The sequence below is a fragment of the Lolium perenne genome, chromosome 7, assembly GCF_019359855.2.
Source record: "Lolium perenne isolate Kyuss_39 chromosome 7, Kyuss_2.0, whole genome shotgun sequence".
NCBI lineage: Eukaryota > Viridiplantae > Streptophyta > Magnoliopsida > Poales > Poaceae > Lolium > Lolium perenne.
In genome coordinates this window covers 276386591-276458679 of record NC_067250.2, presented here as the reverse complement: position 1 = coordinate 276458679, position 72089 = coordinate 276386591, and the positions used below count along the sequence as shown (strand labels likewise).

The window sequence follows — 72089 nt, the reverse complement described above, 5'->3', positions numbered from 1 at the left end:
GAGGAGATCATCGCCGCCATCACCGCCAACGCCTCTACATCAACCAGCCATGTTTCCCCCATCCATGTGTGAGTAATTCCCCCGCTGTAGGCCGAAGGGGATGGTAGGGATTGGATGAGATTGGTCATGTAATAGCATAAGATTGTTAGGGCATAGTGCCTAGTGTCCGTAATTGGTACTTTGATGATATTGTTGCAACTTGTTATGCTTAATGCTTGTCACTAGGGCCCGAGTGCCATGATCTCAGATCTGAACATGTTATTGTTTCATCAAGATAATCATTGTTTATGGTCTTACCTATAAGTTGTATACACATGTCGCTGTCCGGAACCGATGGCCCCGAAGTGACAGAAATCGGGACAACCGGAGGGAATGGTAGCGATGTGAGGATCACATGTGTTCACGGAGTGTTAATGCTTTGCTCCGGTACTCTATTAAAAGGAGTACCTTAATATCCAGTAGTTTCCCTTGAGGCCCGGCTGCCACCGGCTGGTAGGACAAAAGATGTTGTGCAAGTTTCTCATTGCGAGCACGCACAACTATATATGGAACACATGCCTATTGATTGCTTTGTACTTGGACACCGTTTTATTATTATCTGCAAATGCCCTGCTATGATTGTTACATGAGTTTCTCTCATCCATGCAACGCCCGTCATCCGTCCCCGTGCCTACAAAGATTTAATCCTGCTGTTTACTAAAATTACTACTGCTGTCTCTCATTACTCTCTTGCTGTTATTTCACTACTGCTATCGCTATAAAGCTGTTATTATCGATAAACCCTTGCGAGCAAGTCTGTTTCCAGGTGCAGCTGAATTGACAACTCCGCTGTTAAGGCTTCCAAGTGTTCTTTGTCTCCCCTTGTGTCGAATCAATAAATTGGGTTTTACTTCCCTCGAAGACTGTTGCGATCCCCTATACTTGTGGGTCATCAGCAATCTTACTAATTTCTCAGTTTTCTTAGTTATTCTCCAAACTTTCTTATAAAATATCATCCTATAATACAGGTTACCCAAGTTGGAGGAATCTGAAACAAATTCATGTTTAATCATAGAGGCTATGTCAAGTTTTTCTATGGGGAACGGAATATCAAAATGATGAGGTTCTACATTATGAAAAGCTAGTAAACGGGAGGCGATGAGACCTCCACAAATTCCACCTTTCTCACGGTTAGTGGCAAGTCTATAAGCTATTAATGCCCCCAAATTATAAGACCTACTATTTTGCAGTGCCGCAGCTAGAAAAGCCAAATCCGGGATAGAAAGCTTACCACCAATCTTTTTAGCAAGAACGCATTTGGTAATAAAATAGGCAAAGTAGCGGATAGCCGGGAGCTGAATACTCGTGATTTTACCACTTTCACCTGAGAAACTCCTTCCATCGCAAATCATCTTGTAAAGATCCGAGAGTTCTTGCGGTGATCCCCTTATCTTCTCGCACGACCCCCATTGCGGTATTCTAATTGCTGCACAAAAAGCACTAAATGGCAAGTTGACAGTTTTATTGTAAATTTTATACTGGACCGTGGGGTTAGACCGCGACCAATTAAACTTGAAGTCCTGCACAAAAGCCATAGTTAATTTTACATATTGTCTTGGCTCTCCTTCAACAAAGTCACTCAGCCCTGCACGAGAAATTAGAGTTTGAACATCTTCAAGTATCCCCGCGCTTCTCATGAAATCCGCGCACGGGTAGTAAGAGGGGTATACTCCCTCTTCACGATTGACTATCATAACTTGTTGGACTTCCAATTCTTGCTGGTTCAAGTGATATCTATTCCACTCCATTTTCTGAAATTTCAACAACCAATATAAAAAATTTGATTTGGTGACATATAATTGAGGGAAACTACCATAGGAACTTGCTAGAGTACTAATCATGCATCAAAACTAGTTTCTACCACTTAGAACAAGCATGCAAGCTCACTAAACATGTTACCTACAGCAGCAAAATATTCAAGATATACTCAACCAAACGAAATTCTACTTGGATGGGTGGAGGAGTCACATACCGAAGAGCAAATGTGCCAAATTTCGTACAGAAATCTGGGCTGAGCAAAGAGATCGAAAAATCCGGAGCTCTGGAGCAAAAACGCGAGTGAGAGGAACTTGGTACGAGTTTTTTCGGGAGAGAGACTGTTCTGGGCGAAAGAGATGACAAAGTGGGGCAGAGGGGGGCCCACACCACATGGTGGCGCGGCCACCTCCTTGGCCGCGCCGGCCTGTGGTCTGGCGCCCTCTGGTGCCCCACAGGTCATCCTCTGGTGTTCCCAGGTGCCTCGTCGAAAAATAGGACCAACGGTATAATTTTTGTGAATTTTTGAAAACTTTGAAAAACGCACATTTCTGGGTATTTAGTTTATTATTAATGGCGGGAAAAATTTCTGAAATCTTCAAATAACTAAAGAACTTTGCAAATTAAAAGTGCTACAGCAACTAGAGCAAGTGGAGGAAGAAAGAGATGTTGTTTACCTCCTCTATGCATATAAAAAGTATTCGTTAACAAGGTTGATCAAGTCTTGCCACCAAATAAATTTTACATAGCATAAGAAGAAATAAACCTCAAATCAATCATGTTACCTTGAATTGTATTGATATGGATCCAATCACGAGAGTTTGATATTCTTCCTTAGGCTCATATATAGGACAATCAATAGTTCCCACTTTGATAGTTCTCACATTAGAAATAGTATTGACTCCACATACTTTATCAATCTTCTTGGGGAAATAAACGGTATGCTCCCTATCATCAACATTGAAAGTAACCTTTCCTTTATTGCAATCAATAACAGCCCCTGCGGTGTTAAGAAAAGGTCTCCCAAGAATAATAGACATATTATCATCTTCAGGCATTTCCAACACAACAAAATCAGTTAATATTAAGCGATTAGTAGTAACTTGAACAGGAACATTCTCACATATACCAACAGGAATAGCAGTAGATTTATCAGCCATTTGCAAAGATATATCAGTAGGTATCAACTTATCTAAGTAAAGTCTCTTATAAAGAGAAAAAGGCATAACACTAACACCGGCTCCCAAGTCACATAGAGCAGTTTTAACATAATTATTCTTGATAGAACAAGGAATAGTAGGTATACCTGGGTCGCCCAACTTCTTCGGAACTTTGCCATTGAAAGAGTAATTAGCAAGCATAGTGGAAATTTCCTCATTGGGGATTTTCCTTTTGTTAGTAACAATATCTTTCATATACTTTGAATAAGGTGGCAATTTAATAGCATCAGTCAAAGGGATTTGCAAGAATAAAGGTTTCATCCAATCGCAAAATTTATTATAGTGTTCTTCTTCCTTTGATTTTAATTTCTTAGCAGGAAAAGGCATAAGCTTTTGCACCCAAGGTTCTCTTTCATTACCATGTTTCTCAGCAATAAAATCTTCTTTAGTGTACTTTTTATTTTTAGCATGCTTTTCAGGTTCTTCTTCAACCTCTTCTTTATCAGGAGTATCATTCTTATCATTATCATTATCATTATCATGTTCATTACCACTTTCAGTTTCAGCATCAGAAATAGAAATACTATTAGGATCATTAACAGGTTCAGAGGATTCTACAACATTTTTATGTTTCTTCTTCTTTTTCTTCCTAGAATGAGCACTAGGTTCAATGCGTTGAGAATCTTGTTCAACTCTTTTGGGATGCCCTTCAGGATATAGAGGATCCTGGGTAGAGACACCACCTCTAGTTGTTACTTCATAAGCATGTTTCTCTTTAGAATTATTCCCTAACAAGTCATTTTGCACTTTAGTGAGTTGATCAATTTGGGTTTGAATCATTTGAAAATGTTTAACAAGCATCTTAACATCATTGGAGGTTCTCTCCACAATATCATGCAATTCACTAATAGCTTGAGAATTTTCCATTAAATGATTCTCTACTCTCATATTAAAATTTTCTTGCTTAACAATATAATTATCAAACTCATCTAAGCATTGTGCAGGAGGTTTCGAATACGGAATATCTTCCCTAGTAAAGCGTTGAAGGGAGTTTACCTCAATCATGGATGAAGGGGGAATTATCTCACATATATCTTCAATAGGAGGTAGATTCTTCACATCTTCAGATTTAGTACCTTTCTCCTTGAGAGACTTCTTGGCTTCCCTCATATCTTCATCATTCAATTTAATTAAACCCCGCTTCTTCAATATTGGAGTTGGAGTCGGTTCAGGCGTAGTCCAATCATCATGATTCCGGCTTATTTTAGCCAATAATTCTTCAGCGTCGTCTGGAGTTCTTTTCCTGAAAACACAACCAGCACAACTATCCAGGTATGCCCTAGACTCAATGGTTAGTCCACTATAAAATATATCAAGTAAATCATGCTTTTCCAAATCATGCTCAGGTCGAGCTCTAATAAGAGAGCAGAATCTCGACCAAGCCTCAGGCAATTTCTCTTCATCTCCCTGATTAAAATTATAAATTCTCTGCAAAGCAATATGTTGAGCACTAGCAGGAAAGTATTTGCGGAAGAAAACATCAAGCAATTCTTTCGGGCTTTTAATAGAATTAGGTGGCAAATTATTATACAAAGTTTTAGCGTCATCCTTTAATGAGAATGGAAATATTTTAGCAACAAAGTAAGTACGCATCTTAACATCATCAGAAAACAAGCTACTAAGAGTAGATAGCTCAGTCATGTGTTCAACAGCACTTTCTTTTTCAGTACCACAAAAGGGTGTTTTCTCAACAATAGCTATATGAGATAGATCAAGAGAAAAATCATAATCTTTATCCCTAATGTTTATAGGAGATGTGGCAAACTTAGGATCGTGGAGACAGCTTTATATCTAACAAAGATGTTCTGCAAGCAACTTTTTAATTTTTCTTGCATCAGTAGTAGCATTGCATTTTTCAATAAAATCATCATTAAGCTCCACATAATCTTCCTCAGGATCATCACTAAAATAACCAAGTTCAGGTGAACTAACAGGTGTAGTAGCATTAGGAGTTTCAGTATTTTCAATTTGTCTAGACCTAGCAATTGTAGCATCTAGAAAAGATCCCAATGAACCACTATCATCAAGCACAGCAGAAACATTATCAATATTATGAGAGTGTTCAGATTCAGCAGATGTACCCGCATGCGAAGCATGTGGCGGTGAAACAAGTTTATCAATCACAGATGGTGAATCAAGAGCAGCAGAGGTATTCAGAATTGTACCTTTTCTTGTAGTGGATGGTAATATGGCGATCTTAGTATCGCGAGGTTTACCCATGATGGAGAATTTGCAGCGAACAATATTAATCCAAGTGAACTTCCAAATAAAGCTATGCTCCCCGGCAACGGCGCCTTAGAAAATAGTCTTGATGACCCACAAGTATAGGGGATCGCAACAGTCTTCGAGGGAAGTAAAACCCAATTTATTGATTCGACACAAGGGGAGACAAAGAACACTTGGAAGCCTTAACAATGGAGTTGTCAATTCAACCGCACTGGAAACAGACTTGCTCGCAAGGGTTTATCAAGAGTAACAGTTTTATAGCAGTAGAGTAGTGAAATAACAGCAGAGTAACAGAGACAGCAGTAGTGATTTTAGTAAACAGCAGGATTAAAATACCGTAGGCACGGGGACGGATGACGGGCGTTGCATGGATGAGAGAAACTCATGTAACAATCATAGCAGGGCATTTGCAGATAATAATAAAACGGTGTCCAAGTACAAAGCAATCAATAGGCATGTGTTCCATATATAGTCGTGCGTGCTCGCAACGAGAAACTTGCACAACATCTTTTGTCCTACCAGCCGGTGGCAGCCGGGCCTCAAGGGAAACTACTGGATATTAAGGTACTCCTTTTAATAGAGTACCGGAGCAAAGCATTAACACTCCGTGAACACATGTGATCCTCACATCGCTACCATCCCCTCCGGTTGTCCCAATTCTTGTCACTTCGGGGCCATTGGTTCCGGACAGCGACATGTGTATACAACTTATAGGTAAGACCATAAACAATGATTATCTTGATGAAACAATAACATGTTCAGATCTGAGATCATGGCACTCGGGCCCTAGTGACAAGCATTAAGCATAACAAGTTGCAACAATATCATCAAAGTACCAATTACGGACACTAGGCACTATGCCCTAACAATCTTATGCTATTACATGACCAATCTCATCCAATCCCTACCATCCCCTTCGGCCTACAGCGGGGGAATTACTCACACATGGATGGGGGAAACATGGCTGGTTGATGTAGAGGCGTTGGCGGTGATGGCGGCGATGATCTCCTCCAATTCCCCGTCCCGGCGGAGTGCCAGAACGGAGACTTCTGGCTCCCGCGACGGAGTTTCGCGATGTGGCGGCGTTCTGGAGGGTTTCTGGCGACTTCGACTTCTCCCCGTGCGTTTTTAGGTCGAGGCCGATAAATAGTCCGAAGGAGGGCGTCGGAGGCCGGCCGAGGGGGCCACACCACAGGGCCGCGCGGCCCCCCCTGGGCCGCGCCGCCCTATGGTGTGGGGCCCTCGGGCCTCCACTTCAATTGCCCTTCTGGCTCCGTTAGTTTCCTGGGAAAATAGGGCCTTCTGCATAAATTCCGAGGTTTTTCCCGAAAGTTGGATTTCTGCACAAAAACGAGACACCAGAGCAGTTCTGCTGAAAACAGCGTTAGTCCGTGTTAGTTGTATCCAAAATGCACAAATTAGAGGCAAAACAATAGCAAAAGTGTTCGGGAAAGTAGATACGTTTTGGACGTATCATAGGTCATAGCAACAAGGAAAACAAAACTCGAGGCCAAGCTTTCACAAGATTGCCTCCGGTGGACCCGAAGTGTGGCTTTCACACTATAACTTCACAACCTTGTGCGAGATAGTCATTCTTTGAAGCGCATCACAATAAAATTGGTTATGGGGTTCTCCACTTCACACCACCCTTATATGTACTTATATTAGGATTACATGCAAGTTTTGGAGGGATTCCAACACCTCCTCGTGCCATTTCCGGTGAAACCCTAATCTCAATTTTTCCATAAGATTATCACATGTGGACCCGAAGTGAGGCTTTCACGCTGTTATTATATATGAATATGAACAAGCAATAAGATTTTTAGAAAAAATAGGAAAACCTGCCAATTGTGTATGCGTAGGCAATATTAGTAATAAAAACCCACTATTTAAATAGAAAACTGTGTATGCTAAGCATGTAATGGATGCGGCCCTCGGCATACAACCCCGTGCCTCAAATCTCCGTCAAGGTTGGATGTGCTGGACACGTGGCATGCACCTATGTCCAAAGCATTCGTATGCCGACTGCTGCACTCGACATATGGGGCTTGTACGCCCAAGGCTTCCCTATGCCAAGCATCATGTCCGTGCGCTTGGCATACATGTTATATTCATAGTGTTTTTAGTTGCCGTGGGTTTCTTATGTGTTAGGCTTATATATCCCCTTGCCGAGCACCCCTACAAATTGCACTCGACATATATTTGGTGGCACACACTGCGATTCCTGTACTCAACGGCCAAAAAATTACAATCAACTATATAGTACACCACTAATTTCAGTTCCGGTCTGAGAAAAGAAGTGGAAGCCCGTCCACCTCCCGACCTAACCCTCCTGTCCTCCTCCCGAGCTGCCCCCACATGGCGGTCGGGAGGAAATCTACCCCGCCATCGCTGCCTCCCTCCCCTCTCCCTCCCCTCCATCGCCGCCGCCAGGGGGCACGGTATGGCAAAGGCCGACCGGCGCCAGCGCCGGCGGGGATTCTTCATCATCATGCGTGACGAGGTTGGGTGTGGGTCATCTTCCTCGGGTCAGAGCGTGGCCCTTTCATCGGGGACCTCTATCACGGCGCCTGCCCTTGGCTCGGTGATGCCATGACAGACGACGAGGTGGTGGAGTGCCCTACCGACAGCGGAGGGAGGGGTGGGGGCGGGCTGCAAGGGGAAACCCTAGCTCCCCTTCTCCTCGCGTCTCGGTGTCGGCGGTGGAGGGCTGGCTTTCGGCTGCGGTGGTACCCAGGCGTGTGCGGTGTCTTCAGACTACACGATCTGCTTGATGTCTCCGGTGGCAACCATGGCCAGCCTAGGATGGTCGCCGGCGTGGGGTGTAACATCCCAAATTTTCAAACAAAGAAGAAAATGACTTTCCTTTTTTCCAAAAATGAGAACCAACAAAAACTTTTCTTACATATGGTGCTATGCATAGTGCTCATACATAATCCTTGTGTTATTGCCATGCTTGTTTGTTTATTGCATTAAACACTTTTCCAAAACCCTAAACCCTAACCTTCTCAAAACCAAATAGGATCAAATATGAAGAGACTAAAATAAAATAAAAAGACATATGAGGGCATATAGCCCTAGTATGCAAATCTTGACCAATGCCCTTTTTAGTTTTCTAAATGGTTGTGAACCATTGTTAGACCCCACTAAACCCTAAACCCTACTCTCCTTCTCACCATCCAATATAAACCAAATAAAAAGAAATTAAATTAAAAAGAAAAGAAAAGGCCTATGTAAGCCTATGGCTATCCTTGCAAATAATTAACTATGCCTTGTTCTATCCTATTTAGAGGGCTTGAAAAACATCAACAAACCCAACCTATCACCTACCAACTAAATAAAAGGTGAAACAAAAATAAAACAAAGATACGCATAGAGGTATATGTGGCACATAGCCATAATGACAAATCTCGACCTATGCCCTCCTACCTTACCCTAATGGTTTGAAACCTTTACCAAACTCAATCTAACACTAAATAAACCCTAAACCATGCCTAAGTGAAGCAAAGAAAAAGAAAATAAGAAATTAAGAAAAATGCACTTCATCACATACATGTGCTTATGGCCATTTTGCAAAACTTTGACCTATGCCAATTTGGCTTGTGCCATTACTTGTAAAATGTAATTAAACACTTAATAACACTTTTTGAATCAAAGAAACACAAATCAAAGCAAAGAAAAATTCAATTCCAAGCTACATATGATAATGGTCAAATCTTCCCATAATAAAATGTTACCCACTTTGAGCCCCTCTATAAAGAAAATCTTAAACTAGACCACCGCAACTCTTTGCACCTCATCCAAGACAACATCAAGGTGAACAACTTTGCTCAAAACAACCCCTGCAAATTCTTGCTAAAATCCAAATGGTGATCAAGCAAAGTAGCAACCCTGAAACAAAAACAAGATCATACCCAATTTGGCATTTTGCAAATCAACTCAATTTTGAGCACCACCACCACAATTATACTTCAAATATTATATGATAAAAATCCACCAAAAGCAATCAAAAATTCAAAAATTCTCTTCTTGCGGCCATTAACACAAACACCTTGTAGGCATTGCTCTACCAACTCCACACACACTAATATCCAGAGGATTCTTGCCTAAACCCTAACCCCTCTATCCATCATTGACCCCTCCTTACACCTCTGCATCAAAGCCAAGTCATAGTACCACAGTACACAGTGACACAGGCATCCAAAATGGGCCTACCGAAGATAGTACCCAGGGTTTATTGAAGGCCCATTACCCGAAGAATAAGAAGATTCGGGAGCCCAAGATATTATTAAGGGAAGATTAGAGTTGTAATAGGAAGTGTTATTTGTAATCTTACGGGAAGAGGTAGAAACCTCCCCGGACTCTGTAACTTGTACAGCACGAATCCCTCGGCTCCACCTCCTATATAAGGGGGAGTCGAGGGATGTAGAAATCATCGAATCATTGTTTACAAACCCTAGTTTCATAATCGTCGAGTACTTTTCGGCTAAAACCTTCGAGATCTACTTGCCCTCTACTTCCAACTAAACCCTAGCCTACAATCCATAGGCATTGACAAGTTAATACCTTGTCAATTGGCGCCGTCTGTGGGAACTAGAGGCGTAAGGATCTGATCTCGATGGCACGTTCAAAATCTTCGACATCATCAACCGCAAGCAACGCAATGGATCGAGGTAAACAGATCGCTGCTGGTCCTGTCGATTTTGTTCCTCACCCACCCTCCCGTTTGGATGCATATGCGTATCTGGCGGAGCCTATGGAGATGACGTTCGGAAGGTTTCGCTTTCGCGTCGAGAAGGAAGGATCGTATCGTGTCGAAATTCAGATTTCGTCGGGATCGTCGGCGGTCGATTCCGATTTTTCAAGCTATACATCGTCAACCGAATCAGGAGAAGAAGAAACTTCGTCGTCACGCTACATCAGCACCAGGGCAAGAGAGAAACTCGCCAAGATCTTCAGCGACATGTCGTTTGAGTCATCTGCGGACTCATATATAAGCGATGGCTCAAGCAGTGTCGACAGTTACGACTTCATCGACAAATCTACTACAGTGGGCAAGGTCTTCACCAATCTCAACGATGGTGTCACCAAACCCAACATAGATCTGAATACAAAATATCATCAGATTTATGTCATTGGAGAGCCAAGCAATGACCAAGAGGAAACATCTGAGGCTTTCGACGATCTGGGAAATCCATACGTCGATCCCTCCGATCTGCGGCGAGGCCTGGGCAATAAATACGTCGGGCCACAGCCGCGACACAGAGTGCGACTCCCGCAAGCAGCATGGGATAGAGCCGCGAGAGCTATGGACGGCTCAGAACAAATGGCCACCACAGCCACGCCAGAGGAATTACAAGCATATCAATATAGGCTCGCACGAGCTGCAAGAGAATTGGAAAAACAGACAGCTGAGTTAAACAGAAGAAAGGAGGCAGCTTCTGCATCCAGCAGGAGAAGGGCAGAGCTGAGTCGACAATCTAGAACTTCGGGTGATAGCCACAGGGAGGCTCGGAACAGAGCAAGATCAAGGTTACAACACATACCCGAAGCAGAAAGAGAGCACCTGGTCCAAAACCTCGACATGTCCTTTATGTCGATAGACACAAGAGGAAACATCATCCCTAAGACACCAGAGGCTGGGTATATGGCGACACATGCTTTTATCCTCGCATCTAAACCACCTCCAGGAGATCCAAGGGAAACACTGTACAACATGGCGATAGCAGGAGTTGGAGCCATGGGGACGGCGTTTGTATCAACACCTCCCGAAGGAACAGCAAGGCAAAATAGTCCACGACCTGCGGCAGCAGCAGCAGCAGCTCCTGAAGGACCAAGTGGAGCAAGAGATACGGCAGCACAAGCAAGGGTCGACAGAGCGCGACAAAGCAGAAGAGAACATCGGCAGTCCCCAGAGTTAAACGACGAGGATATGTGCGGTTTGCCATGCTTCACGAGGAGAGTGCGGAAAACTCGAGTACCTTCAGGATTCAAGTTGCCTGATAATTTCAAAAAATTCGACGACCTTCAAGATCCAGAAGATTGGCTAGTTGATTATCTCGAGACGGTGAAACTCACAGGAGGAACCAGAGCAACAGCTATGCAAAGCATCCAGGTGCATTTGAGTGGAGCCGCACGGTCTTGGATAAAGAAACTCCCTCCAGGATCTATCGATAGTTGGGAAAGCTTCGAGGACGTGTTCGTCAAGAACTTCAGGTCCACGTGCAAAAAACCTGCGTCGTTAGAGGAGTTGAGAGCATGTCGACAAAAGCCAGACGAGCCAATGAGAAAATATATCCAAAGGTGGAACATCATCAAAAACTCGGCAGAAAATATATCTAACGAGAGAGCGATAGATGCGTTTGTCGCAGGAATCAGGCGTGGAGATTTTGTCGAGGACTTGGGGAGGACCAACCCAAAGACAATATCCGCGTTAATGGAAATAGCAAACAGATGGGCAGATGGAGAAGATGCTGTTCACAACAAACGACACAGGTCGCCAGAGGAGGACCGTGGTCAAAATTATCAACCGAGGCGACGATTTCCTCGGCAATACCCGAACTATGACGCCCCAGGACAAATTTCGGCAGGCTTTCGGGCAAACACAGGAGGAAACAATAGAGATGATTATCAGAGAAGCAATGAGCAGCGAGGCGATAATAAAGATGATTCTCGAAACAACAGGCAAAATAGCGGGCCTAGGTTCCCGAGGCCTTTCGTGTCTCCTGAAGAGATGATGAATGGGCCGTGTCAGATGCACTTTTTTCTCGACAGCAACGGAAAAAGACAGTCAGGACATCTGCAGAAAGATTGTCGCAATTTCCAGGCAATGTTAAGGTGGGAAGAGCATGCTAATGCGCGGGCAGCACAGAGAAATCCTCGAGAACCCAGGAGTGAGATTCACTTGCCACCTCCTCCTGCCATTACGGAAGACAATCGACATCAGCTCAGAATAGCGGCAGCACCTCCACCACCACCTTACGTTGATCCTAACTCCAACGGAGCGGTGTCGATGATTCAGAAGGGAAGGCCATCCAATAGGGCTCAGAAAGTAATCTCGCGACAGGTGTTCATGGCAGAAAAAATGCCCCCACCAACAGTCGAGTATCTTAATTGGTCCGGGCAAGATATTGGTTTCACCATAGCATATCATCCGCAGCAAGTTCCTCGACCAGGGCAGTCAGCACTTATCTTGCCAGCAGTTATTGCGGGATTTGTTGTTTCCCGAGTGTTCATAGACGGCGGCAGCAGCTTAAACCTTATGTATGCAGATACATTGAGGAAGATGAACATATCCTTAGCAAACTTGAAGCCAACGGACACAAGGTTCCATGGTATCACACCAGAGAAACCAAGTTATCCACTGGGGAAGATCAATCTCGACGTTCAGTTTGGAACCCGAGAGAATTATAGAATCGAGAAGCTGGAGTTTGAAGTTGTGGATTTTCCGTCGCAGTATCACGCTTTGTTAGGACAAATAGCATATGCTAGATTTATGGCGGTACCACATTATACATACCTGTTGTGGAGGATGCCTGGACCTAAGGGACCAATCACAGTCAAAGGAAGCTTCGCCTTAGCCGATAAGTGCGATAAGGATTTTCATCGGATATCAGAAACTTTCGGGATGCAAGCTGAGTATTTGGCGTCAAGGAGTATGACTGACTACGACATGCTGCCAGACGTTGGAAGGCCAAATAAAGAATCAACTTTCAATACTGAGAAAAATTCTAAGGAAGTGCAGATTCACCCGACAGACCCGAAAAAGACGACATCCATCGCAAACGACATGGACCTCGCATAGGAAAGCGCGCTCGTCGAGTTCCTCCGTGAGAACTGGAAAATCTTCGCATGGTGTCCAGCTGACATGCCAGGAGTACCCAGGGAACTTGCCGAGCACCACCTAAACTTGGATCCACTAGCGAGACCAATTAAACAACCTTTGCGGCGTTTTTCGGAACCAAACCGCAAGGCTATGCTGTCAGAAATAGATCGACTACGAGAAGCTGGTTTTATAAAGGAGCTGCATACAGAGGCCACATGGGTAGCAAATCCTGTGTTGGTGCCGAAGAAAAACACTAAGGTCCTTCGCATGTGCGTCGACTTTACGTGTCTCAACAAACATTGTCCAAAGGATCACTTTCCCCTCCCGAGGATCGATCAAATTATCGACTCCACGGCTGGATGTGAACGTCTTTCCTTCCTGGATGCATACTCTGGTTATAACCAGATCAGATTGAAAGAAGAAGATGAAGTAAAGACAGCGTTCATTACACCTTATGGCATGTTTTGCTACAGAACAATGCCCTTTGGTCTGAAAAACACGGGAGCAACATATCAGAGGATGATGCAGAAGTGCTTGGCGACACAGATTGGGAAAAATGTGCAAGTGTACATCGACGATGTCGTCATAACGTCAAAAAAGGGGGTGACGCTGATTGAGGATCTCAAGGAAACCTTTGACAACCTCGACAAATTCTGCCTCAAGCTGAACCCGACGAAGTGCTCTTTTGGCGTCCCAGCAGGAGAACTTCTAGGGTTCCTAGTTTCAGCAAGAGGGATTGAAGCAAATCCCGACAAAATACAAGCTATCGTAACAATGAGGAAGCCAACAAAGTTGAAAGAAATACAGCAGCTAACTGGGCGATTCGTAGCATTGAGCAGATTCGTCGCCAGGCTAGGAGAAAAAGCGTTACCATTTTACGCTCTGATAAAGCAAGGAGAGAAATTCCAGTGGAACGAAGAGGCCGACAGAGCTTTCGAGGATCTGAAGCGCACAATCTCGACACCACCAATCTTGGTGGCGCCAAAGGAAAAGGAACCTCTCCTGCTGTACATCGCAGCCACGCCCCAAGTGGTTAGCACGGTGCTAGTTGTTGAAAGAGAAGAAGAAGGAAAACTCCATGGAGTGCAAAGGCCGGTATATTTCATCAGTGAAGTTTTATCGCCTTCTAAACAGCGGTACCCGCAGTACCAGAAACTAGCATATGGAGTAATTGCAACGGCAAAGAAGTTGCGCCACTATTTTTCGGCACACCCAATAATAGTAGTCAACGAAGCACCTCTTTCAAACATACTGAACAATCCAGAAGCTACAGGGCGTGTCTCCCTTTGGGGAACAGAACTTTCCCCTCGGGACATCACGTATGAAAAAAGAAAGGCAATCAAGTCGCAAGTTCTGCCAGATTTCATTGCAGAGTAGATGGAGTTGCAAAACACGGGACCACCAGATTTGTCGAGAACTTGGACCATGAACTTCGATGGATCCAAGAGAGTAGAAGGAGCTGGCGCAGGAGTGGTACTTATATCACCTGAAGGCGACAAGTTAAAATACATCCTCCGGATGACGTTCCCTAACGCATCCAACAATGAAGCAGAATATGAAGCCCTCATACACGGGATGAAGATGGCGAAAGCTTGCGGTGCAACTCGATTAAAAATCTTTGGCGACTCACAATTGGTGGCTCAGCAAGTTATGAACCAATGTGATGCAGTCAATGATAGTATGATGGCATACAAGGAGGTGTACAATGAGCTCGAGAAGCTGTTTGATGGATGCGAGGTAAATCACATCAGTAGATTGAGCAATGATGAAGCCGATGTTCTCGCAAACATCGGGTCGCAGTGCCTCCCAATCCCGCCAGGAGTATTTTGGGAAGAAATAGCGAAGAGATCCACGAAGCCAAAAAAGGTGCAGAAAAAAGCAAAGTAAGAAAAAACTTCGGCGCCCCTCAAAGAAACCACGGAGGACGAAGAGGACCAAGAGCTTGTGATGATGGTAGAAGTTCCTTGGATGCAAGCATATATATCATATATCCTCAGGAAAGAAATACCCGACGATCCAGTTGAGGCTAGGCGAGTTATTCGACGATCCAAAGCTTTCACAGTGATCAAGGGGGAGTTATATAAGCGAAGTATTTCAGGCGTCCTGCAAAGGTGTGTCACACCCGAAGAAGGAAGAATAATTCTGAAGGATGTACACGAAGGAATATGTGGCCACCACGCAAGTAGTCGAGCTATTGCAGCCAAGGTTTTTCGGGCAGGATTCTATTGGTTGACAGCAATCGAGGATGCCAAGGAAATAGTACGAACCTGCGACGCGTGTCAAAGATTTGCCGCAAAACCTCACTCTCCGGCAGCAGAGTTAACACCAATACCATTGTCATGGCCCTTTGCCCAATGGGGACTTGATATGGTGGGCAAGTTGCACAAAGCTTCGCCAGGAGGATATGAGTACCTGCTGGTCGCTGTCGACAAATTCACCAAGTGGGTAGAAGTGAAGCCAATAAATTCACCAGATGCAGCGTCGGCAATAAAGTTTGTGAAAGGCCTCGTTTTTCGGTTTGGAGTGCCTCATAGCATTGTTACAGATAATGGTTCAAACTTCACATCCAAGGAATTCAAGGAATACTGCGTAGAAGTAGGCATTAAATTGCACTTTGCGTCAGTTGGGCACCCGCAAACTAACGGACAAGTCGAGAAAGCCAATGGTATCATCTGCAACGGCCTCAAGAAGCGCTTGCTAGGACCGCTTGAAAAAGCTCGACATACTTGGCCAGAGGAATTGCCAAGTGTTTTGTGGAGCATTCGAACAACACCAAATACGGCGACACAAGAAACTCCGTTTTTTCTCGTCCACGGAGCCGAAGCAGTACTACCAATTGAAATAGAGCATGATTCTCCAAGAGTAACAGAGTATGACGAAGAAACATCACAAAAAGCTCGGGAGGATGATATGGATGCACTCGACGAAGCCCGAGATGAAGTACTTTCACGAGTCACCAAATACCAGCAAGACCTCAAAAACTACCACAGTCGACGGTTAAGGCCAAGGTCTTTTCAGGTCGGGGATTTGGTCTTGCGGTTAAATCAAAAAAGTACTGAGAAGCTCGAATCACCATGGTTGGGGCCTTACGTTATCACAGAAGTCATCGACGGAGGCGCATACAGGATCAAGGACAAGAAGACAGGGGCTCCCGAGAAAAACCCCTGGAACGTGGCGCAGCTCAGGCGGTTCTACGCCTAGAGTCGAAATATAGTCCTCCTCTGTAAAGATACAATGTACTGAAACGCCCGCGAGTTTTCAGACGCACTCTTTTCCTTTTCGGGGCACCGAGTGGGGCCGGAAAGGTTTTTAATGAGGCGGGCTCGCGGTGCTGCAATATAATAAAGATAGTGGAGATATACTTCTTATTCTTCGACACGCTCGGGGGCTCAACGCCTTCAAGTCTCAAAATACGTACAATATAGACAAACTAGACTTACCGAAATATTTCGCCTTGGTACACTAACACCTCGCCAAATATAAACATCGGAAGCTAACAATTATAAATATAGTGTACACATCAAAAATCTTATTGCTTTGGTCCAAGAACCTCGCAACAAAAAATATAGAACTTCGACACTAAGATACTCGAGGGCTTGCAACCCATCAATGAAAAAACAAAGATGTCTTATTACAACAGGAGGGAAAATCTTCGAAACAGTATAAACTCCAGCCAAAGGCTCGGGGGCTCGGTGGTCAAAAATAGAAAAAATAAAGAGTTAACAGCTTTACAATATAGATTGTGTTTACAAATACACAAGGATGTATCAATGATGGAAATACAGCAAGAAGAGGAAAAAGTATTCAAGGGAAACCTAGCACATGGTCTATGGTTATTCGCTCAGTAGAAGGACGAGTACTATGTTCAGCATAGCTTCCCTTCACGAAGAACTCAGAATCCATCCGAAGAAGTTCATCCATCATATCTTCGGCAACAGGAGTGACCAAATCATTAATCTTGCCCATATTTCTCTTTTTCTTTGCCATTTTTGCCAGGCAAGTAGGAACAATTTGATCTATGGGCAATTTTGGATGGCAAATCTTTATCATCATCATGGCAAATCTAGCGCCAGCAGAGAGTTGAGCCCGCACAAAGCCATGGATTCGAGGAGCATCTCGAAATTTTTCCATTAAAGCTGGAAGGGTCTCTGGCATCTTGTTCCGAGGGAACATGGTCCCATAAACTAAGAATAAAGTCTTCGTACAGAAGTCAAGGAAGTCACGGACCTGAGCCGCGCGATCTTGAAATCTAACGATTTGGCGAGTACGCTCAGGAGTAACCCAAAAGTTAGATCCATGTTGCGCAATGGGCCTCAAAGAAACAGCGGTTCGAGCTTCAACACGTTGGTCTTCGGCAGCAGTATCCAGAAACGTGCCTGGCACAGCAAACAAAATATCAAGGAACGAAAAAAAAAGAACAACATCCAACACGGTCATGAGCAGGAAACATACCTGTCATGTCCAAACTGGCGTCAGTCATTAGCTGAAGCATATAATTCTCGCGAGAAGAAGTTTCAGCAGCCTCAGCAATAGCAGCATCCTTTGTAGCGATGGCCTCTTTTGCCTGTTGAAGAGCAATTTTCTCTCCTTCAGATGCTTTCCGAGATTGTTCCATCATTGCCAGAGTCTGTTTCTTCATGGATTGAAGCTGTTGTCGAAGTTCTTGCAAATCTTCCGACAAATGTTTGCTTGAAGAACCTTCGAGGGGATTATCATCGACTAGTATTTTCTTCGAGAAGGAAGAAGCAGGTGAAGCATCGGCAGAGCAAGGGTTGGTCGAATAGTTATCAAATATTAACTGGAAAAGAAAGTCCCAGGATCAATGATAGTGCCAAGAGGAATTTCATTGATTTCTGGAAAGTTTACACGGACATTACAAAGGAAGTTCTCCAAAGGGACTAACAGGATAATCGTCGCCAAAGCTAAAATGGCGACAACAGCAAAAGAAATAGAGAAAGCAAAGGAAAGAAAAAGAAAAGGCATTCAACTAGACCTCCGGCCTTCATGAGCTAGGAGTCGCAGATGGCTTGATCCCGAGATAGGCCAAGATTTTCTTCATGTTGGGCTTGGCTGCCTTGATCAACGACCGCCATTTTGTTTGCTCTATCTGCTCGGTGTCGCCAACCTTCATCCAGTCAACAGTTTGTTGGCTGTCAGCGACCAAGGCAATAGTGTTCTCGACAGCAACTTTCATGTTCTCTTGGCGCATCTTCAGTCCAAGATCCTCCGGTGGATTGAAGTCCTTGGCAAGGGCAAGGAAGGTCTTAGGCTCCTCTTTCTTCGGGAAGAAGTAGGGGAACAACTTCGACAATCCTGCGTCAGCATTCACCACGCCTTCGCGAATTTCTTGGCCATGAAACTCCAGATAAGAAAGTGCGTCAAGCAGAGGATCATTGGTGGGATTCTCAAGATCAAACTCTTGGCTTGTTTGACCTGCCATAGAAAATATATGTTAGTCGACAGCAAGTAAAAACAAAAGGAAGCAAGTCCTAAGAAAAATAGAAAGGATCAACAAAGTTACCGAGGAAGCGTCGATTTTGCGTGCTCATGCGCTTGAGGATTCCCTTTTCACGAGTAGCCTGTGCGGCCTTGTGCTCGTTTAAAGCAGTTTCGACATCCTCAAGTCTCTTCTGTAGTTCTTCGACACTAGCAGCTTTTGCCTTGGCCTCATCAGCCTCTGCTTTGGCTTGGCTAGCATCAAGTTCAGCTTTCTTGCGAGTCGTTTCACTTTGCTCCAGTTTCCGAGCAAGAGTGTCGGCAAGCTTGTTGGCCTCTGCAAGTTTCTCTGACAAAATAGAAAAGAACAGTCAAGATTGCGACAAGAATAGGAGCAAGAAGTTAGAAATAGTGGCAGCAAAAAAGTTGTTACCTTCAGTCCTGCTGGCATATTCATGGTACCCAATAAATTGGGATCCGATGCGAACAAGCTCTTTGATAATGGGCTGTCAAAGAAAAACGAAGGTAGAAAAACATCGGTATAAGAAAAATGTGAAGGCATAAAGAAGCAAACAGAGGAAACACACATATTGGCAAGAAAATTAAAAACTTACATCATCCAAGAGCGGAGTAGAAGAGCTACCCAATTGAGGGGCAGGCTCAACGATCGTTTCAACCCTTGTCCTTTTTGGTGAAGGAGCAAGGGGGCTTGAAGGAGGAGTGGTGGTGACGACATTTTGTTGAGGAGGCGAGGATTCTTCTCCCTCAACTGGCGTCTCCGAGATAAGTAAAGTATGTGACGTGCTCGTCCGAGGAGCCACGTCACGAGTTGGTACTTCTTCCTCATCATCACTGTGATTAAAGATCGACAGCATAAAAAGCAAGATGAGACAAAAATCTTCGAGTACAGAAATAAGGGGAAATCAAGGTGACTTACGAGCTGACGAGGGAGGCGAGATATGGATCATAAGTTACCTTCTGACGTGAAGGATCAACTTCTTCGCCTTTAGAGGTGCCGGAATCTTCGACATCATTCCTCTTCCTTTTGTTCTTTGGAGAAACAGCAGGAGGAGGAGATTGTGCTGATGCAGTACCTTCGGAAGCACCATCTTTTTCGGAAGACCCCGCAGATTTTAGAGAATCCACGGGTTCATTCACAAAAGAGGGGGCCTCTTGGTTGTCATCAGTGACAATGGCCCTTTCTTCGACTTCCCCACCTTCAGGAAGAGGAGGAAGCGAGACAAGGTCTGGATGGTTCTGTACAAAATAAAAATAAAACAGGGGAAGATATCAGAACTGGAGTTACAACAAAGACAGTAAAGCAATAACAAGACAATTGACAAAGATTACCTTGGGAAGTGGATTGGCGGCGCTAAATGGTTTTACACGACAAGAAGAAGGGACAGGATCTTTTTTGCTGAGAGACGAGATTTTTCGGACAAGTTTTTCTAAGTCCTTGACCTCCAAATCCACCGACAGCCGATCTGCGTCCTTGTCGCCAGCATATTTCCAGAGAGGATATTTGCGAGCCTGAAGCGGCTGCACTCTAGTCCTAAGAAAGTATGCAGTGATTTGGATACCCGATAACTCTTTGCCGCGAGTATTTTGCAACTCGTGGATGCGAGCCATCAAGGTTTCTATCGACGCCTTTTCCTCTTCGGTGGCCTCCGCGTCCCAGGAGCGGCGGCGAAAGATTTTCTCGGCGCCATCAAAAGGAGGGATGTTGTCCTCCGCACATCCATGGTTCTCCTCCTGAATGTACAACCACTTCTTGCGCCACCCTTGAACTGAGTCAGGAAGCTTGACGTCGAAGTAGTCGACAGTGGGCCGAACGGAAATTACAACGCCGCCTATATTATAGGCGACATTGGGCGAGCCATTACGGCGGCAGAAGAAAATGCGCTTCCATAGCGCCCAGTTAGGCTGGACGCCAAGGAAGGCCTCGCAAAGAGTGATGAAAATGGAGATATGGAGGATTGAATTTGGCGTGAGGTGGTGGAGTTGCAGACCGTAGATAAAAAGCAGTCCGCGGAGAAAAGGATGAATGGGGGCGGAAAGACCGCGGATGAGGTGGTCGACAAAACTTACCCGGTACCCCATTGGAGGGGTTGGGTAGCTCTCTTCACTGGGGAAGCACAGTGCCTTGGGTTTCTTGCTGATCCCCAGCTTCTTCAGCATGTTGATGTCTTGAGTGGAAATCTTCGATCTTTCCCACTCCGCCGCCCCAAGATCCACGGCGGCCATGGAGGACTCCGGCGTGCTGTGCCTTGTCAATCGACGAGGTGGCATCAACAATGGCGCAGGGTTTGCAGCTTGGAGGCGAGGAGCTTAGGTGGCTATGGATCGCAGGAGGAAATTTGCAGATGAGAGCAGGAGGACGGCGCGAGCGGAAGTGCTCAAGGAGGAAGAAGACGATCTTATATAGGGGTGCGGTGAAATGACGAACCGTTGGATAAGGAAAATGTGTGGCAGATGATAGCCACGTGGCAACAAGGGTAAAAAAGTAATTCAGCGTTGGGGAAGTTACGGTGCGTGCGCCAGAAAAAGCGGAGGTCGTGTGTCCCCCACTTGCACGACGTGTCAAGATAGTGGATCAATTGGGCCCGCATGGCAGCGGGAGAAGACTTGTCGCAAATTTTTGACTAGCAATCGTGGCTATCGTCAGCAATAACGTCATCTTGGCAGAAGAAAAACTTCGACTCAACAGCTTCATAAAAAGCGACATGGAAAAATAATGCTGAGCCTTTGATCAAATACAATATTTTGATCAAATGCTCGGGGGCTACTTTGGAAAAAAGGAAAAGATCCAGAAGGACAAGATAGAAATGGCGTGAGCCTATGACCAAATACAAATATTTGTTCATAGCCTCGGGGGCTACTCCCATCGGGAGCGCTGTTCGCGCACCCGAGAAATTATAAAACTTCGGGAGATAAAAGAAAATATAGCGGCATAAGGTGTGGAGCCTACACCCAAGTACAAGTCCTTGGCTGTAGCCTCGGGGGCTACTCCCATCGGGAACGCTGCTCGCGTGCCCGATGAAATTAAAAAAAAAAAAAAGAGAAGAGAGAGAGAGAGAGAGAAAAGAAAGAAAGAAAGAGAAAAAGAAAGATAGAGGAGCAAAAAAGTATATTTCGAGTTATAACTAACTCGAAATATACTCCCATCGGGAACGCAATATAAGTCATTTTTGACTCGATAAAATGTGCCATTCCAACAGCCGAAAAAAGCACTCGACAATATATTCTCAGAACGCCAAAGTTGCGATCGATTTCTGAATGCCGCAAATTTGCGAAGGTAAGACCCCAGATCCGTTCTGCCGGGCGTGGCATTGCCAAAGACTGCGCTCTGCTACTTTTATCCGTATCAACAGATACGAAGAAAAATCCTAACGGACGCGTTAGGTACCCGATAAATTTTACTGGGACTCGATAGAATGGTAAGACCTTAAGCAGCACCTGTCGAAGTTTACACCAGTATCCCGAGGTCATGTCCAGGGACGTGATCTTGAAGTAGGTTTTTGCGGATTGCCACTAGAGCAGTTAACTAGTACCTGATCCGTCAGATGAACTAGCCCCAACTACCATTATCCCTGTACAATATAGAAGTTTATGAGAAGAAATATAGAAAAGTTAAAGTTCTCGAATAAAAATAAATAGTGGAGATTTTCCTTGACCCTACGATTCAAGCAAAATCTCGGGGGCTACTGACATAGGCAACCCAAATGGGCCTGCCAAAGATAGTACCCGGGGTTTATTGAAGGCCCATTACCCGAAGAATAAGAAGATTCGGGAGCCCAAGATATTAGTAAGGAAAGATTAGAGTTGTAATAGGAAGTGTTATTTGTAATCTTACGGGATGAGGTAGAAACCTCCCCGGACTCTGTAACTTGTACAGCACGAATCCCTCGGCTCCACCTCCTATATAAGGGGGAGTCGAGGGACGTAGAAATCATCAAATCATTGTTTACAAACCCTAGTTTCATAATCATCGAGTACTTTTCGGCTGAAACCTTCGAGATCTACTTGCCCTCTACTTCCAACTAAACCCTAGCCTACAATCCATAGGCATTGACAAGTTAATACCTTGTCACACAGAGTGACATGATCAAAAACAAGCCATGCCGTGGCATGATGCCACCTACCATGCTCCATCTCTCTCTGGCCGAATCCAAAGTGCACCACCTTGTCAACACTCTCCTCCTCACTCTCCTGGACTCGCCCTTGCTCGCCAACGTCAGAGGGAACCACCACAACGGCCACCCCGTACGTGCCCAGTCACGCCCAGGTCATGCCAGGACGCGCCCAGACATGACGCTGTGCGCGCCAGAGCGCACCATCGCCTCGCCGCGTCAAAGCTCGCCTCGACACCTCCTCTCTCCTACGCACGCACCAGGACACCTCCTGCCTCCCAGGAACCCCCAATTGGCCGCGGACGAGCTGTAGATGACGCCCTCGACGACGACCGCCGCCACTGTACCTCAGTACACGTGCATGACGTCGTTGATCTAGACCATCCCTTGCTGCGCCTGGACGCTCCCAAGGACTGCCTCGACGTCGCCAACAATCCTATGACGTCTCCTTGCCCCTTCCGCGCTCGTAGCGTTGTCTCCTTCCTCGACCTCGCCGCACCCCCACGGTCACCTCTCGCCCCTATAAAAGGAGGACGCTCCCGCCTTCAGTCTCCACACCAGTCACCTCCCCTCCTCCTACTGAGCAGCCTCGACCTCTTTCCCCTCTCCAACTCTCACCGTAGCCGTCCAATTTGTCGCCGAAGCCTGCGGCGGCGCTGAGAAGGGCGTCATCGATTTCGGCCACCATTGGAGTCGCCGTCGGTACCAGCAGCCTCGCCGTCGTCCGCAACGTCGCCCTGCACCAATGCTGTCGATCGCCGGAGCCCCGGATCGCGGCCGACCCCCTCCCTCCGCCGTGCCAGTGCGCGCTTCTCGTCGACGACGATGATGACGCTCGACCGTCGGATCGTCATCTAATCTAGAAGCCCACGTTAAAAGGTACCGATTCGGTTTTAAACCTTGCTGACAGGTGGGGCCCTCACTATCAGGCAGCCCACAGCACACTGGCGCGTAGTTGGGATGGCCCAGCTCTTTCTCCCCCTTTGCGGCCCAAATTCATTCCCGCCAAAGCCCAAGTTTTTGAATTCGATTTAAACCTTTTCAGTCAAATTCAATACTGGTGCCTAATTAGAAATTGAATAGCATCAAATCCCCTGGGACAAATTTGATGAATTTCATATGGTTGGAAAGCCTGTGAAATTATCTATCCAACCACACCAATCTCAACTTTAGATGTGTTGTAGAATTAAAGTAGCAAAAATAACAAGGCAGGGACTTTTCAGATTTCAAACAATTATTAAAAATCAACCATATGTGATTTTGAGTTGATTCCAACTCTCATAAATCACATTTCACATTGTCTAATTGATTATGCAAAATCATTAAATAGTTGTGTGCATGATCATGGGCTAGAATCAAAAATTGGCTATGTAGTCAATACTAGCCCATTTAAATCATTTTCAAATTTAGGATTGTAAATATAAGAGGTGTAGCACCTCATTTAAATCATTTTCCCAAGTAAGGTGAAGTAAAGTGATGACCCTAGTCATGGTCTCATCTTTGCTTACTTGAGGATCTTAAATCAAAGTAGTAGTTAAATTACATGAGATGATGAATCTCATTTAAACCTTTTTCCCAAATGATAAATGTGAAGTATTGACTTTGGTCAACATGATCTCACACTTATTAATTGAGGAGATTAAATCTTAAGAAGATTCAATGAGAGGAAATTATTTCTCCAAAGAACTAAATAGAAACCCTAATCCCTAGTTCAATAAGAAGAGTTGTTTTCCAAACCCTAAGAAGAAACCCTAGTCTAATGTTGATTAATGATTGGGATGATGCTAGATCATCTTGTGTGAGCCATTAAGGCTAATTAGTCTACTTAAGTATTGTTTGGTGATTGTATCCTCGTATTCTTTTATAGACGCTAGTACCAGAGACTACCAAGAGGAGGAGGTCTTCTACCAAGAGGAAGAAGAAGAGAACTTTGGTCACTACCCCTATCAAGGCAAGCTAATATTCTTGCAAGTTGCCTTAGTGCAAAGCTCTACAAGAGCAAGGCACCATTCCATAATACTTTATGCTTAATGATCCTATCCCAAGTTTTTACCTTACAAGTTTTGACTTTGGTTTATTAAAGTTTATTTTTGATTCATGATTCACTTGGTCTAGATATGGAGTAGTACAAGAGCATCAGATTTAGCCTAGAGCAATACAAGCTAGTTAGCACCCCTCATGACTAGTTGCTAGTGCTAACAACTAAAGGTGATTACTCTAGATGGGAACTTGTGAAATAAAAATAACTTTGAAAACCTTGGAATGATGAGTCATTCTATTGAAAGATTTTGAAGGTGAATATGACTTGTGAATGACTGGGTGAATTTTACAAAACTGATGGTTGGGTTCGGATGCGATACCATTCCAATTCTTGAGTACCCCCACAATACCTGAATCTGGGTAGGGCTTAACTGGAAACTTATGTATTTTAGTATGGGTTCCCTCTGAACAAGCGTCATAGGGGTTATGCCGAGGTTGCCTCCACTGAAAGTGAAATGACGTGAAATGAGGTGAATGTCAGACACAAGCCCTGTGCAGTTCCTAGGTTGACGGTTGGTCTTCACTGGGAGGCCAAGCTCATGGGGAGAGGTGCCTATACTAGGGTATGTAAATGAAAGGTTATGATTGGTAGTTCGTGCACTGAGTGCGATAAATCAGGGCCAGTTACCCCTGACGGATTATTGCAAATGTTGTGGCTCAAGTGTACGACCTCTGCAGAGTGTAAACCTATTCGAATAGCCGCGTTGGCGGTCATGGACAGTTGGAAAGGCCGTACTGTTCCGTCATCAGAACTTTTCCAAAAATATGAATGATGACTTGTGACTTGAGTTTGAAAGTTGACTTTGACTTTGAATCACAACAGAGTTGTGGGAATGACACTAATGTTCCCACTTGAGTTAAGTTAGGCAGTCAAAGAGTCTCTTATTACTAAAGTGCTTATGAAATAAAGTTGGCTTTCTGCAAATCAACTTAGACCTTAGAACCCCATGGATATAGTTGAGAATGCTTACATTAGTATTAGTTTGCGAGCACTTTAAAGTAATCATGGCTGTGTCCCTGGCTATTTAAATGGCCAGACTATGAAGATATGAACCCCAGTACCAGGATGAAGGAAAGCAGGATGTCTACGACAACTAGGACCACTCCTGATGTAAACAGTTGCATGTGGAACAGATGGACCACAACCGCTACTTCGCTTCCGCTATGTGTTTTGTAATCGATCAAATAGATCAAATATTATTGTAATGAGACTGGATCATGTGATCCTTTTATTTGTAAGACTATTATGATGTTGTAATAAATGATGTTCTGTGATATCAATCTATTATGTCTCGCAAAAACAATATTCCTGGGATCGCGATGAATGGCATAATAGGCATCTGGCCTTAAAAATCCGGGAGTTGACAAGTTGGTATCAGAGCCATTTTTTGACCTTAGGAGACCCTAGTTAGAATGGACGTCTAAAAAACTTAGTTTCAAAACCAATGAAGTGAATATTTATGAAAACTTATTCTCCCTCTTACCTTGAGACCTTTTCCCAAAGAGAGAAAACCATGCTCTATTTTTCTTATACTACTACATAAAATTGTGACACACTACTCACTTCTCTAACTCACTCATCCTAATTCTTCATAGATGGAGTACACCTGCAAGTCCTATCAGCTTGGCCACGGAGGAAACCTAATGTTTGAGAAGGATTTGAAGCAACTAGTTGAATATCTAGGACGCCCGTATCCCTAGTTGTTCGGAATACCACTTAATAATCAGTCGGGAGGACAACCTCGGTGGGAAGTTACTGCAGATCTGAGAGGAAAGCTAGGAGCCCCAATTTGGGAAACCATCTGGTTTTCTGTAACGGGGAATACTTGGAAGGATGGAATAGCCAAAGCCATACAAGAAGCAATTGCCCGTCTGTGTGGATAGAATGTGAACAAGACCAAGAACACCCGCTTCATTTACTACCCAAGACATGACCCCATGGGAAGACCAATAACCATGCCACCGCACCTGGAGATGAACCACTATGTGGCATATCTGGATTTCATGCTGTACAAGACCCGCAAGGAGTTGGACAACGCCCTCACCTTTCGCCAAGCACATTACCCATGAAGACGAAGAACCTACCCTTCCAGATGAAGAGTAGTATCATTAGAGCACTTTCGTAGGTATAAGTTTGTATCAGGATCCCCTTGTATCGTAGAACGAATGAATGGTTCTTCAAAACCAACGGTGTGTTAGCTTTGTAATGTGTGATGTTTGGTATGAATGAAAAAGTGTTGTTGGTTTTTACCCCCTCAACACCACTCAAGTTTTTCAAGTTTTGAAATTTTCAAAATTGAACCAAACAAACCATAGAAATTTCCCTCTTATCTTATCATCTACCTCAATGTTCAGATGGCCCCATCAACCCGCGGCACCAACCAAGAAGCAATGATGCAGATGTTGCACATGATGATGGACGATAGAGAAGCCGAGAGAGCTAAACGACATGCCAATATTGCCGCACTGCAACAGATAGCTCAGAACAATCAAGGCCATGGAAACCACGATCACCCTGGATCAAAGTTGAAGAACTTTCAGAACACCAACCCACCCATGTTCAGCAAGACCGAAGAGCCCCTCGATGCTGATGACTGGCTCTAAACCATGGAGAACAACCTAGAAGTTGCGGGAGTTGAAGCAGCATAGAAAGTACTGTTCACCACCCACTACCTGTCAGGACCTGCAACAGCCTGGTGGACAAGCGCCCGTGCAATGAATGCGGGACAGATGATGACCTGGGAAGACTTTAAGCTCAAATTCAGAAAATACCATGTGCCCCAAGGACTGATCAAGAAGATGAGAGACTAGTTCCGGGAACTCAAACAAGGAAGAATGTCCATGGTGGAATACCGCGACAGATTTCTCACTCTGTCAAGGTACGCCCCGGACGAGACCGACACCAATGAGAAGAGGAAGGAGAGATTTCTGAACAGACTGCATGATGAAATGCAAACTGTGTTAGTGAACATTCCGTTCGCTGACCTAGAAGCCCTGGTTGACTCAGCCATGCAGATGGAAGGTAAGCTTCACCAAGCAAACGAGAACCGCAAGCGCAGGATGATGAACCAGAATGGACCCCACCATACACAGAAGTACCGCAACAACTCATCTGGAGGAGTTGCCCCAAGATACAACAAGCCCCCTGCTCAGACATATCGCCCAAACTACAACAACCATAATGGAGGATCCCCGAAGCCCGGAGGCAACAACAACAACAGCCACAACCCCAACAACAATCACAACAGCAACAACAACAATGGTAACAACAACACCAATACTGCCCCAAGGACTGGGAGCAATGCTACCCCCATTGCCCCAAAGGATAAGTCAACAGTAACCTGCTATGAATCTGGCACTGTGGGCCACTACTCAAATGAAGGCCCCAAGAAGCTTGCCAAGACTTCCCCCAATACCGCTGCACCTGCCCAGCAACAATGCCGCTTCGTAGCCAGAAGGAACCAGAACAACCACAACGGCCATCTCTACCACATGAATGCAACAGAAGCACAGGAAGCACCTTAGGCCATGCCAAGTATGTTTTCCTGTTAATCCAATTGCTCAATCTCTCTTAGGAACCTAACTTTTCTTAAAATCTCGGGACGAGATTTGTTTAAGGGGGAAGGGTTTGTAACATCCAAAAATTTCAAACAAAGAAGAAAATGACTTTCCTTTTTTCCAAAAATGAGAACCAACAAAAACTTTTCTTACATATGGTGCTATGCATAGTGCTCATACCTAATCCTTGTTTTATTGCCATGATTGTTTGTTTATTGCATTAAACACTTTTCCAAAACCCTAAACCCTAACCTTCTCAAAACCAAATAGGATCAAATATGAAGAGACTAAAATAAAATAAAAAAGACATATGAGGGCATATATCCCTAGTATGCAAATCTTGACCAATACCCTTTTTAGTTTTCTAAAAGGTTGTGAACCATTGTTAGACCCCACTAAACCCTAAACCTTACTCTCCTTCTCACCATCCAATATAAACCAAATAAAAGAAATTAAATTAAAAAGAAAAGGCCTATGTAAGCCTATGGCTATCCTTGCAAATAATGAACTATGCCTTGTTCTATCTTATTTAGAGGGATTGAAAAACATCAACAAACTCAACCTATAACCTACCAACTAAATAAAAGGTGAAACAAAAATAAAACAAAGATAAGTGATGACGCGTGAAGCACACGTTCGTTAGGAACCCCAAGTGGAAGGTGTGATGCGTGCAGCAGCAAGTTTCCCTCAGTAAGAAACCAAGGTTATCGAACCAGTAGGAGATGAAGGCCACGTGAAGGTTGTTGGTGAAGGAGTGTAGTGCGGCGCAACACCAGGGATTCCGGCGCCAACGTGGAACCTGCACAACACAATCAAAATACTTTGCCCCAACTTACCAGTGAGGTTGTCAACCTCACCGGCTTGCTGTAAATAAAGGATTAAACGTATGGTGTGGAGAATGATGTTTATTTGCAAAGAACAGCAGAGAACAAAGATTACAGTAGATTGTATTCAGATGTAAAAGAATGGACCGGGGCTCCACAGTTCACTAGTGGTGTCTCTCCAATAAGATGAATAGCATCTTGGGTGAACAAATTACAGTTGGGCAATTGACAAATAGAGAGGGCATAATGATGGGGTTCGTAGCATAGAAAACAAAAAATTTCCTATCGCAAAGACGAATAAATCCAAGATCTAATCTATGGAACACCCAAGATCTAATCTACAAGATCGAAGCAACGAGATGGTAAAGAGACTAACCCTCGAAGATTCCAAAGCCTACGAGATTAATCTCGTTGTTGGTGTAGACGATCGTCCCCGGTGCTGCAATCCGGCAGCACTTCCGTACTCGGTCGCGCGTACGGTGTCAATGAAGCACCTTCCTCTCCCGTTCCAGCGGGCAGCGGAGGTTGTGGTAGATCTCCTCCAACGTCCAGCAGCACGACGGCGTGGTGGTGGTGGTGGAGGAAGAAAACTGCAGGGCTTCGCCTAAGCCCGGACAGCGTATGGTGGAGGGAGAGGCGGCCAGAGGAGGAGGCAATGATGGGGTGGTGTGGCCGGCCACCCCCTCCCCTCTTTATATAGGGGGCTGGCCGGCCAAGGTGGCCCCCTTTCCCATCTAGGGTTAGGGGGGCGGCGGCCAAGGGGGGGAGAGGGGCTTTCCCCTCCCCCAAGTTGATCCCCCCTAGGAAACCCTAGGGGGTTGGCCGGCCTGGGCCTTGGGGGCCATGTGCCCCTGGCCCATTAGGCCAGGGAGCATCCCCTCGGCCCATGCTAGGCCTCCTAGGTCGTGGGCCCCATGGTGGACCCCTCCGGAACCTTCTAGAACCTTCCACCAACCACGGAAAAATCCCGAACATTTCCGAAACCCAGAAATCAACTTCCCTTATATGAATCTTATTCTCCGGACCATTCCGGACCTCCTCGTGATGTCCTGGATCCCATCCGAGACTCCGAACAAACTTCGTCTCCATACCATATTCAAATCTACTTATGCGACATCGAACCTTAAGCGCGTCACCCTACGGTTCGCGAACTATGCAGACATGGTCGAGACTCCTCTCCGAGCAATAACCAATAGCGGGATCTGGAGATCCATAATGGCTCCTGCATATTCAACGATGACTTAGTGATCTATTGAACCATTTACATACGATGCCAATTCCCTTTGTCACACGATATTCTACTTGTCCGAGGTTTGATCATCGGTATCTCCATACCTTGTTCAACCTCGTTACCGACAAGTACTATTTACTCGTACCGTGGTATGTGATCTCTTATGAACTATTCATATGCTTGCAAGCTAATCAGATGACATTCCACCGAGAGGGCCCAGAGCATATCTATCCGTCATCAGGATGGACAAATCCCACTGTTGATCCATATGCCTCAACTCACACTTTCCAGATACTTAATCCCACCTTTATTGCCACCCATTTACGCAATGGCGTTTGATGTAATCAAAGTACCCTTTCGGTGTAAGTGATTTACATGATCTCATGGTCGAAGGATTAAGACAACTATGTATTGAAAGCTTATAGCAAATGAACTTAATGACTTGATCTTATGCTACGCTCATTTGGGTGTGTGTCCATTATATCATTCAACTAATGACATAACCTTGTTATTAATAACATCCAATGTTCATGATCACGAAACCATGATCATCTATTAATCAACAAGCTAGTTATATAAGAGGCTTACTAGGGACTCCTTGTTGTTTACATAACACACATGTATCAATGTTTCGGTTAATACAATTATAGCATGGTATATAAACATTTATCATAAACACAAAGATATTATAATAACCATTTTATTATTGCCTCTTGGGCATATCTCCAACAGTCTCCCACTTGCACTAGAGTCAATAATCTAGATTACATTGTAAGATACCTAACACCCATAGCATTCTGGTGTTGGTCATGCTTTGCCCTAGGGAGAGCTTTAGTCAACGGATCTGCAACATTCAGATCTGTGTGTACTTTGCAAATCTCTACTTCACCATCTTCGATGTACTCGCGAATCGAATGAAAACGCAGCTTGATATGCTTTAGCTTCTTGTGTGACCTTGGTTCCTTTGCATTGGCGATGGCACCCGTGTTGTCACAATAAATGACTAACGGGTCCAATGCACTAGGAACCACACCAAGCTCAACAATGAACCTCTTCATCCATACCGCTTCCGATGAAGCCTCTGAAGCCACTATATATTCAGATTCTGTTGAAGATTTCGCCACTGCAATCGCTTGGAACTGCTCCAGCCATCTTGCCGCACCATTCGGTATAAACACGTACCCAGCATCGAGACTTAGAGTCATCAGGATCGGTGTTCCAACTTGCATCGGTGTAACTGGTTACAACGAGCTCTTGGTCACCGCCATAACAAAGAAACATATCCTTAGTTTTTTTCAAGTACTTCAGGATATTCTTGACCGCTGTCCAGTGTTCCATTCCTGGATCACTTTGATATCTGCTGGTCAAGCTAACAGCATGTGCGATATCCGTTCTAGTACACAGCATGGCATACATGATAGAGCCTACTGCTGAGGCATAGGGGATCTTGCTCATCCTCTCTCTATCTTCTGCCGTAGCTGGACCTTGAGTCTTACTCAAGACCTTACCTGGCAACATAGGCAAGAATCCTTTCTTGCTTTCATCCATTCTAAACTTCTTTAGAATCTTGTCCAGGTATGTACTCTGCGAAAGCCCTATTAGGCGTCTTGATCTATCTCTATAAATCTTGATGCCTAAAATGTATGCTGCTTCACCAAGGTCTTTCATTGAAAAACTCTTATTCAAATAACCTTTAACACTGCTTAATAGTTCTATATCATTCCCAATCAATAATATGTCATCTACATATAATATCAGGAACGCTACAGAGCTCCCACTCACTTTCTTGTAAATACAGGCCTCACCATGAGTCCGTATAAAACCGAAGTCTTTGATCACCCTATCAAAGCGTAGGTTCCAACTTCGGGATGCTTGCTTCAGTCCATAAATGGAACGCTGAAGTTTGCATACCTTGTCAGCATTTTTAGGATCGACAAAACCTTTGGGTTGTACCATATACAACTCTTCCTCAATGTCACCATTAAGGAACGCCGTTTTGACATCCATCTGCCAAATCTCATAATCGAAAAATGCAGCTATTGCTAACAAAATCCTCACAGACTTTAGCTTCGCTACAGGTGAGAAAGTCTCATCGTAGTCAACTCCTTGAATTTGTCGGAAACCCTTTGCGACAAGTCGAGCTTTATAGACAGTAATATTACCATCAGCATCTGTTTTTCTCTTGAAGATCCATTTATTCTCAACAGCCTTGCGGCTATCAGGTAAGTCTACCAAAGTCCATACTTTGTTATCATACATGGATCCCATTTCGGATTTCATGGCTTCTTGCCATTTGTTGGAATCTGGGCTCACCATTGCTTCTTCATACGTCGCAGGGTCCTCATCATTGTTGTCCACAATCATGACATTTAGACAGGGATCATACCAATCAGGAGTGGTACGCTCCCTCGTCGATCTGCGAGGTTCAGTAGCTTCCTCGTTCGAAGTTTCATGATCATCATCATTTGCTTCCTCTCCTATCGGCGCAGGCTGTACGGGAACATCTTCCGGTACTGCGCTACTCTGATCAATGAGAGAAGGTTCATTACCCTCGTCGAGTTCTACTTTCCTTCCAGTCACTTCTTTCGTAAGAACTCCTTCTCAAGAAAGGATCCATTCTTGGCAACAAAGATTTTGCCTTCGGATCTGTGATAGAAAGTATACCCAATTGTTTCTTTAGGGTATCCTATGAAGACGCATTTCTCCGCTTTGGGTTCTAGCTTGTCAGGTTGTAACTTCTTTACATAAGCTTCGCAACCCCAAACTTTAAGGAACGACAACTTAGGTTTCTTCCCAAACCATAATTCATACGGTGTCGTTTCAACGGATTTAGATGGTGCCCTATTTAAAGTGAATGTGGCTGTCTCTAATGCATAACCCCAAAACGACAACGGCAAATCGGTAAGAGACATCATAGATCGAACCATATCTAAGAGAGTTCGATTACGACGTTCGGACACACCATTACGCTGTGGTGTTCCCGGCGGTGTCAACTGTGAAAGTATTCCGCATTTCTTTAAATGCATGCCAAACTCATAACTCAGATATTCGCCTCCGCGATCAGAACGCAGAAACTTAATCTTCTTGTTACGTTGATTTTCTACTTCACTTTGGAATTCCTTGAACTTCTCAAAAGTCTCGGACTTATGTTTCATAAAGTAAATATATCCATATCTACTCAGATCATCCGTGAAGGTCAGAACATAACGATAACCACCGCGCGATGCTACACTCATTGGTCCGCACACATCGGTATGTATGATTTCTAATAAGTCTGTAGCTCGCTCCATTGTACCAGAAAATGGAGTCTTAGTCATTTTTCCCATTAGACATGCTTCGCATCTATCAAGTGACTCAAAGTCAAGTGACTCAAGAAGTCCATCGGAATGGAGTTTCTTCATGCGCTTCACTCCAATGTGACCAAGACGACAGTGCCACATATAAGTAGAATTATCATTCAATTTAATTCGCTTAGCATCAATGTTATGAACATGTGTATCACTACTATCGAGACTTAATAAGAATAAACCATTCATCTCAGGTGCATGGCCATAAAAGACATTACTCATATAAATCGAACAACCATTATTCTCTGATTTAAACGAATAACCGTCTTGCATTAAACAAGATCCAGATATAATGTTCATGCTCAACGCAGGTACCAAATAACAATTATTAAGGTTTAAAACTAATCCCGAAGGTAGATGTAGAGGGAGCGTGCCGACGGCGATCACATCGACTTTGGATCCATTTCCAACGCGCATCGTCACCTCGTCTCTTGCCAGGCTTCGTCTATTCCGCAGTTCCTGTTTCGAGTTACAAATGTGAGCAACCGAACCAGTATCAAATACCCAGGCACTACTACGAGAACCAGTAAGATAGACATCAATAACATGTATATCAAATATACCTTTCTTTTTGACGTGGCCGCTCTTCAGATCGGCCAAGTATTTGGGGCAATTGCGCTTCCAGTGCCCCTTCCCCTGGCAGTAATAGCACACAGTATCAGGCTTAGGGCCAGCCTTGGGCTTCTCCGGAGGCGCAACAACTTTCTTGCCGCCCTTCTTGAAATTGCCCTTGTTGTTAGGCTTGCCTGCTTCTTGAAATCGGTGGTCTTGTTGACCATCAACACTTGGTTCTCTTTCTTTATTTCAACCTCAGCAGATTTTAGCATGGAGAAGAGTTCAGGTAACTCCTTGTTCATGTTCTGCATGTTGTAGTTCATCACGAAGTTCTTGTAACTAGGTGGCAGTGATTGGAGGACACGATTAATCCCCAGCTTGTTAGGAATCACTATTCCCAAGTCACTGAGTTTCTTCGCATGCCCGGACATAGCGAGCATGTGCTCACTGACGGAGCTGCCCTCTTCCATCATGCAACTGAAGAAGTGTTTCGATGCTTCATAGCATTCCACGGCCGCATGAGTTTCAAAAATAGTCTTTAACTCTTTCATCATCTCAAACGGGTCGTGGTGCTCAAAACGTTTTTGAAGATCGGCTTGTGATCGCACAGATGGCACATCGAACTTGAGAGTACCGAATTTTCCGAGTCTCGTAAACATTCTTTACTTCATCGGATTCAGTTTCTGCAGGGTGGGGCACCCGGTGCATCGAGCACATATTGCAGGTTTCCACCAATGAGGAAAATCCTCACATGACGGAACCAGTCGGTGAAGTTGCTACCGTTGCTCTTAAGCTTTTCTTTCTCTAGGAACTGGTTAAAACTGATGGAGGGGGACGCCATGATCTACAACATATTTGCAAAGAGTTTAGACTAAGTTTATGATAAATTGAGTTCAGTTTTAATTCTTAAATTAACTAGGTGAACTCCCACTTAAAACAACATCCCTCGCATTGTCTTAGTGATTACACGAGCCAAATCCACTACACCAAGTCCGATCTTCACGAGAAAAGATGTAGCTTCAAAGGCGAACACTCAAAGTGTTCATCATATCATTCATATGACTCATGCTCTACCTTTCGGTATCCCGTGTTCCGAGACCATGTCTGTACATGCTAGGCTCGTCAAGGCAACCTTAGTATCCGCGTGTGCAAAACTGGCTTGCACCCGTTGTATGCACATGTAGAGTCTATCACACCCGATCATCACGAGATGCTTCGAAACGACAAGTCTTAGCAACGGTGCATACTAAGGATGAACACTTTATTATCTTGATATTTAGTGAGAGGGATCATCTTATAATGCTACCGTCGCGATCTAAGCAAAATAAGATGCATAAAAGGATTAACATCACATGCAATTCATAATGTGTGATATGATATGGCCTTTCTTCTTGTGCTTTTGATCTCCATCTCCAAAGCACGGACATGATCTCCATCATCACCAGCAAGGCGTCAAGGTCGATGGCGCCGCTTCATGGTTGTCCATCACTTATAGCTACTATAACAACTACTTGAAATAAAGCTATTACATGATGAATAGACACGCAGGTCTTTAACAAAAAATTAAAGACAACCATTAGGCTCTGCCGTTGCCATAATACAATAATGAACATCTCATACATCAAATATAATCATCATCACATCATGGCCATATCACATCACCAAACCCCTGCAAAAACAAGTTAGACGCCTCTAATTTGGTTTGCATATTTTACGTGGTTTAGGGTTTTCGAGTAAGATCCAATCTACCTACGAACATGAACCACAATGGTGATACTAGTGTTGACAATAGAAGTGCAAATTGCAATCTTCACTATGGTGGGAGAGACAGACACCCGCAAAGCCACTTATGCAATACAAGTTGCATGTCAAGCGTGGAGCAAGTCTCATGAGACGCGGTCATGTAAAGTTAGCCCGGGCCGCTTCATCCCACCATCCCGCAAGAAGAAAAGTACACAAACTAAAGCAACAAAAGCATCACCGCCCACAAAACCATTGTGTTCTACTCGTGCAACAGATCTATGCATAGACATGGCTCTGATACCACTGATGGGGTTCGTAGCATAGAAAACAAAAATTTTCCTATCGCAAAGACGAATAAATCCAAGATCTAATCTATGGAACACCCAAGATCTAATCTACAAGATCGAAGCAACGAGATGGTAAAGAGACTAACCCTCGAAGATTCCAAAGCCTACGAGATTAATCTCGTTGTTGGTGTAGACGATCGTCCCCGGTGCTGCAATCCGGCAGCACTTCCGTACTCGGTCGCGCGTACGGTGTCGATGAAGCACCTTCCTCTCCCGTTCCAGCGGGCAGCGGAGGTTGTGGTAGATCTCCTCCAACGTCCAGCAGCACGACGGCGTGGTGGTGGTGGTGGAGGAAGAAAACTGCAGGGCTTCGCCTAAGCCCGGACAGCGTATGGTGGAGGGAGAGGCGGCCAGAGGAGGAGGCAATGATGGGGTGGTGTGGCCGGCCACCCCCTCCCCTCTTTATATAGGGGGCTGGCCGGCCAAGGTGGCCCCCTTTCCCATCTAGGGTTAGGGGGGCGGCGGCCAAGGGGGGGAGAGGGGCTTTCCCCTCCCCCAAGTTGATCCCCCCTAGGAAACCCTAGGGGGTTGGCCGGCCTGGGCCTTGGGGGCCATGTGCCCCTGGCCCATTAGGCCAGGGAGCATCCCCTCGGCCCATGCTAGGCCTCCTAGGTCGTGGGCCCCATGGTGGACCCCTCCGGAACCTTCTAGAACCTTCCAGTCAACCACCGGAAAAATCCCGAACATTTCCGAAACCCAGAAATCAACTTCCCTTATATGAATCTTATTCTCCGGACCATTCCGGACCTCCTCGTGATGTCCTGGATCCCATCCGAGACTCCGAACAAACTTCGTCTCCATACCATATTCAAATCTACTTATGCGACATCGAACCTTAAGCGCGTCACCCTACGGTTCGCGAACTATGCAGACATGGTCGAGACTCCTCTCCAAGCAATAACCAATAGCGGGATCTGGAGATCCATAATGGCTCCTGCATATTCAACGATGACTTAGTGATCGATTGAACCATTTACATACGATGCCAATTCCCTTTGTCACACGATATTCTACTTGTCCGAGGTTTGATCATCGGTATCTCCATACCTTGTTCAACCTCGTTACCGACAAGTACTCTTTACTCGTACCGTGGTATGTGATCTCTTATGAACTATTCATATGCTTGCAAGCTAATCAGATGACATTCCACCGAGAGGGCCCAGAGCATATCTATCCGTCATCAGGATGGACAAATCCCACTGTTGATCCATATGCCTCAACTCACACTTTCCAGATACTTAATCCCACCTTTATTGCCACCCATTTACGCAATGGCGTTTGATGTAATCAAAGTACCCTTTCGGTGTAAGTGATTTACATGATCTCATGGTCGAAGGATTAAGACAACTATGTATTGAAAGCTTATAGCAAATGAACTTAATGACTTGATCTTATGCTACGCTCATTTGGGTGTGTGTCCATTATATCATTCAACTAATGACATAACCTTGTTATTAATAACATCCAATGTTCATGATCACGAAACCATGATCATCTATTAATCAACAAGCTAGTTATACAAGAGGCTTACTAGGGACTCCTTGTTGTTTACATAACACACATGTATCAATGTTTCGGTTAATACAATTATAGCATGGTATATAAACATTTATCATAAACACAAAGATATTATAATAACCATTTTATTATTGCCTCTTGGGCATATCTCCAACACATAACAATGCACATACATATCATGATGACTAATATGAGATTTACTTAGGGCATTACGACAAAAACATAGACCGCTATCCAGCATGCATCTATGCCTAAAAAGTCCACCTTCGGGTTAGCATCCGCACCCCTTCTAGTATTAAGTTGCAAACAACAGACAATTGCATTAAGTACTGTGCGTAATGTAAACAATACCAATATCCTTAGACAAAGCATCCTTGTTTTATCCCTAGTGGCAACAGCACATCCATAACCTTAGAACTTTCTCACATCGTCCTGCATTCAATGGAGGCATGAACCCACTATCGAGCATAAATACTCCCTCTTGGAGTTACAAGTATCAACTTGGCCAGAGCCTCTACTAGCAACGGAGAGCATGCAAGATCATAAACAACACATATATGATAGATCAATAATCAACTTGACATAGTATTCCATATTCATCGGATCCCAACAAACACAACATGTAGCATTACAAATAGACAATCTTGATCATGATAGGAAGCTCACAAGATCTAAACCTAATAGCACAAGAGGAGAAGACAACCATCTAGATACTGCTATGGACCCATAGTCCAAGGATGAACTACTCACACATCCGTCCGGAGGCGATCATGGTGATGTAGAGTCCTCCGGGAGATGATTCCCCTCTCCGGCAGGGTGCCGGAGGCGATCTCCTGAATCCCCCGAGAAGGGATTGGCGGCGGCGGCGTCTCTGGAACTTTTCTCGTATCGTGGCTCTCGGTAATAGGGTTTTCGCGACGGAGAGAATAAATAGGCAAAGAGGCAGAGTCGGGAGAGGCTCGAGGGGCCCACACCCTAGGGCGGCGTGCCCCCCTCCTTGGCCGCGCCGCTAGGTGGTGTGGGGCCACCGCGGCTCTTTTTCGTTTCCTCTTCGGACTTTTGGAAGGCTCCGTGGAAAATAAGATCCTGGGCTTTTGTTTCGTTCAATTCCGAGAATATTTCCTGTGTAGGATTTCTGAAACCAAAAACAGCAGAAAACAGGAACTGGCGCTTCAGCATCTCGTTAATAGGTTAGTGCCGTAAAATGCATAATAATGATATAAAGTTTATATAAAACATGTGAGTATTGTCATAAAACTAGCATGGAACATAAGAAATTATAGATACGTTTGAGATGTATCAAGCATCCCCAAGCTTAGTTCCTACTCGCCCTCGAGTAGGTAAACGATAACAAGGATAATTTCTGAAGTGACATGCTACTATCATAATCTTGATCAATACTATTGTAAAGCATATGAGATGAATGAAGTGATTCAAAGCAATGGTAAAGATAATGACTAAACAACTGAATCATATAACAAAGACTTTTCATGAATAGTACTTTCAAGACAAGCATCAACAAGTCTTGCATAAGAGTTAACTCATAAAGCAATAGATTCTTAATAGAAGGTTTTGAAGCAACACAAAGGAAGATATAAGTTTCAGCAGTTGCTTTCAACTTCAACATGTATGTCTCATGGATAATTTTCAACACAAAGTAATATGATGAGTGCAAATAAGCAAGTATGTAGGAATCAATGCACACAGTTGACACAAGTGTTTGATTCTAAGATGGAAAGAAGTAGGTAAACTGACTCAACATAAAGTAAAAGAAAGGCCCTTCGCAGAGGGAAGCAGGGATTACTTATGTGCTAGAGCTTTTTATTTTGAAAACATGGAAACAATTTTGTCAACGGTAGTAATAATTCATATGTGTTATGCATAAAACATCCTATAAGTTGCAAGCCTCATGCATCGAATACCAATAGTGCTCGCACCTTATCCTAATTAGCTCGGATTTCCATGGATTATCATTGCATTACATATGTTTCAACCAAGTGTCACAAAGAGGTACCTCTACGCCACCTGTACAAAGGTCCAAGGAGATAGATCGCATTTGATTTCTCGATTTTGATAGATCTCAACTTGAGGACATCCATACCGGGATAACGTAGAAAACAGATAATGGCCTCCTCTTTAATGCTTAAGCATTCAACAACAGATAATATTCTCATAAGAGATTGAGGATTAATGTCCAAACTGAAACTTCCACCATGATACATGGCTTTGGTTAGCGGCCCAATGTTCTTCTCTAAAAATATGCATACTCAAACCATTTAATCACGACAAATCACCCTTACTTCAGACAAGACGAACATGCATAGCAACTCACATGATATTCAACAAAAGTGTAATAGTTGATGGCGTCCCCAGAAACATGGTTACCGCTCAACAAGCAACTTATAAGAAATAAGATACATAAGATACATATTCTTTACCACAATAGTTTTTAAGCTACTTTCCCATGAGCTATGTATTGCAAAGACAAGGAATGAAGTTTTAAAGGTAGCACGCAAGCAATTTACTTTGGAATGGCATAGAAATACCACATAGTAGGTAGTTATGGTGGACACAAATAGCATAGGTTTTGGCTCAAGGTTTTGGATGCACGAGAAGCATTCCCTCTGAGTACAAGGCTTTGGCTAGCAAGGTTGTTTGAAGCAAACACAAGTATGAACCAGTACAACAAAACTTACATAAGAACATATTGCAAGCATTATAAGACTCTACATTGTCTTCCTTGTTGTTCAAACACTTTTACCAGAAAATATCTAGACTTTAGAGAGACCAATCATGCAAACCAAATTTCAACAAGCTCTACAGTAATTCTCCACTAATAGGTTCAAACTACATGATGCAAGTGCTTAAACTTGATCTATTTGAGAGCTCAAAACAATTGCCAAGTATCAAATTATTCAAGACCATATACCAATTACCACATGAAGCATTTTCTGTTTCCAACCAAATAGCAATGAATGAAGCGGTTTTCAACCTTCGCCATGAACATTAAAAGTAAGCTAAGAACACCAGTGTTCATACGAACAAGCGGAGCGTGTCTCTCTCCCACACAAGGAATGCTAGGATCCGATTTTATTCAAACACAAACACAAACAAAAATAAAAAATACAGACGCTCCAAGTAAAGCACATAAGATGTGACGGAATAAAAATATAGTTTCACTAGAGGTGACTTGATAAGTTGTTGATGAAGAAAGGGATGCCTTGGGCATCCCCAATCTTAGATGCTTGAGTCTTCTTGAAATATGCAGGCATGAATCACGGGGGCATCCCCAAGCTTGGACTTTTCACTCTTCTTGATCATATTATATCATCCTCCTCTCTTGATCCTTCAAAACTTCCTGCACACCAAACTCAAAACAATCTCATTAGAGGGTTAGTGCATAATCAAAAATTCACATGTTCAGCAAGGACACAATCATTCCCAACACTTCTGGACATTACCCAAGGCTACTGAAATTTAATGGAGCAAAGAAATCCACTCAAACACAGTAAATGAGGCAATGCGAAATAAAAGGCAGAATCTGTCAAAACAGAACAGTACGTAAAGACGAATTTTTTCGAGGCACTTAACATGCTCAGATGAAGAAGCTCAAATTTAATGGAAGTTGCGTACATATCTGAGGATTACTCGTGATTTTTCGCAGATTTTTATGAGTTACCTACAGATAGATCTACTCAAATTCGTGACAGCAAGAAATCTGTTTCTGCGCAGAAATCCAAATCTAGTATCAACCTTACTATCAAAGACTTTACTTGGCATAACAATGCAATAAAATAAAGATAAGGAGATGTTGCTACAGTAGTAACAACTTCCAACACAAAAATATAAAACAAAAATTTCAGAAGTAAAATAATGGGTTGTCTCCTATAAGCGCTTTTCTTTAACGCCTTTCAGCTAGGCACAGAAAGTGTAAATCAAGTATTATCAAAAGATGAAGCATCAACATCATAATTTGTTCTGATGATAGAATCAACAGGCAACTTCATTATCTTTCTAGGGAAGTGTTCCATACCTTTCTTAAGAGGGAATTGATACTTAATATTCCCTTGCTTCATATCAATAATAGCACCAACAGTTCGAAGAAAGGGTCTTCCCAAAATAATAGGACAAGATGCATTGCATTCAATATCCAAGACAACAAAAACAATGGGGACAAGGTTATTGTTAACCGTAATGTGAACATTATCAATCCTCCCCAAAGGTTTCTTTATAGAATTATCAGCAAGATTAACATCCAAATAACAATTTTTCAATGGTGGCAAGTCAAGCATATCATAGAGTTTCTTAGGCATAACAGAAATACTTGCACCCAGATCACATAAAGCATTACAATCAAAATCATTGACCTTCATCTTAATGATGGGATCCCAACCATCTTCCAACTTCCTAGGAATAGAAGTTTCAAGTTTTAATTTCTCTTCTCTAGCTTTAATGAGAGCATTTGTAATATGTTTTGTAAAGGCCAAATTTATATCACTAGCATTAGGACTTCTAGCAAGTTTTTGCAAGAACTTAATAACTTCAGAGATATGACAATTATCAAAATCTAAACTATTATGATCTACAGCAATGGAATCATTGTCCCCAATATTTTGAAAAAAATTAGCACTTTTATCACAAACAGTTTCAGCAGTTTCAAGCAGTTTTGCACGCTTTGTATTAGGAGTAGAAACATTGCCAACACCAATTATTTTACCATTGATAGTAGGAGGTTTAGCAACATGTGAAGCATCAACATTACTAGTGGTGGTAATAGTACAAACTTTAGCTACATTATTCTCTTTAGCAAGTTTTTCTTCTCTCTCCCACCTAGCATGCAATTCAGCCATCAATCTAATATTTTCATTAATTCGAACTTGGATAGCGTTTGCTGTAGCAAATGACTTAATATCTTTAGTTTCATTAGGCATAACTTTCAATTTTAAAAGATCAACATCAGCAGCAAGACTATCAACCTTAGAAGCAAGAACATCAATTTTACCAAGCTTTTCTTCAACAGATTTGTTGAAAGCAGTTTGCGTACTAATAAATTCTTTAAGCATAGCTTCAAGACCGGAGGGTACACTCCTACTATTGTTGTAAGAATTACCATAAGAATTATCATTATTAGAAGGATATGGCCTATAGTTGTTACCAAAATTATTCCTATAAGCATTGTTGTTGAAATTACTATTTTTAATGAAGTTCACATCAACATGCTCTTCTTGAGCAACCAATGAAGCTAAAGGAACATTACTAGGATCAACATTAGATCTACCATTAACAAGCATAGACATAATAACATCAATCTTATCACTCAGGGAGGAGGTTTCTTCAACAAAATTTACCTTCTTATCTTGTGGAGTCCTTTCAATGTGCCATTCAGAGTAGTTGATCATCATATTATCAAGAAGCTTTCTAGCGGCACCCAAAGTGATGGACATAAAAGTACCTCCAGCAGCTGAATCCAATAGGTTCCTCGAAGAAAAATTTAATCCTGCATAAAAGGTTTGGATGATCATCCAAGTAGTCAGTCCATGGGTAGGGCAATTATTTACCAAAGATTTCATTCTTTCCCATGCTTGGGCAACAAGCTCATTATCCAATTGCTTAAAATTCATTATGCTGCTTCTCAAAGATATAATTTTAGCAGCAGGATAATATCTACCAATGAAAGCATCTTTACATTTAGTCCATGAATCAATACTATTCTTAGGCAGAGATAATAACCAATGTTTAGCTCTTCCTCTTTAGGAGAAAGGAAACAATTTCAGTTTTATAATGTCCCATCTACATCCTTATACTTTTGCATTTCACAAAGTTCAACAAAATTATTAAGATGGGCAGCATCATCATCACTACTAACACCAGAAAATTTCTCTCTCATAACAAGATTTAGTAAAGTAGGTTTAATTTCATAAAATTCTGCTGTAGTAGCAGGTGGAGAAATAGGTGTGCATATGAAATCATTATTATTTGTGCTTGTGAAGTCACACAACTTAGTGTTCTCAGGAGTATTCATTTTAGCAATAATAAGAATAAGTAAAGCAAACTAAATAAAATAAAGTAAAACAAGTAACTAATTTTTTTGTGTTTTTGATATAAAGAAAGCAAACAAGATAGAAAATAAAATAAAGTAAAGCAAGACAATAACAAAGTAAAGAGATTGGATGTGGGAGACTCCCCTTGCAGCGTGTCTTGATCTCCCCGGCAACGGGGCCAGAAATTTAGCTTGATGACACGTGAAGCACACGTTCGTTGGGAACCCCAACTGGAAGCTGTGATGCGTACAGCGGCAAGTTTCCCTCGGTAAGAAACCAAGGTTATCGAACCAGTAGGAGATGAAGGCCACGTGAAGGTTGTTGGTGAAGGAGTGTAGTGCGGCGCAACACCAGGGATTCCGGCGCCAACGTGGAACCTGCACAACACAATCAAAATACTTTGCCCCAACTTACAGTGAGGTTGTCAATCTCACCGGCTTGCTGTAAACAAAGGATTAAACGTATGGTGTGGAGAATGATGTTTGTTCGCAAAGAACAGCAGAGAACAAAGATTTCAGTAGATTGTATTCAGATGTAAAAGAATGGACCGGGTTCCACAGTTCACTAGTGGTGTCTCTCCAATAAGATGAATAGCATGTTGGGTGAACAAATTACAGTTGGGCAATTGACAAATAGAGAGGGTATAACAATGCACATACATATCATAATGAATAGTATGAGATTTACTTAGGGCATTACGACAAAGAACATAGACCGCTATCCAGCATGCATCTATGCTTAAAAAGTCCACCTTCGGGTTAGCATCCGCACCCCTTCCAGTATTAAGTCGCAAACAACAGACAATTGCATTAAGTACTGTGCATAATGTAAACAATACAAATATCCTTAGACAAAGCATCGTTGTTTTATCCCTAGTGGCAACAGCACATCCATAACCTTAGAACTTTCTGTCACTGTCCCAGATTCAATGGAGGCATGAACCCACTATCGAGCATAAATACTCCCTCCTGGAGTTACAAGTATCAACTTGGCTAGAGCCTCTACTAGCAACGGAGAGCATGCAAGATCATAAACAACACATATATGATAGATCAATAATCAACTTGACATAGTATTCCATATTCATCGGATCCCAACAAACACAACATGTAGCATTACAAATAGACGATCTTGATCATGATAGGAAGCTCACAAGATCTAAACATGATAGCACAAGAGGAGAAGACAACCATCTAGCTACTGCTATGGACCCATAGTCCACTGATGAACTACTCACACATCAGTCCGGAGGTGATCATGGTGATGTAGAGTCCTCCGGGTGATGATTCCCCTCTCCGGAAGGGTGCCGGAGGCGATCTCCTGAATCCCCCGAGATGGGATTGGTCGCGGTGGCATCTCTGGAACTTTTCTCGTATCGTGGCTCTCGGTAATAGGGTTTTCGCGACGGAGAGAATAAATAGGCGAAGAGGCAGAGTCGGGAGAGGCTCGAGGGGCCCACACCCTAGGGCGGCGCGCCCCCCTCCTTGGCCGCGCCGCCAGGTGGTGTGGGGCCACCTCGGCTCTTCTTCGTTTCCTCTTCGGACTTCTGGAAGGCTCCGTGGAAAATAAGATCCTGGGCTTTTGTTTCGTCCAATTTTGAGAATATTTCCTGTGTAGGATTTCTGAAACCAAAAACAGCAGAAAACAGGAACTGGCGCTTCGGCATCTCATTAATAGGTTAGTGCCGGAAAATGCATATTAATGATATAAAGTGTATATAAAACATGTGAGTATTGTCATAAAACTAGCATGGAACATAAGAAATTATAGATACGTTTCAGACGTATCAATAAGCATAGAGGTATATGTGGCACATAGCCATAATGACAAATCTTGACCTATGCCCTCCTACCTTACCATAATGGTTTGAAACCTTTACCAAACTCAATCTAACACTAAATAAACCCTAAACCATGCCTAAGTGAAGCAAAGAAAAAGAAATTAAGAAAAATGTAGGATAACGTTGCATAGAAAACAAAAATTTTCCTACCGCGAACACGCAATCCAAGCCAAGATGCAATCTAGAAGACGGTAGCAACGAGGGGGTATCGAGTCTCACCCTTGAAGAGATTCCAAAGCCTACAAGATGAGGCTCTTGTTGCTGCGGTAGACGTTCACTTGCCGCTTGCAAAAGCGCGTAGAAGATCTTGATCACGATCGCTTCCGGCGCCACGAACGGGCAGCACCTCCATACTCGGTCACACGTTCGGTTGTTGATGAAGACGATGTCCACCTCCCCATTCCAGCGGGCAGAGGAAGTAGTAGCTCCTCTTGAATCCGACAGCACGACGGCGTGGTGTCGGTGGTGGTGGAGAAATCCGGCGGAGCTTCGCTTAAGCGTGCGGGATGTGGTGGAGGAGAGAGACCGCTAGGGTTTGGGGAGAGAGGGGGAGGCTAGGGCGCCGGCCAAGGGCAGCCCTAGGTGGTGCGGCCAAGAGTGGGCAGCCCCCTCCCTCTCCTCCTCATTATATAGGTGGAAATCCCCAAGTGTTGGTATCCAAGTCTTCGAATAAGACCCCAACAATGAAACCTCACATATGTAGGGAAACCTACCCAAGGTGGGAATCCCACTTGGGGTGGGATTCCCCCCTTCCATGAGGGGGTTTGGCCGGCCACCCTAGGGGAGTCCACCTTGGACTCCTCCCCTTTAGGGTTGGCTGGCCATGCAAGGTGGAGTCCCTCCAGGACTCTACTTTCCATGGTGATTTCTTCCGGACTTTTCTAAAACCTTCTAGAACCTGCCATAAATGCACCGGATCATTTCCAAACTTGGAATATGACTTCCTATATATGAATCTTATTCTCCGGACCATTCCGGAACTCCTCGTGATGTCCGGGATCTCATCCAGGACTCCGAACAAATATTCGAACTCTATTCCATATTCAAGTTCTACCATTTCAACATCCAACTTTAAGTGTGTCACCCTACGGTTCGTGAACTATGCGGACATGGTTGAGTACTCACTCCGACCAATAACCAATAGCGGGATCTGGAGATCCATAATGGCTCCCACATATTCAACGATGACTTCAGTGATCGAATGAACCATTCACATACGATACCAATTCCCTTTGTCACGCGATATTTTACTTGTCCGAGGTTTGATCATCGGTATCACTTTATACCTTGTTCAACCTCGTCTCCTGACAAGTACTCTTTACTCATACCGTGGTATGTGGTCTCTTATGAACTTATTCATATGCTTGCAAGACATTAGACGACATTCCACCGAGAGGGCCCAGAGTATATCTATCCGTCATCGGGATGGACAAATCCCACTGTTGATCCATATGCCTCAACTCATACTTTCCGGATACTTAATCACACCTTTATAACCACCCATTTACGCAGTGGCGTTTGATGTAATCAAAGTACCTTTCCGGTATAAGTGATTTACATGATCTCATGGTCATAAGGACTAGGTAACTATGTATCGAAAGCTTATAGCAAATAACTTAATGACGAGATCTTATGCTACGCTTAATTGGGTGTGTCCATTACATCATTCATATAATGATATAACCTTGTTATTAATAACATCCAATGTTCATGATTATGAAACTAATCATTCATTAATCAACAAGCTAGTTTAAGAGGCATACTAGGGACTTCTTGTTGTCTACATATCACACATGTACTAATGTTTCGGTTAATACAATTATAGCATGATATATAAACATTTATCATAAACATAAAGATATAAATAATAACCGCTTTATTATTGCCTCTAGGGCATATCTCCTTCAGTCTCCCACTTGCACTAGAGTCAATAATCTAGATTATATTGTAATATACCTAACACCCATGGCATTCTGGTGTTGGTCATGCTTTGCCCTAGGGAGAGCTTTAGTCAACGGATCTGACACGTTCAGAAACGTATGTATTTTGTAATTCATTTGCGTCTCAACGCATCACTCATTTCCAAATGAGTCGGCATTAAATATGTTTGATCTTCTAGTGGAACCTTAATTCCGCGGTCTGAAATATGTCACTAATATTGTCACACACAATATAGCTTCAAAGTTCTGACTCTGTCGGAACTACACCAAGTTCTCAAAGAACCTCTTGACTTAACATCCTTTGTCATTGTTAAAACAATGACATACTCTGCCTTCTTTTGTAGAATCCATCACGATATTTAGAACTCTTCTAAATCTAGCATAGACAACTTCTAGCTCATTGTGCTACCTTTTAAACAACACTTAGTCTAATTTGAGATTTGAAATTTTATTTTCATATGTGACAAAACTAATATCGGTGCAACACCTTACAGCGATTTGTTTTGTCATTTCTCCATACAAAACTATATATATATATATCCTTGGTTCTTCTCAAGTACTCAAGAATATTCTTACTGTTTTTCAATGATCATCTCATGAATCATTCTGGTATATGCTCATAACATTTTAGAGCACAGGACATCTGATTGTGTACATATTATTCGTGATCCATAATCACTCATGTGTTTTTACTCATTGAGTATCAGATACACTCAAGTCTTGTTAAAACTTTACATGACAAGAACATTTTCTTAATATTTCTATATTGAACTATTTCAATATCCATTCTATGTACTTTGACTTAAACTTATTTTGTGTTTCAATCTATCTTCATAGATCTTGACACTAAATTTGTTTCAGTCCATATCCTTTCATTGAAATTAATTTCTCAATGTAACCTTTTAATCAAGTATATAATTACATCATTTATAACCAACTATATGTCACCTACATAAAGTATTATAAATATATCTCAGTGCTCCCACTTAATTTCTTACAAATGCAAGCCTCTTCATCGTCTCTTGATGAAATCAAAAACTCTTTGACTATTTCATCTGGTGAAGATTCCAACTCCGCGATACTCACTTCATCCAATTGAACTTTGTATACCTATCTAGTATTCTACGGACAGGCAAAACTCTTGGTTGTATCTTGTATATACCTTTAATACATACTTCTGATAAGTAATGTATTTTGCCATCCTACTAGCATATCTCATAAAAGAAATATGTAGTGATTACTAGAATAATCCACATAGACTATAAGCATTGCTACGGAAGATCTAATCTTATCGTAGTCAACTCTTTGAACTTTGTCGTAAACAATTTTTCGACAAGTCAAGCTTTCTTCAATAATATTTCATCCAAGTCCATCAATTTCATAGATGCATTTACTTTCAAAAAGTATTCATCTATCTTGGATTTCATGGCGTATAGCCATTTTAACGGAGTCAGGGCCCATCATAACTTCTTTGTTTGTAGTTGGTTTATCATTGTTCAAAATCAATCCTTTGTCCACAAATCATTTATTTGATCACAAAGTAAACCATATCTACAAGGTTCAATATGTACTTCGATCTCCATGGCTAAAACACTTTGTAGTCATGGGAGCCATGATCGTCGTGGCCGCTTCCGAAACCAATTCCGATGCTGCGCTACTCTGATCATTATGCTCAGGTTCATAAACCTTATCAAGTTATATTGTCCTCCCACTCAAATACTTCACTAGAAACAATTTCTTGGAAATAAGAAACATTGACAAACACTTTGGTCTTTGTCTCGTGGGAAGAATTCCCAATTAAATCTCTGGGATAACCAACAAAGACATTCATCCGATTTTGGTTGAAAACTCTTAGACCAAAATTTAAAGAAAGGACTATTAAGGTTTATACCCATGCCATAACTCGTATGGTGTCAATTCAACGGATCATGATGATGCTCTATTCAGTGTAAAAGCGGTAGTCACTAAAGCATAATCCACAAAAATATAATGGCATCATAATATTTTATCTCATCATTAATCCAACAAGGTTTGGATACATATCTCGGATACTATATCATCATTATGATACTCCAAGAAATGTGAGTTGTAGAACAATTTCATAACTCTTTTAGATGTTCGCTAAAACTCGTAATTCAAATATTTCCACCATGATCCAATCATAGATATTTGACTTTTCTATTACGACGATTTCCACTTCATGCTGAAATTTATTTGAATCCATTCAAATATTTCAAACTTCTTCCTTATTGAATATATCCACATATATACTCAATTCATTGTTGAAAGTTTTCATGAAGTAGAAGAATCTCCCGCACACAACTATGCCCAGTGAACCACATACATCATTATGTATTTTTCCACTAAGTTAGTTGCCCGTTCAACTTTTGGCCTATGAACGGTATTTTAATCATTCTCTTTAGAAAAGATTTGCAAGCGCCAAATGATTCAAAAATCAAATGACTCCAAAAATCCATTTGCATGGAGTTCCTTCATGCGTTCCTTTCTAACATGACCTAAATGGCGGTTCCACAAATAAGTGGAATTCAAATCATTTGCCTTATGGCATTTTAGCGTCAGTTTTATGTATGTGTGTTTCACCATTAAGATTTATAATAACTTATCCATCGTACATGGAGTAATGTAATAATTTGAAGAACTCATTGTTTTCATTTGACCAGAGCAAAATAACAATTATTAAGTTCTTTATTATAAATTCTAAGGGCTAGATAGAATGCCAACGACAAACTCAATAACACTTTATTTTGTTCCAGACGTGCATTCCTATCATATTCCTTGTCAGTCACTTAGGCCATTGTATTCTTGTATTGCATTGTTTTGTATGACACTTCATACCAACCAATATAGTAATAATACCCAAGAATTTCATAGTGTGACCTAACTAGGAATACAACCATAACATGTATATCATTTATATACACCTGAGCTAGACTTTCTAGTCTTTTCTTTCTTTCTGCCAAAATATCTTTTGCAGTTTCTCTTTTAGCTTTCCTCATTATTCAGAAAAACACTTCAACATTAATAACTTCTAGGTTTGTTGGTCTAATACCAATAACCTTGAGGTTCTTATTTTGAAGTTGATCATCATTGTAAGCCCCAGGAGTAGGAAAACCCAGAGCGCGCATGTAAGAGGGGTTTATGTGCATGAGGTCACTACAAAGGACCGTGAGGTCGCCTCGCATTCCCAAGCATATGGGTAGGCCAAGCAACAGCTCGACACGCCCATGCACACAACACCCACCTCAAAGGCTCACGGTAGGCTTTCCAGGCCTGAGTGCTTCACCTTCCTGTGCACTTCACACATACACACACTGTGCACAGGATACAAGGGTAGAATACAGCTTGAATATCACAACATGACTATGTATGACACAAAAGATGGAAATAAGGTTCATATATATAGCAACGCTCTAATGAGCAAGATCCAAATGACACTCAGGAGGGAAACATATCCCATCAGTACATCATACATAAGATAGCCAAATAGTCTGGGTACAGACAAGATCCAAATTGGACTAAGAGTCCTGAAGATAATCAAGCGGTGTTCCCATAACCAACAAGCCACAGGCTGCTGCCTTAGGAACGATCCTGCTACGCAACGAAGTCGTCGTCCGTGAACTCGACAAAGTAGCCACCTGCGTCACGCTCATCCTCTCGTCGCACTGTTTGTCGAAAAGCGTGTTCCGAAAAAAGAGGAAGAAAAACGAGGGTAAGTACCGTTGGCACGTACTTGCGAGACAAGACCAGCTATGCTTGCTGGTGGGCGGTGTAAACTTCGCCCGGCTATATGTGGAGTTTAGCGGCAGCAAAGCACTATCCAATAGAGACACGCTACAACATCCGTCTAATAGAGAAGGTGAGAGAGCGCATAATCTAGCGATTCTATACTCGCAAACAACAACCCGACCAAGGCGATCCCCCTTAGCCAAGAGGTACTAACAAGGCACTCACACAGTTGACAATTTTATATCATTCCATTATAATAGGGCTAACTTACTACACAAGTAATTAGCAAGTTATTAGCGACAACATTAGGTGTAAGTTGTTCTATGATCGAGTTAAACAGCTCCAAGTCGTCCATAACCGCGGACACGGCTTATCGATAAGATTTAACCCTGCAGGGGTGCACCAATGTTACCATACACGCATGCTCGAACCCGCTTAATTACGGCGGAGTCTCACAACAAGACCGTTCCCAAATCAACAAGAAAGTCTAGGGGGGGCCACCCGCCTAAGCTACCCGTATCGAAGTTCGGCCGTACTCCGAGACGGACTCAGAGGTTTGCGCCGGCGGCTAGGCGTGCGAACCACACGCTTCGCTAAACGTCCCGCAAGGTACATGAGAATATAAACACCCGAAGGCAACAGGAAGTAAACACCCGAAGGCAACAGTAAGTAAAGCATGGCATACATGGCATAGGCAAATAAAACCAAGGTTGTGGCCCCCTTTTCAACAGACTTGAGAAATGGTAATGGGTGATGGGGGGTCCCGATAAAACCTCCCACGAGTGGTTAGCGCGCTCAGTCTTAGAAACAGATAACAAGAACTCGGGTCCTAGGGGACATTAGCAAGTCAAAGTTCCGATGCTTTCGCAAAGGGGCTCACAGATGCCTCTGCATATTATAACCCTTAGCAATTTTAGTTGTAGCAAAAGTTATCCACTTCATTTTCGAAAAGGTAGAACATGTGTCACATCCAAACAAGATATCCCGAACATTTCGAGATATCAACAGAAAACCCTAAACTCGCCTACGACTCGCAAAGCTGGCAAACAACAAACAAAAGGTAGGGCGAGGAGGTGTATCTCGGACATATAGGTAACAGGTGGATAGGACACGTGACACAACAGAATCGCAACATAAGGATAGCAATAGATCAAAAGAGCATGTAAAAGTAAAATAGGTGAAGGGGTGGGCTCGCCTGTCAGATCAGAGGTAGAAGCACCGACACGATCCTCCAGGGGGAACTCGTACTCCTGCTCGTACTGCTCTGCGTCGGCGTCTACTCGAGAAGAACCAAAAAGCACATACAAGGAAAGTAATAGAACAAATCAATACAAGTATGCAATGCGCAATATGATGCATGATGACATGGCAAGATGATTGTGCAAGATTTCATGTTAGCAAGATTAAGTGGGGTGCTAATAGCCACATCTAATGATAAGCACCCTCACATGACATTTAGTTCAAGTTGCAAGTTTTAGTTGGTTCAATTCAGAGATAATGCCAATGGTGCATGATAAGGTCAGATTTGAAAACTTCATGCTTGGCTGATGCAATTAGATATAAAGATTTGTCAAATTGGAGTTATAGAATTAAAGATGTGAATTATGCAACATTTAGCAATTAAATCCAGATTTGAAAAGTGACCAAATTTTAGTTGTTCAAAAGTTGATACAAAATTCATGGTTGATTAGATCATGTTTTTCTGAACAAATTGGATATAAAATTTGTATGATTTGGATTTGGGAAAGTGCAGTTTTAAATCATAAAAAAAAGAGGCAGGGGCAAAAACTGATAAACAGCAGTTTTGCAAAAACTGTTTTCTAATCCTGTGCCGGCCAGGATTTGATCCCAGGAGGCCCTGGCAGTGGCAAAGGAACGGTACCAGTGTGCTGTTTAGCAGGTTTTGATTAGATGCAGGCTATAGGCAACATCAGGTATATCTTCGCGTAAACTGAAATTTACTGAAAGAAGAACGACACTTGTAACTGAAAAACAGACAGCTGCTGGGCGCGTTTTTGGTCGACGATGGCGAAGAACTGGGTGACGAAACTGAGTGTGTCTCGACGGGTTGAGTAAGGGGAATGTGCCCTGAGTTGAATGACGCCGAAAAGGTGGAAAACGGAGCACGGTGGCGCCGGAGAAAACTCGCCGGAAAACGAGACGACGAAACAGCGGTTCTGAAACTGAGAACTGAATCTGTTTTCTGGACCGACTTTGAACGAGGATGGCGACGTCTGTGCTGCTCCGTTTGGGATGATTCAAAAACCCGAAGAAAGAGGGTATAGCTGTGCATCTACTGGAACAAGTATGGCGTGCTGAAACGACCTGGTTCGCCGGGAAGACCTCGGAGAAGTCGGTACCGCGACGTGTGCGAGAAACAGCGAAACTGAAAACAGATTCTGGACAGATGTTTGATCGAAGGTGGCGTCGTCTACAGGCAACGAAATTGAGTGATTCCAAAATGAAAGTTGTAGCCCTTCGTCTCAGCTTTCCAACGGTGCGAAGAACGCAAGCTGGAGTGGCCTGTGCTGGCGGTGAGATGCGTCGAAAGATGGTGTCAGCGAGCAGAAACAAGACTGGGCGTTTTTCTACTCGATTTGTTTTCTCGTTTTCGATTCTGCCTCGGATCTCTCTTCTCTGTGGTGATCCAGCATCGTAGATGCATGTAGGGATGGGAGGAGAAGGTCGTGCTCACCCTGGGGTTGCCGTTGAAGAGGAGGAAGCGGCGGAGGAGCTCGCCGGCGAAGAGGAAGAAGGTTGGCCGGGGTAGATGATGCAGAAGTGGATGCTCGCGGGCAGGCTTGGCGTCTCCGGATCCGTGACGACGTCCAGGACGTAGAGGAGGAAGAGAGGAACCGATTCCCCAGCTCACGTGGGCTCGCCGGAGGCCATGGCGACGGCGGTGATCGACGAGACTCCGGGCAGAAACCTTTCTCTAACGTTCAGGAAAAGATGGGGAGTGGCGGCGGCTTGGGGAGGAGGAAGAGGCAGCTAGGTTTCTGGTAGGTCTCCTGGCATCTTAAGGAGAGGGAAAAGAGGGGCAGGTGTCAAGCATCGGGAGAGGGGGAAGAATCATGTGGCCATGGAGGTGTTCGTACACGAGGAAGAAGAGATACAGGGAAGTTTCTCCAACGATGGCTCTTGTTTGCTTCTTCTTGGGCATGTACGTGGGGGTTGGGCCACCGGTTAGATTAGTTGGGCTGGGTTAGATAGGTGGGTTAGATTAGCTAGGTTTTTCTTTTATTTATTTTACTGTTTTTATTTCTTTCTCTTTTCAAAACCTTTTTTGAAAATTGGAGAAGAGATAAATTTGCAATTTGAAAGAGGGAATTTGAATTCAGAGAGGCCCAACCTTGTATACCAACTATGGTGGTTGAGATAAAAAGGAGAAAAGAAGAAGAGTGGGACATAGAGAAATAAAGAGAAGATAAAATATTTATTAAACCTTAATGGCCCAACCATTTGAGAAGATACCCATCTCAAGGTCATAAAACATGTGCATTGCAAAATAGAGAGAAGAGGTAGGTTTATAGCAACCATATAAGAATTTGGCATAACCCATTTGAAATATAGGTCAAGTAGAGGGATAGGTTGGGCTTGTTAGCTTTTCTTGGAACATCACAAGAGGAAGGGGATGAACCAAGAGAGAGGTAGAAGAAGACCAAGCAAGCAAACGAAAACACAACCAAAACCAAATGCAATTTTATAAAAACCAAAGGTGGTGATATGCATGAATGCAACATGATGATATGATGACAAAAATGCAAGAAAGGTAAAAAGGGACTATGGTGTTACTCTTGGGATGTTACAAACGCCCCCCCTTGAAGGAATCGCGCCCCGAGATTCTCAGGAAGAAGAGAAAAAGGCCGGGTACTCGGAACGGAGTTGATCTTCCCGCTCCCAAGTTGCTTCTTTATCGGAATGGTGCGACCACTGCACCTTGAGGAACTTGACAGACTTGTTGCGAGTTCGACGTTCAGCTTCATCAAGAATCCGAACGGGATGCTCTTTGTAGGAGAGGTCTTCTTGGAGGTCAATGGACTCGTGATTAACTGCACGGCCCGGATCTTTGAAGCACTTCTTGAGCTGTGACACGTGGAAGACATCGTGCACTTTGGAGAGCTTCTCAGGGAGTTCAAGGAGGTAAGCGACTTCACCACGCTTTGCTAGAACTTTGAAAGGACCAATGTATCTTGGCGCCAGCTTGCCTTTGATACCGAAGCGATGAGTGCCCCTCATAGGAGTAACACGGAGGTAAGCTTGATCACCAGGCTGATATAACATATCACGGTGCTTGCTATCATAATAGCTTTTCTGCCGAGATTGTGCTATCTTCAGATTGTCACGAATGATTCGCACCTTTTCTTCAGCCTCGTTGATGACATCGGGGCCAAAGATTTGCCTTTCACCGCTGATTTCGCATCAGTTCAGAGGTGTTCGCATTTGCGACCATAGAGAGCTTCGAAGGGTGCCATGCCCAAGCCGGCTTGATAGCCGTTGTTGTAAGAGAACTCGGCGAATGGAAGGCATTCTTCCCATTTCATGCCGAAGGAGATGACACGGGCACGGAGCATGTCCTCGAGAATCTGATTGACTCTTTCGACTTGCCCACTCGTTTGCGGATGGTAAGTCGTGTCTTGAAGAAGCAGATTAGTTCCCATAGCTTTCAAAGCTTGCCCAAAACTTGGAAGTGAAGATACTTCCGCGATCGTAGCTTATTTCCAAGGGAACACCATGAAGAGAAACAATCTTTGCAAAGTGTAGAGCTCAGCCAACCGACTAGCGAGATATTGTTTCTTTGTGACAGAAGGAAGTGAGCAACCTTAGAAAGACGGTCGATCACCACGAAGATAGCATCATTGCCTTTGCGAGACTTTGGAAAACCGGTCACAAAGTCCATCTCAATCTTATCCCATTTCCACTCGGGAATCTTCGGGGGTTGGAGGACACGGCGGGTCTCTCGATGTTCCGCTTTGACACGGCGACAGACATCACATTCTCGAGACATAGCGAGCAACATCCCTTTTTCATCCTAGTCCACCAATAGGTAGACTTGATATCGAGATACATCTTTGTGCCGCCAGGATGGATAGAAAGAGGAGTGTCGTGAGCTTCTTTGAGAATGAGGTTTCTCGTGTCCTGGATCATTCGGAACAACAAAACGACCTTGGAAGAAGAGAGTTCCTTGATCGTCGAGAGAGAAAGACTTGTACTTGGGCTTGTGCATATTCTCTTTGATATTCTTCTTTGCCAATTATCTCGCAACCGTCCTTTTCGGATCTTATCTTCAAGAGTTTGCGTGATCACCAAGTTTGCAAGGTAGCCTTGGGGAACAAGCTCAAGATTCAATTTCCTGAATTCTTCATAAAGAGCGAGGTTGACTTTCTTGAATCATGAGGTTGTTGCAATAGGACTTGCGACTAAGGGCGTCGGCCATGACATTAGCTTTGCTCGGAGTGTAGGCGATAGACGGATCAAAGTCCTTGATGGTTTCCATCCATCTCGTTTGACGGAGGTTCAAGTTGGGTTGTGTGAAGATGTATTTGAGACTCTTGTGGTCGGTGAAGATCTCACATTTGTTGCCCAACAAGTATTGGCGCCATGTTATTAAAGCATGTAACACGGCTGCAAGCTCAAGATCATGTGTGGGATAGTTGAGTTCATGCTTTTTCAATCGACGAGAAGCATACGCCACAACTTGACGTTCTTGCATGAGGACAAAGACCTAGACCATGAAGAGAGGCATCACAGAATATCTGGAAAGGCTTAGAAGTATACGGAAGAACAAGGACAGTGTGGAAGTGAGCTTACGAGGAGAGGTCAAAACTTTCTTGGCATTGAGGAGACCAAAGGAACTTCTTGTCTTTCTTTAGGAGATCGGTAAGAGGCTTGGCGATCTTGGAGAAATTCTCAACAAAGCGGCGGCAGTAACTTGCCAAACCGAGGAAACTTCTCACTTGCTTGACATTCTTCGGCGGAAGCCATTCAACGATCGCCTTGACGGTTTCAGGATTGACAGCAATGCCTTTTCCCGAAATGACATGACCAAGATAGACGACTTGAGGAAGCCAAAATTCACATTTGGAGAACTTGGCATAGAGACGGTGTTCACGAAGCTTCATGAGGATGAGGCGAAGATGCTCTTCATGCTCCTCATTGGACTTGGAGTAGACAAGGATATCATCAAGATAGACTACCACAAACTTGTCGAGGTACTCCATGAAAATGTAGTTCATCAACCGAGAGAAAGTGGCAGGAGCATTAGTGAGGCCAAAGGACATGACGGTGTATTCGTAGAGACCATAACGAGTTTTGAAGGCTGTCTTGGGTACATCCTCCTTGCGGATTTTGATTTGGTGATAACCACTTCTCAAATCCATCTTAGAGAACACAGTTGCACCCGCAAGTTGATCAAAGAGCTCATTGATGCGAGGAAGAGGATATGTATTCTTGATCGTTTTCTCATTGAGAGGACGGTAATCAACCACCAATCGATCAGTTTTATCCTTTTTCTTGACGAAGATGGTAGGACATCCCCATGGAGAAGTGCTTGGCTGAATGAAACCAAGTTTTTGCAACTCGTCAAGCTGCTTCTTAAGTTCAGCCAACTCATTTGGACCCATTTTGTATGGCCGCTTTGAGATAGGAGCTGTTCCAGGCTCTAGTTCAATGATGAACTCAACAGCCCTGTCAGGTGGCATACCTGGAAGTTCTTCAGGAAAGACATCAGGAAAGTCGCAAACCACCGGTATAGACTCAAGCTCCGGAAGAGAACTAGGATTCAAAGCAAAGAGCTGAACGGAAGGTGTTTGAGAAGGTGTATAGATTAAGGTTCCTGATGAAGTAGGAAGAGAAACTGAATGTGTGGCGCAATCAATGACAACTTTGTTGGCCTTCAACCAATCCATGCCAAGGATGACATTAATGCCAGAGTTTCGAAGGAGTATCAAGGAGGCGAGAAAGATATGGTTTCCAATTTGAATTTGGTTACCATGGCTTATCTTCGAAGATATCATTTGTCCTCCGGGAGAGTGAACCACGAGATTAGATGGCAAGATCTCTTGTACTAACCCATGTGTATCAGCAAAACTTGAAGACACAAACGAAAGAGAAGCTCCTGTATCGAACAGAACTCTTGCAGGAATAGAGTTAACAAGCAAAGTACCAAGCACGACGTCGGTAGCTTGTTCAGCTTGCTCAACGTTGATGTTGTTGACGCGAGCAGCCCTCGGACCTTGCCTGGTGTTGTTGTTGAAGGCACGGCCCGGAGCTGGTGCACGAACCATCGCATTTGTCGAGGTAGAGCGAGGTGGTGGTGGAGGAAGCTTCTGAGGGCAGAAGGTAGAGATGTGCCCAACCTGACCACACTTGTAGCATGTGGGGTCGGCACGTGGACCCATCGGCCTTGGTCCACCATAAGCAGGCCTTGGCGGAGCTTGGTAGGTCCTCTGCTGAAGCTGTGGGGTGGGAGGGCGGGCAGCATACCCAGCGTGTGCTGCGCGGGGAGCATACCCAGCTTGTGTAGCTTGTCCTGGCGGTGCGGGATAAGGAACCCACAACCTGCGCTTCTGAGGCGGCGCTGAAGAAGGAGCACCAACCTCTCGAGTATGCTTGCGTGACTCGTCGAACGCAAGCCTACCCGACTCTTCCTTGATAGCAGTGTTGACCAGCTTGTCAAAGGTGTCCATCGAGACATGAGTGAGCGCGTACTTGAGTGCCGGCTTGAGGCCATTACGGAACCTCTTCTGCTTCTTGGCATCAGTAGACACTTCTTCGCCACCATAGCGAGCTAGCTTGGAGAACTCTATGCTGTATGTCATCACATCTTTGTTGCCCTGGACAAGACTGAGGAATTTCTCCTTCATCCTGTCCATTAGTCCTTCAGGAATGTGGTGGCTTCTGAAAGCTTCCCTGAATTCTTCCCAAGTGACATCAGGAGCATTGGCGGGTCGCATCTCGAGAAAGTTCTCCCACCATGCGGCGGACCCTCCTGTCAGTAGGTGAGTCGCAAACCGCACTTTGTCTTCTGGAGCGACTCCCGCTGTGTTGAGCATGCGGTTGACATCGCGCACCCAATCATCTGCATCCAGCGGTTCAGGAGTAGAGTCGAACGATCGCGGGTTCAACTGCAAGAAGTCCCGGATCATCACTCGACCATTGTCATGACGAGCTTGATCGAAGTTGTCTTGGGTTTCTTTGCATCTGGCTCAACAATTGAGTCATTTGCAACAGGGCTGGTCCCAGCGGAGGAGGTGGCGGAGGTCTAACCATCCTGTTGAGGGAAAACATAAGACGGTTGAGACAACAGATAAGAACAAAGTTTAGAACAAGGATTTAAGATCACATAACACATCGCTCCATAGAATTCATCAAGGTACACCATACAAGGTTCAAGTACCCAAGAGATCCATACGACCGCAAACAAGGATAGAAAAACTAAAACATCCACTTGACACGCAAGACAGTGGAGTAAACGGTAGCTCCATGAGAATAACGAAAAGGAAAAAGGCTCCGGAACAAAGAAGTGGTCGAGATAGCATCGGATCAAAGGAGAATAACATGTTAGTATGAAAATACCAACATGTCAAAGGAACAGATTATATGTGGAGATTGACAAAGGATGATAATGAAGCAACCATAGTACATAAATTTTTTCAAAATACTTGTCCCTATGGCACTATGGTTTCCCACGAACACGTCCAAGCCTAGATGAAACAAGATAAGAATAGAGTAAAACCGTTGCACGTCCTTACCAGAGGGAGGGTGGGTGGGGTAAGAAATAAAAGCAGAATACCTACTCTCGCGCACAATTTTTCCTATGTAGCTACTAAAATATTAGTTTCTAGACACAACTTCGTCCGCTGCAAAGGGGCTCCTAAAGGCGATCTGCTCGATACCAAGTCTGTAAGCCCCAGGAGTAGGAAAACCCAGAGCGCGCATGTAAGAGGGGTTTATGTGCATGAGGTCACTACAAAGGACCGTGAGGTCGCCTCGCATTCCCAAGCATATGGGTAGGCCAAGCAACAGCTCGACACGCCCATGCACACAACACCCACCTCAAAGGCTCACGGTAGGCTTTCCAGGCCTGAGTGCTTCACCTTCCTGTGCACTTCACACATACACACACTGTGCACAGGATACAAGGGTAGAATACAGCTTGAATATCACAACATGACTATGTATGACACAAAAGATGGAAATAAGGTTCATATATATAGCAACGCTCTAATGAGCAAGATCCAAATGACACTCAGGAGGGAAACATATCCCATCAGTACATCATACATAAGATAGCCAAATAGTCTGGGTACAGACAAGATCCAAATTGGACTAAGAGTCCTGAAGATAATCAAGCGGTGTTCCCATAACCAACAAGCCACAGTCGCCGCCTTAGAACGATCCTCGCTACGCAACGAAGTCGTCGTCCGTGAACTCGACAAAGTAGCCACCGCGTCTTGCTCATCCTCTCGTCGTACTGTTTGTCGAAAAGCGTGTTCGGAAAAAGAGGAAGAAAAACGAGGGTAAGTACCGTTGGCACGTACTTGCGAGACAAGACCGGCTATGCTTCTTTGGTGGGCGGTGTAAACTTCGCCCGGCTATATGTGGAGTTTAGCGGCAGCAAAGCACTATCCAATAGAGACACGCTACAACATCCGTCTAATAGAGAAGGTGAGAGAGCGCATAATCTAGCAGTTCTATACTCTGCAAACAACAACCCAGCCAGTGCGATCCCCCTTAGCCAAGAGGTACTAACAAGGCACTCACACAGTTGACAATTTTATATCATTCCATTATAATAGGGCTAACTTACTACACAAGTAATTAGCAAGTTATTAGCGACAACATTAGGTGTAAGTTGTTCTATGATCGAGTTAAACAGCTCCAAGTCGTCCATAACCGCGGACACGGCTTATCGATAAGATTTAACCTATGAGGGGGTGAACCAATTTTACCATACACGCATGCTCGAACCCGCTTAATTACGGCGGAGTCTCACAACAAGACCGTTCCCAAATCAACAAGAAAGTCTAGGGGGGCCACCCGCCTAAGCTACCCGTATCGAAGTTCGGCCGTACTCCGAGACGGACTCAGAGGTTTGCGCCGGCGGCTAGGCGTGCGAACCACACGCTTCGCTAAACGTCCCGCAAGGTACGATGCGAGAATATAAACACCCGAAGGCAACAGAAGTAAACACCCGAAGGCAACAGAAGTAAAGCATGGCATACATGGCATAGGCAAATAAAACCAAGGTTGTGGCCCCCTTTTCAACAGACGTGAGAACTGGTACGGGGTGATGGGGGGTCCCGATCAAACCTCCCACGAGTGGGTAGCGCGCTCCGTCTTAGAACCAGAGAACAAGAACTCGGGTCCTAGGGGACATTAGCAAGTCAAAGTTCCGATGCTTTCGCAAAGGGGCTCACAGATGCCTCTGCATATTATAACCCTTAGCAATTTTAGTTGTAGCAAAAGTTATCCACTTCATTTTCGAAAAGGTAGAACATGTGTCACATCCAAACAAGATATCCCGAACATTTCGAGATATCAACAGAAAACCTAAACTCGCCTACGACTCGCAAAGTCGGCAAACAACAAACAAAAGGTAGGGCGAGGAGGTGTATCTCGGACATATAGGTAACAATTGGATAGGACACGTGACACAACGAATCGCAACATAAGGATAGCAATAGATCAAAAGAGCATGTAAAAGTAAAATAGGTGAAGGGGTGGGCTACTTTGTCGGATCGAGAGGTAGAAGCACCGACACGATCCTCCAGGGGGAACTCGTACTCCTGCTCGTACTGCTCTGCGTCGGCGTCTACTCGAGAAGAACCAAAAAGCACATACAAGGAAAGTAATAGAACAAATCAATACAAGTATGCAATGCGCAATATGATGCATGATGACATGGCAAGATGATTGTGCAAGATTTCATGTTAGCAAGATTAAGTGGGGTGCTAATAGCCACATCTAATGATAAGCACCCTCACATGACATTTAGTTCAAGTTGCAAGTTTTAGTTGGTTCAATTCGTAGATAATGCCAATGGTGCATGATAAGGTCAGATTTGAAAACTTCATGCTTGGTGATGCAATTAGATATAAAGATTTGTCAAATTGGAGTTATAGAATTAAAGATGTGAATTATGCAACATTTAGCAATTAAATCCAGATTTGAAAAGTGACCAAATTTTAGTTGTTCAAAAGTTGATACAAAATTCATGGTTGATTAGATCATGTTTTTCTCGAACAAATTGGATATAAAATTTGTATGATTTGGATTTGGGAAAGTGCAGTTTTAAATCATAAAAAAGAGGCAGGGCAAAATCGATAAACAGCAGGTTTTGCAAAATCTGTTTTCTAATCCTGTGCCGGCCAGGATTTGATCCCAGGAGGCCCTGGCATGGCAAAGGAACGGTACCAGTGTGCTGTTTAGCAGGTTTTGATTAGATGCAGGCTATAGGCAACATCAGGTATATCTTCGCGTAAACTGAAATTTACTGAAAGAAGAACGACACTTGTAACTGAAAAACAGACAGCTGCTGGGCGCGTTTTTGGTCGACGATGGCGAAGAACTGGGTGACGAAACTGAGTGTGTCTCGACGGGTTGAGTAAGGGGAATGTGCCCTGAGTTGAATGACGCAGAAAAGGTGGAAAACGGAGCACGGTGGCGCCGGAGAAAACTCGCCGGAAAACGAGACGACGAAACAGCGGTTCTGAAACTGAGAACTGAATCTGTTTTCTGGACCGACTTTGAACGAGGATGGCGACGTCTGTGCTGCTCCGTTTGGGATGATTCAAAAACCCGAAGAAAGAGGGTATAGCTGTGCATCTACTGGAACAAGTATGGCGTGCTGAAACGACCTGGTTCGCCGGGAAGACCTCGGAGAAGTCGGTACCGCGACGTGTGCGAGAAACAGCGAAACTGAAAACAGATTCTGGACAGATGTTTGATCGAAGGTGGCGTCGTCTACAGGCAACGAAATTGAGTGATTCCAAAATGAAAGTTGTAGCCCTTCGTCTCAGCTTTCCAACGGTGCGAAGAACGCAAGCTGGAGTGGCCTGTGCTGGCGGTGAGATGCGTCGAAAGATGGTGTCAGCGAGCAGAAACAAGACTGGGCGTTTTTCTACTCGATTTGTTTTCTCGTTTTCGATTCTGCCTCGGATCTCTCTTCTCTGTGGTGATCCAGCATCGTAGATGCATGTAGGGATGGGAGGAGAAGGTCGTGCTCACCCTGGGGTTGCCGTTGAAGAGGAGGAAGCGGCGGAGGAGCTCGCCGGCGAAGAGGAAGAAGGTTGGCCGGGGTAGATGATGCAGAAGTGGATGCTCGCGGGCAGGCTTGGCGTCTCCGGATCCGTGACGACGTCCAGGACGTAGAGGAGGAAGAGAGGAACCGATTCCCCAGCTCACGTGGGCTCGCCGGAGGCCATGGCGACGGCGGTGATCGACGAGACTCCGGGCAGAAACCTTTCTCTAACGTTCAGGAAAAGATGGGGAGTGGCGGCGGCTTGGGGAGGAGGAAGAGGCAGCTAGGTTTCTGGTAGGTCTCCTGGCATCTTAAGGAGAGGGAAAAGAGGGGCAGGTGTCAAGCATCGGGAGAGGGGGAAGAATCATGTGGCCATGGAGGTGTTCGTACACGAGGAAGAAGAGATACAGGGAAGTTTCTCCAACGATGGCTCTTGTTTGCTTCTTCTTGGGCATGTACGTGGGGGTTGGGCCACCGGTTAGATTAGTTGGGCTGGGTTAGATAGGTGGGTTAGATTAGCTAGGTTTTTCTTTTATTTATTTTACTGTTTTTATTTCTTTCTCTTTTCAAAACCTTTTTTGAAAATTGGAGAAGAGATAAATTTGCAATTTGAAAGAGGGAATTTGAATTCAGAGAGGCCCAACCTTGTATACCAACTATGGTGGTTGAGATAAAAAGGAGAAAAGAAGAAGAGTGGGACATAGAGAAATAAAGAGAAGATAAAATATTTATTAAACCTTAATGGCCCAACCATTTGAGAAGATACCCATCTCAAGGTCATAAAACATGTGCATTGCAAAATAGAGAGAAGAGGTAGGTTTATAGCAACCATATAAGAATTTGGCATAACCCATTTGAAATATAGGTCAAGTAGAGGGATAGGTTGGGCTTGTTAGCTTTTCTTGGAACATCACAAGAGGAAGGGGATGAACCAAGAGAGAGGTAGAAGAAGACCAAGCAAGCAAACGAAAACACAACCAAAACCAAATGCAATTTTATAAAAACCAAAGGTGGTGATATGCATGAATGCAACATGATGATATGATGACAAAAATGCAAGAAAGGTAAAAAGGGACTATGGTGTTACTCTTGGGATGTTACAATCATATGATCAAAGTGTTCTAGATTTCACTATTAGTAACTTTGTAATATGATGAACAATTTCACTCATAATTTTATCCATCAATTCATGACAACTTTCTGAGACCATGTCTGTACATGCTAGGCTCATAAAGTTTAACCTTAGTATTTGTATGTGCAAATCTGGCTTGCATCCGTTGTAAGCACACGTAGAATCTATAACACCCGATCATCACGTGATGCTTCGATACGACGAGTCTTAGCAACGGTGCATACTAAGGATGATAACTTCATGGATATGCGAATATTATTAGTGCCCCAATAGTTGGAGGATTGTGACGCTTGGCGTCTTCAACCTTCATACATTCCCATAAAACTTATGAGTTTATGTAGTCTCACCGAATTTATATTCTATCATCTTGCAATAAGGTCTTAGATATCACATATATCTCATACCTTGATTATTTCTGAAAACTAAATTTTCAGCTCCTTACTTTTCAAACAGATTTGAACTTCAAGTTTCACGGAGACAAGATAACTTTAGGTACTAATTGAAACCATAGCTCTTTGAATCAACAATGTGAGGTTTACTAAAAATTTGCAATAGGACTTAATCAATTCTTGATTCTTTAACAATACGGTACCAATCCGTAAAGTTTCTTGTCATATTTTAACAGTATTTCTATCTCAATAACAAGACTAGCGCATAGTAGAAAACGGATGCCAATACTACAAAATTAATTCAAAATACTACTCAGACTATGTTTATGATAATTAGTTCATGTTTTAATCTAATTACTAATGAACTCCCACTTAATACAACATCCCTCATAGTTGTTAAGTGGTACACGATCCAAATTCACTACACCAAAACCGATCATCACGTGAGATGATGTAGCTTCAATGGTGAACATCAACATGTTGATCATATCATCCATATGACTCGTGTTCAACCTTTCGGTTTCCGTTGTCCCGAGTCCATGTCTGTACATGCTAGGCTCGTCAAGCAAACCCAAGTATTCCGCGTGTGCAACATGGATTACACCCGTTGTATGTGAATCGTTGAATCTATCACATCCGATCATCACGAGATGCTTTGAAACGACGAACTGTTACAACGGTGCATACGAGGGGAGAACACTTTATTATCTTGATATTAATGTGAGGGATCATCTTATAATGCTACCGTCGCATTCTAAGCAAAATAAGATACATAAAAGGATTAACATCACATGCAGTTCATATGTGATATGATATGGCCCTTTTGTCTTTGCGCCTTCGATCTTCATCTCTAAAGCACGGACATGATCTCCATCATCAGCGGGCATGATCTCCATCATCGTTGGCGTAGCGTCAAGGTTCATGACGCCGTCTTCATGGTTGTACACCTCATGTAGCAACTATTACAACTACTTTGAAATACTACTCAACATGAAAATTAAAGACAACCATAAGGCTCCTGCCGGTTGCCACAATACAATAATGATCATCTCATACATATTCATCATCACATTATGGCCATATCACATCACCAAACCCTGCAAAAACAAGTTAGACATCTCTAATTTGGTTTGCATATTTTACGTGGTTTAGGGTTTTCGAGAGAGATCTAATCTACCTACGAACATGAACCACAACGTTGATACTAATGTTTTCAATAGAAGAGTAAGTTGAATCTTCACTATAGTAGGAGAGACAAACACCCGCAAAGCCTCTTATGCAATACAAGTTGCATGTCGAACGAGGAACAAGTCTCATGAACGCGGTCATGTAAAGTTAGTCCGAGCCGCTTCATCCCACTATGCCACAAAGATGCAAAGTACTCAAACTAAAGATAACAAGAGCATCAACGCCCACAAACCATTGTGTTATACTCGTGCAACCATCTATGCATAGACACGGCTCTGATACCACTGTAGGATAACGTTGCATAGAAAACAAAAAATTTCCTACCGCGAACACGCAATCCAAGCCAAGATGCAATCTAGAAGACGGTAGCAACGAGGGGGTATCGAGTCTCACCCTTGAAGAGATTCCAAAGCCTACAAGATGAGGCTTGATACGTCTCCGACGTATCGATAATTTCTTATGTTCCATGCCACATTATTGATGTTATCTACATGTTTTATGCACACTTTATGTCATATTCGTGCATTTTCTGGAACTAACCTATTAACAAGATGCCGAAGTGCCAGTTCCTGTTTTCTGCTGTTTTTGGTTTCAGAAATCCTAGTAACGAAATATTCTCGGAATCGGACGAAATCAACGCCCAAGTTCCTATTTTCACCGGAAGCATCCAGAACACCCGGGAAGGACCGGAGGGGGCACTGGCCCCCAGGACCATAGGCCGGCGCGGCCCAGGCCACAGCCGCGCCGCCCTATGGTGCCGTCACCCCTTCGACCCTCCTGCGCCGCCTCTTCGCCTATTTAAAGCCCCTGGATCGAAAACCCTGATACGTTCGACGAAAACCACAGAAACCTTCCAGAGCCGCCGCCATCGCGAGGCCAAGATCTGGGGGACTGGAGTCTCTGTTCCGGCACGCTGCCGGAGCGGGGAAGTGCCCCCGGAAGGCTTCTCCATCGACACCGCTGCCATCTCCACCGCCATCTTCATCACCGCTGCTGCTCCCATGAGGAGGGAGTAGTTCTCCATCGAGGCTCGGGGCTGTACTGGTAGCTATGTGGTTCATCTCTCTCCTATGTACCTCAATACAATGATCTCATGAGCTGCTTTACATGATTGTGATTCATATGAGTTTGTATCACAATTTATCTATGTGCTACTCTAGCAAAGTTATTAAAGTAGTTCTATTCCTCCTGCACGTGTGTAAAGGTGACAGTGTGTGCACCGTGTTAGTACTTGGTTTATGCTATGATCATGATCTCCTGTAGATTATGAAGTTAACTATTGCTATGATAATATTGATGTGATCTATTCCTCCTACATATGCATGAAGGTGACAGTGTGCATGCTATGTTAGTACTTGGTTTAGTCTTTTGATCTATCTTACACTATAAGGTTACTTAAATATGAACAAATTGTGGAGCTTGTTAACTTCGGCATTGAGGGTTCGTGTAATCCTACGCAATGCGTTCATCATCCAACAAAAGTGTATAGTATGCATTTATCTGTTCTGTTATGTGATCAATGTTGAGAGTGTCCACTAGTGAAAGTCTAATCCCTAGGCCTTGTTCCTAAATACTGCTGCGTTACTACTGCTTGTTTACTGTTTCACTGTGTTACTACTGCTGCAATACCACCACCATCAACTACACGCCCGCAAGCTATTTTCTGGCACCGTTGCTACTGCTCATATATATTCATACCACCTGTATTTCACTATCTCTTCGCCGAACTAGTGCACCTATTAGGTGTGTTGGGGACACAAGAGACTTCTTGCTTTATGGTTGCAGGGTTGCATGAGAGGGATATCTTTGACCTCTTCCTCCCTGAGTTCGATAAACCTTGGGTGATCCACTTAAGGGAAAACTTGTTGCTGTTCTACAAACCTCTGCTCTTGGAGGCCCAACACTGTCTACAGGAAAAGCAGGGGGAAGTAGACATCAAGCTTATTTTCTGGCGCCGTTGCCGGGGAGGAAAGGTAAAAGGTACTCACACTCCGGACCTCGGCTACTAAGCTATTTCCCGGCGCTGTAAGTACTCGAAGCTATTTCCTTTAGATCCTGCAATTGCATCTTTTTGTTTCTTGTTTACACTAGTTTGGCATAATGGACAAGAATGAGCTTCTTATTCTATTTCCTGATTTAAAACATGGATTGTTTGATGCGAAAATTAAAAAACCTATAGAATCTTATTTGCATGCTGGTAGTAATATTAGTATGAACGCTTTGAACACCATTGTTGATAATAATATAGAAAGTTCTAAGCTTGGGGAAGCTGGTTTTCATGATCTTTTTAGTCCCCCAAGAATTGAGGAGAAAATTTTCTTTGATGATACTTTGCCTCCCATATATGATGATTATAATGATAGTGGTCTTTTGGTGCCACCTACTATGGAGAGTAAATTTTGTTGTGATTATACTATGCCTCCAACACTTGATGAGAATAATAATGATAGCTACTTTGTTGAATTTGCTCCCACCATTACTAATAAAATTGATTATGCTTATGTGGAGAGTAATAATTTTATGCATGAGACTCATGATAAGAATGCTTTATGTGATAGTTATATTGTTGAGTTTGCTCATGTTGCTACTGAAAGTTATTATGAGAGAGGAAAATATGGTTGTAGAAATTTTCATGTTACTAAAACACCTCTCTATGTGCTGAAATTTTTGAAGCTATGCTTGTTTTATCTTCCTATGCTTGTTACTTTGCTCTTCATGAACTTGTTTATTTACAAGATTCCTATGCATAGGAAGCATGTTAGACTTAAATGTGTTTTGTATTTGCCTCTTGATGCTCTCTTTTGCTCCAAATACTATTTCTTGCGAGTGCATCATTAAACCGCTTGAGCCCATCTTAACGGCTATAAAGAAAGAACTTCTTGGGAGATAACCCATGTGTTATTTTGCTACAGTACTTTGTTTTATATTTGTGTCTTGGAAGTTGTTTACTACTGTAGCAACCTCTCCTTATCTTAGTTTTGTGTTTTGTTGTGCCAAGTGAAGCCTCTAATCGAAGGTTGATACTAGAATTGGATTTCTGCGCAGAAACAGATTTCTATCTGTCACGAATCTGGGCTGTTTTCTCTGTATAAAAATCAGAAAAATATGCCAATTTACGTGCGTGTTCCTCAGATATGTACGCAACTTTCATTAGTTTTGAGTTTTCTGATCTGAGCAACGGAAGTATTTATTAAAAATTCGTCTTTACGGACTATTCTGTTTTGACAGATTCTGCCTTTTATTTCGCATTGCTTCTTTCGCTGTGTTGGGTGGATTTCTTTGTTCCATTACCTTCCAGTAGCTTTGAGCAATGTCCATAAGTGTTAAGAATGATTGTGTCACCTCTGAACATGTGAGTTTTTGATTATGTACTAACCCCTCTAATGAAGTTTGTGAGAAGTTTGGTGTGAAGGAAGTTTTCAAGGGTCAAGAGAGGAGGATGATATACTATGATCAAGAAGAGTGAAAGCTCTAAGCTTGGGGATGCCCCGGTGGTTCACCCCTGCATATTCTAAGAAGACTCAAGCGTCTAAGCTTGGGGATGCCCAAGGCATCCCCTTCTTCATCGACAAATTATCAGGTTCCTTCTCTTGAAACTATATTTTTATTCGGTCACATCTTATGTGCTTTACTTGGAGCGTCTGTGTGCTTTTGTTTTTGTTTTTGTTTGAATAAATGCTTTTGTGGGAGAGAGACACGCTCCGCTGGTTCATATGAACACATGTGTTCTTAGCTTTTAATTTTCATGGCGAAGTTTCTTCTTCGATAAATTGTTATATGGTTGGAATTGGAAAATGATACATGTAGTAATTGCTATTAATGTCTTGGATAATGTGATACTTGGCAATTGTTGTGCACATGTTTAAGCTCTTGCATCATATACCTTGCACCTATTAGTGAAGAAATACATAGAGCTTGTTAAAATTTGGTTTGCATGAGTGGTTTCTCTAGAGTCTAGATATTTTCTAGTGAGGTGTTTGAACAACAAGGAAGACGATGTATAGTTTTATAATGCTTGTAATATGTCTTTTATGTGAGTTTTGCTGTACTAGTTCGTGCTTGTGTTTGCTTCGAACAACCTTGCTAGCCTAAACCTTGTATCGAGAGGGAATACTTCTCATGCATCCAAATCCTTGAGCCAAACAACACTATGCCATTTGTGTCCACCATACCTACCTACTACATGGTATTTCTCCGCCATTCCAAAGTAAATTGCTTGAGTGCTACCTTTAAAATTCCATCATTCACCTTTGCAATATATAGCTCATGGGACAAATAGCTTAAAAACTATTGTGGTATTGAATATGTAATTATGCACTTTATCTCTTATTAAGTTGCTTGTTGTGCGATAACCATGTTCACTGGGGACGCCATCAACTACTCTTTGTTGAATTTCATGTGAGTTGCTATGCATGTTCGTCTTGTCTGAAGTAAGAGAGATCTACCACCTTATGATTAAGCATGCATATTGTTAGAGAAGAACAATGGGCCGCTAACTAAAGCCATGATCCATGGTGGAAGTTTCAGTTTTGGACATATATCCTCAATCTCAAATGAGAAAATTATTAATTGTTGTTACATGCTTATGCATAAAAGAGGAGTCCATTATCTGTTGTCTATGTTGTCCCGGTATGGATGTCTAAGTTGAAGAATAATCAATAGCGAGAAATCCAATGCGAGCTTTCTCCTTAGACCTTTGTACAGGCGGCATAGAGGTACCCCTTTGTGACACTTGGTCAAAACATGTGCATTGTGATGATCCGGTAGTCCAAGCTAATTAGGACAAGGTGCGGGCACTATTAGTACACTATGCATGAGGCTTGCAACTTGTAAGATATAATTTACATGATACATATGCTTTATTACTACCGTTGACAAAATTGTTTCATGTTTTCAAAATCAAAGCTCTAGCACAAATATAGCAATCGATGCTTTTCCTCTATGGAGGACAATTCTTTTACTTTCAATGTTGAGTCAGTTCACCTATTTCTCTCCACCTCAAGAAGCAAACACTTGTGTGAACTGTGCATTGATTCCTACATACTTGCTTATTGTACTTATTATATTACTCTATGTTGACAATATCAATGAGATATACATGTTACAAGTTGAAAGCAACCGCTGAAACTTAATCTTCCATTGTGTTGCTTCAATGTCTCTACTATGAATTTATTGCTTTATGAGTAACTCTTATGCAAGACTTATTGATGCTTGTCTCGAAAGTACTATTCATGAAAAGTCTTTGCTTTATGGTTCACTTGTTTATTCATGTCATATACATTGTTTTGATCGCTGCATTCACTACATATGCTTTACAAATAGAATGATCAAGGTTATGATGGCATGTCACTCCAGAAATTATCTGTGTTATCGTTTTACCTGCTCGGGACGAGCAGAACTAAGCTTGGGGATGCTGATACGTCTCCGACGTATCGATAATTTCTTATGTTCCATGCCACATTATTGATGTTATCTACATGTTTTATGCACACTTTATGTCATATTCGTGCATTTTCTGGAACTAACCTATTAACAAGATGCCGAAGTGCAGGTTCCTCGTTTTTCTGCTGTTTTTGGTTTCAGAAATCCTAGTAACGAAATATTCTCGGAATCGGACGAAATCAACGCCCAAGTTCCTATTTTCACCGGAAGCATCCAGAACACCCGGGAAGGACCAGAGGGGGGGCACTGGGCCCCCAGACCATAGGCCGGCACGGCCCAGGCCCTGGCCGCGCCGCCCTATGGTGTCGTCGCCCCTTCGACCCTCCTGCGCC

At 43.4% G+C, this 72089-nt stretch overlaps 1 protein-coding gene and 1 long non-coding RNA gene across 3 annotated transcripts; both read right to left on the bottom strand.

The window, feature by feature from the left end:
* Nucleotides 1-33880: 33880 nt before the first annotated feature.
* Nucleotides 33881-34315, bottom strand: LOC127317943 (uncharacterized). Its single transcript, XR_007861550.2, has 2 exons — nt 34195-34315; nt 33881-34090 (listed from the first exon to the last, which is right to left on the bottom strand). It is a non-coding gene; the product is annotated as an uncharacterized lncRNA (long non-coding RNA).
* A 17220-nt stretch (nt 34316-51535) lies between these two features.
* On the bottom strand, nt 51536-59547 carry LOC139833026 (uncharacterized). 2 transcript variants are annotated; one of them, XM_071823096.1, is made up of 2 exons: nt 58528-59547; nt 51536-52638 (listed from the first exon to the last, which is right to left on the bottom strand). In XM_071823096.1, exons 1-2 carry the CDS (start codon nt 59507-59509, stop codon nt 52364-52366), a joined length of 1257 nt encoding a protein of 418 aa, XP_071679197.1. In that variant the 5' UTR covers nt 59510-59547; the 3' UTR covers nt 51536-52363. The 2 variants fall into 2 exon arrangements, 1 of the variants encoding a protein (XP_071679197.1); XR_011748023.1 differs by lacking the exon at nt 58528-59547 and adding an exon at nt 54058-55765 and having other exon boundaries at nt 52469-52638.
* Nucleotides 59548-72089: the final 12542 nt, after the last annotated feature.

What these genes read in the sequence shown, in the direction of transcription:
- LOC139833026 (XM_071823096.1), bottom strand. Translation starts at nt 59,509, where the DNA reads ATGATCCGGGACTTCTTGCAGTTGAACCCGCGATCGTTCGACTCTACT. An exon ending in AGCTACCGACGTCGTGCTTG is followed by an intron (nt 52,639 to 58,527) that starts GTACTTTGCTTG and finishes CTTCTCGAGTAG; the next exon opens with ACGCCGACGCAGAGCAGTAC.